The following is a 72089-nucleotide window of genomic DNA, read 5'->3' as shown; positions in this document are numbered from 1 at the left end:
TAAGTACGAACTAAAATTGGTTTTGGTGTCTCCATAGAAGATAGCTACTTGAAACGTATATTCATCTGTATACCTATAGGGAAAATCATTACAATATCAGTATTAATTTTAGGACCTGGACTATATATATTTGAAATAATACCTAATGGAAGGATCGATGCTTGGAATTATTACGTGAACCATCACCATGCTTTGTCTTGAAACTTTAGAAGTAAACCCATCCACACAGAGAACAATGGCAAGGTCTTGCTTATTTTCAAATAAACCTTTTTGACGGAGTTCCTTGTAAGCAGCGCCTGAAAAAAAGTCGGTATATGGATCATCTTCTGTCATGGCATCGATTACATCTCTATACTGCTCTACCTCGGAACGAAATCCATCACAAGCAAGCATCTTACTCAAATGATCCCCGATATCTACCATTTTGACAACAGATTTCGCACTTCTGGCAGCACCGCATTCAGGACAAGCCGTTAATGTGACATCTTCAACAGAATCGAAAAGATAACAGCCTTTAGCGGAGCAAACTTCATGGGTACGAACAAAATCCAGTGGTATTTTCCTTCTAATCATGGCCATACACTCCTTCAATGCAGGTACTCTTTTTTTGGGAGATAATTCTAATGTAAGGTAGATTGGATTAACAAATAAGCTTACTTGAGGCCACGGGAAATGGTTTACTTACGCGACTTATTTCTGTTTACTAGCATTTCGACGAATGACTTGATGTTGGCTACGGCCTGCACCGTCATGTTGTTGTTGATGCAAATGTAGTTGAACTGTATGCTATCAAGATCATTTTGAGTAAAAGGGTAGTCAGGAATAACAACATTTTTGATAATGGGTCCTTCTTGATTGGTGTAATGGACAGATACAACTATTTTCAGGTAATGTTAGGTAATGTACCCAAAGGTAATAAATTTTCACCATCTAATGACATACCTTCTAAATTTTCTTCGATATCAGTGGAGTTATCTGTCGCGAAATCGTTAAATTCTGGAAGTTCTTCAAGCACACCTTCGTTGTCAGAATCCGGATCAGAATATCCACCGTTCAAAAACTTTTCGTGATCTAGTTCGTCTAGGCGAATCTCTTCTTCGCGTGGCAAGATCAAAACGTCAGAATCAATATCAACCATGCTAATATCTTCGTGAAATTCGACATCAACATCCATATTATCAGCTGGATCCGTAGAAGCAGCAGCACCAGAGGTGTCACGGGTTGGGAATAGGGACGAAGAAGAAGAAGAAGAAGAAGAAGAAGCAGTATCAGAAGTGTCGGTAGTGATGGCAGGAGTAATAGGGGCATTACGGGAAGAAGCCATACTTCCAACGAGAAGTTCGGCTATGCCACGTTTGGGGACACGATTCGTCTTAGCTTTTTGGACTTTGTTAATTGGGGACGACATGTATATATTAAAGAAATTTGGATTAAAGTAATTGATGAAAGGAAGTATCTAACACTTTTTTGGGGAGCTATTTATGTATTTTTTAAAATCGCTTACATCATATATTATCAGCAGGAAACACGCAACTTTTCCTTTTTGGCTACAAGTCCTTGTCAAAACCAATCCTGTTTATTGTTGGTTCCTAAGAAACGACATGCTAAGCTATTTCCTTATCCAGTGACAAGTCCTGTCGAAATGATCAGGCCACGGTTATTTTAATTACATCAGTGTGTTACATGACATCATATCCATTTTGGCAGGCGAAGCATGGATTGTGATTGGTGCAGATTGACTGGACTACATGAATTAAAAGTGAGTGACAGAATATAAATTGCCTTGTTACTTTGATTTTTTTTTCTACAGATACATATCTATTTTTTTAAAAATGAGCACAAATAACTCCTTGCCTTCTCAATGGTTTAACGCTCAAGAAATCGTTGATTTAATGAGACCAATGGTTGAAGAGGTTGTTAGTTCTATTTTTCCCAAGCTGTTGAAAGAACATACTCATTTGCCTGAAGGTAAACATTGTGATTGTTGCAGCCGTATCAAGAATGCATCAAGATCAAGTAACAGGACCGATATTGGCCCAAAATCTACCCAAGAAAAAGATGGTAACGTTTTCGGATTTAAAAAAAAGTTACGCATTTATTAAATACAAGACTTACATTTTATAAAATTATAGCAAGGGAAGCCGTGGCAATGAAACTTCGCAAAACCATCACAAAAGCCATGGATTATTACAAAGCAAAGTTTTCTGAATATGGCTTTGATGACAACATGAATCATTTGGGTAGGAGAACCATCGAAAAGCCAAACACCTCTTACACGGTCCAGCTCGTTATCGATTCAACAAAAAAATATTTCAAAGGTCTCGATGGTTCTGTCAATTATGAAAACAACAATAAAGCTTTGTTGGCTTTAGAGGGTAAAGCTCAAAAGGCGTATCACAATACTCATCATCTTTGTCGAGAATTTTTGGCTGTATACCTCGGAGACAGATTTGGTGTTAATGGCGTCAATTGGAAGAAACTTAATAAGCATGAACGAAAAGAGATTACGTATATGATTGAAAGCATTGTCTACTATTGGAACAAACGCTCTGGTGATTCAGGGATTCCACCTGAGGATGATGCTGCCAGTCGTATCTTTGATCTTGATGTTAATACACCAATGGTTCCATTGCATCTTGCAGACGCAAACTGGATCGCTTGTGAGATGGTGAAGTCTTTATTGTTGAACAAAAAAAAAGATGTACGTAAAATTTAACAGTTATAAGAATTATCTATAAATTAACCTTATGGCTTTTTAGCGCAAAATTAATCACAATCTTTTTGACAATGTTCCTGAGCCCCTTTCCGGATCGATGTTGGGTGGTATGGCTAACCTCCGTGTTAATTCAAGTAATGCCTCTGGTCCCTCTCTTTCATCTTTTACGCGTACCATGTCCACGGATGACAATGCTTACGATGATATTCCGATGGAAGCTTACTCGATCACAAACGATGAAATTGTTCCAACTTTCTCTGTTCCTTCTAGGCCACCTACCACACCTACCACACCTACCTCATCTATGCCACCTACTCCATCTATGCCATCTATGCCACCTACCACACCTACCACACCTACCTCATCTATGCCACTTACCTCATCTATACCACCTACTCCATCTACGCCATCTATGCCACCTACTCCATCTATGCCAACAATCACATCAGTACCCTCTCCCACTTCTGAATTTCTCGCATCTACCTCTCCCCCGACATCTTCCTCGCTTCCAGTCATACCTCCCCCTTCACCTTCTTTACCATCTCCTTCACTGTCATTACCCCCCTCTGGCCCCATGGCTTCATCTACTCCTTCTGGTTCGTCTGCTGCCTCTACTTCTGTGCCTGTCTCTTTGGATGTTGGTGACAAAAATAGCAAGAATAACAAAAGAAAAGCCAAAGAAGCAAAACAAAAGCCAGATAAGCGCCTTCCAAGAGGGTCTCGTAGTTTAGGTGGGGAATTATTTTCTCTCTGAGTTTTAACTTGCCCTATTTAAAACTTTTTTTTTTTTTCCTTTTCTTTTCTTTTTTCTCTCTCCTTTCTTCTTTCTTCTTTCTTTAAATAAAAAAATAATAGTAAGTCTATAAATGTTAATATGTTCAGTCATACTGTATTTGAGCCAGCTATAAAACTAACACGATATATAGTTTTTTGTAAAAGGTATATCTTTATCATGTCTATTCAAGCACTTGTTAAATAAGCGACATCCTTTAAGGTAAACGCTACTATTATAATATTATTATCTGTTTGTTATCCATTTTATTAACTACATTCTAACCATAGTTATACACGTATGGTGTGGTAAGTGCATCGCCAAGTCCACTGGTTTATTGTTAAGGTATGTATTATAATCATAACAACATGTGTGCTTGTTATTAACATTATTATTCGTAGGTAAGTACTCCTGGCCGTGTCCTTTCGTTTTGAACAATAGTAGTCTGCCCTGTTAGTTAGTCTGTATAGATCTGCATGGGGTTTACACCGTTTTTTTTTTCTGCAATATCTATAACTACTCTTCGTGTTTTTATTTAAATAAAAGTCTTTTTTTTCAATATATACAATCCTAAATTTCAATATGTGCAAGGGTAGCAACCCATGAAATGTGTACGCTAGTCGTATTTTTAGCCAATACCATTCTTTTAAATAATAAGGTTACTACGTTACTATTTGCTGAAACTATAGCTTGTACTCGTCAGTATCGGTCCAAAAATTCGACAGATTATTTAAAAAATCGGTCCAATTTTTTGACAGATTATTTAAATAATCGGTCCAATTTTTGGACCGCGACCGCCGGTCTAACTTTTTCAAAATCTTTTCAAAAATTGGACCGATAAAAAGTTTCACAGTGTTTGGTGATGCTTCGTCTGGCCAGCCGTCATCTGTTCAAGTACCAGCTACCGATGTTGCTTCTTCTCCTCTGTTAGTTCCATCTAATACCCAGCCATCAAGTCGTACACCATTATTTGAATTATCATTAGAGAATGGTTTGTTCGGTTCTTTTTCTTTTGATGATGGTGGAGATTTTGATGATGCTGGGTCGTATCATGCTGTGGACCATGACAACGATGTCAACAGTGGTAGTGCTGCTCGTGCTGGTGTTGCTGGTGGTGCTGGTGGTGTTGGTGTTGCTGGTGGTGCTGGTGGTGCTCGTGTTGCTGGTGGTGCTCGTGCTGGTGCTGGTGCTGGTGTTGCTGGTGTTCATGGCGGTGGCGGGGCTGGTGTTGGTGGTCGTGCTCGTGCTCGTGCTCGTGCTCGTGGTCTTGCTCGTGGTCTTAGTCGTGGAGGTGTAAGTTGCGCTGGTACCGTTCATCCTGAAATGCCAACAGCTGATCGCATCCGTGTTGATCCCGATCACGCCATGAGAAACAAGAGGATCAAAAGAGACTTTTCTTCTGAGTATCGCGAGGCTCAGTTGAGAAGGGACGAAGTATTGAGGGAAGATAGTCAGAGGGAGTTCGATTTGGGTATGTCCCAATTGCTTGTTACTTGTCTGACAACGAACGCCTTCAATACATCGTCATTTACGAAAATTACCAGACATCTTGCTGATTTTCGTAGATCTCTGAGGGATCCTGTCGATGATGATGATGATGTATATGATGAAGATGAGCACGACGACGGTAATCCTTCAACAGATGTAGATTAATTTTTTTTCTTTTTAAATAAAGTTTTTTTTTCTCCTACAAATATATTTCATTCATTGTTCAGAAACCTTCACAGCAAGAACGCAATCCAATCCTTTCAACACAAATGCACATTATGTCAACTCAGTTGGTTTAATCATTATCATATCCAAAATGTACTGCATAATCTGCTAAAACTACTTTAGCAACGGAATCCCTCCAAGTATTCAATATACGGCTGGAAACACTGTTGACGTTGTCAAGTGACTCCAGCAACACCACGTCTAATCTCGACTGCCCAACGTCAACATCCTCATAAAAATCACCGTCAAAATTGTCATTTTCCAAGATCAAATAGTTGTGCAAAAGACCGCATACATGTACCAATTCATGTATTCTCATGATATCCTCCTCACAATTGATCTGAATCGAAATGTTCTCCAAGATTCTCCATTTGCCCTTTAATACACCAATGGTATTTTCAACAGCAACTCGGGCGGAAGAGTGAACCTTGTTGAAGTCTTCGCATTTCACCGAACTTACAACCTGGGGTCTTCTGTAAGGAGTAAGCACAAATGGATGAAGAGTATATCCGGAATCACCGAGAAGGTACTCATGGCTTGCAGCATCGCCACATGTGAAATACTTGGCTTCTCTATTAATCATGAAGCTAGCATGCTCTACACATGTGGCATCACACATCAATCCGGCTTGTCCTGATTGGAACCCCAAAATGATCTTTCGTTCATCACAAACAACCTGACAGTTCACAGAATAGAGCCCCTTTCTATTGTAATAGGATTCGGGGCAGTCGGTAGGCTTTTGAGAAAGGCGAAAATGGGTGCCATCGATGTATCCAATACAATTACGAAAAATGTGTTGTTTTTTGATGGCTGCAGCTGCTCTTTCTCTTTGTTCCTTGTTAGGCCAGCTCATCACGTGTTTAAGGTTGTCGGTGGTTGCCTTAAAACAGCGGTTGGTGTAATCAGTGACAGAGCCTTTGCTGATTCCAAACAAAGTTGCAATCTGCTCAATGCTGTTACCAGTTCTATCGCGACTTAATCGTCTTAAGGTTACTGCAAGTTGAACGTGAACATGCCTTTGAGGAATGAAACTGTGATTGTTGAAGACTGCGTGACCTTCAATCAAGCAAAGGAGCTTTAAGAACGAGTTCTTATTCATTCTACAAATCATAACAAACTCTTCGTCATTCCACTCGAGGAAATACTCGCGATACTGGTCCAGTTTAGGAATGCCAGGTTCACTGTTGAGAACACGTTTCGTTTCTAATCCACTCAAGAGTTCGTGCATCTCTTCCGCTTCTTCTTCATTTTCAATAATAACATTGTGCTTAAGCAAAGACTTCATCTCGTTCAAAGTTTGTTGTCTAGTAGATTGTTTGGGCATTTTAAAAGTTGAAAATAAAAGATAATATTTATGAAAAACGGTTTAAAGTGAAAACGGGAAGCTAGAGCTGTATTTGGCTTATGACGAGTTTTCCCAGCCTAAAAAAATTCCCGGAACTTGGAAATAAAATTCCCGCGATTTTTGAAAAAATTTAATGTTTGGCACTCCCTAATAAGCCAAATTATATGTTAGATGTAAGTATTGACAGGAAAGATATGGTAAGAGTTTATAAGATAAATATAGATAAAAAGCTGAATGGTTTATTTAAGTATAATGTTTTTATGGGTTTATATAGTTGTATGTTGTCGCAAGGATCGGTAACGATACCCTTGAACAAACGGATAATAGATTACTAATGAGTTTAAAATATAAAAGGAAAAGTTTATAAGCTGTTGCAACACAATGCTAAAAGTTAGCTTAATAGAAAATAAATTTGGTTGAGTATAAATTTTGGGTTTGAAGTCAAAAAAAATAGTTGTTGGAAATCCGCATTGTAACATTATGTAAGATACACACCCATAGAGTTATTCGGACATTCAAAGCTCAATTTTTTTGGTTAATCTTAATATGGAAATCGTCGGGTTATAGAATTTTTTGTATTTCGGTGGAACCGTTTTTGCCAAAATAAAAATGGTTCAAATTGTTTAAAAATAATTATTGGTTGGATAGAATCATAGGCTTAAAATGTAGATTTTATTTAGAAAAAATAATGGATGGCTTGGATGCCATACAGCTTTGCCAGCTATTGGAAATCCTTTCAGGATGGTGTAAAAAATGCATAAATGTAATCCACTACTCCCAGAAGACTGTAAGGCAGAATGCATTGTTCTATAGAGCATGTATAGCCAGATGCGTACAACAAACCTATAAAAAAATAGTTAGTAAATGATACTGGAATAGTTGAATAAAAATCACTTTACCTTATTTCTTGTGCCGTTCCGAGTAATCCGTATTTGACTAAAGAAGTATGAAAGTTAATGCATGTTATTTGTACACGAAAAGCAATAGACTTACCTCACTTCATTACGCGTTAAATCTGTTATAAAAAAAATTTTAGTCTTCATTTGAACAAATAAAAAAGTGCTAGCAATATACCTTCCGCATAGATGGGTCAGTTATGAGTGTACTATTGAGCATAAAAGTGAAAAACTATAAGATAGATAGCTTTAGCGTTTATAAAGGGAATAAGAGAAAATAACTTACCGAGTTAAAAAGTTAAAGAAACGGTAAGAAAGACATGAAAAAAAAAAGAAGCTAAAACAAAAATAACCTGCTGGAAATAGCTGTAGTTCAAAATTCTGGTCTAAACCTTTGCATATAAACCTCTAAGTCAAAAAAAAAAAAAAACTATATCTCTATCTCTTTTACTTCCTGAATTATGGATACTCAACTTGAACAAACCAATGAAACCGAAAACCCCTATCGTTGCGATTTCAATGAATGTGTTAAGCGCTTTCGGCATCCAAGCGCCCTTACACGTCATAAAAAATCACATAAAATTACCGAAGCCTTCACTTTCAAGGCACCCATTACCCCAAGCAACACGGCATTCGTGCAAGTAAATGTACCAGACTTTATTGCATTACCTGAATTGACTAGATCTACTCGCATCAGTCTGGATCGTATGGTGTTTCATCAAGAGGACGAACATGAATGCTAAGATTACAGTGACGAGGAAGACGACGAGGACGAAGATGAACCTTTTGATGAAGACATTGAATTCACTGAATCCATTGTTGATGAACCGGAAGCTGAAGTGGACGAAATCGAGAATCAAACACCCATAGTTGTCAACGGCGAGTTTTTTCCTTTCAGGGATAAGATACATCAATTGATGTATCAATTCTATTATCGGTCTGGGGTGACATATCTCAAAGTTTGATGAAAGATATTGTAAAGCTTGTCAAGGATGTCACTGAAGCCAAGGTTGCCTATCCCGAAGCCAATCTACCTGCAGCTGATCTCATATTCAACTTTGATGATTCAAGAAGAACAAGAAACCAGATTCCCTTGCTCAGACAGACGAAGCACTACGTCAGGGTTCAGAAAAACGTGAATGGTCAAGAAGTCGAAGAAGATCTCCCGTTCTATATGAATCCTCCCTCCGAAGTCTTGAAGTTGTTGGTTGGAAACCCTTCTGTCACTGATCATTTATCAAAACCTCCTGATCGTACAGAGGGCGAGCTTGTCGATACTTACCAGTCGAACAAATGGCAAACCCACAAGATGTTTCAACATCCAATGGTCTCTGTCAGAATCAACAACATCCCAAAGGATATCTGGGTTGGTGATCTGATCAAAACAGGTCAAACGTTTGTGATTGTGGAGAGGTTTTATACCTTAAAGCATTCAATCGTTATGGCTGAAGGTTACCAAGTTCTTCCCGTTGATGGTAGGTTATACCTCCACAACATGCCCAGGAAAGTTTCTGTCGAAGTGAATCTCATTTCAAGCATTTTGTGTGATTGCCCGGAAACTTTGTCATTGGATTTCGAACGTAATGTGCTGGATGACTCGAATCTCCTTAGGGCTTCTAGTACCATTATTAGTAGATTGAAAATGCCAAATCCTTTGAAGCGCCCCTCTCCTTCTTCTGCTCGTAAATTCAAGCCCGTTAAGGTTATTCCCCTGAATTTTTTTACTGATGATATGAGTGGAAATCGAACCAAGAAACACAATAAGTTTGATAGCTGGATCATGGTACCCGCCGCTTTGCCTCTTGCTGAACGACATGCACTTGAGAATACAGCCTTCATCTGTACAGATCATTTGCTTTCTGCAATGCAAATGCTTCCTGCTATTGTTGAAGATCTTTTGTTGTTGGAGAAAGGTGTAGAGATGTTTTTGCCTGGTGGCGAGGCTGTCGTTGTCGTTGCTCCGTTGCAATTTATCACTGCTGATAATGCGCGTCATTCGGAGCTTGCCTCTAGTCGCGGTGCTATTTCAAAGATGCCATGCCGAAAGTGTGTTTGGGAATTAAAAACCCCAGCTCGACTTGATGGCAGTGATTATCGTTGTGACCCTCGCTCTGAAAAAGTGGTTGCAGATATGTACGCGCGGTATTTGGCTTCTGGCGGTGACAAGAATTTGTTGGTAAATGTCGATACTGGCTACAAACTTGTTGGTGGTCAGGCTCTGGTAGACCTTCAATCGTTCGATACCTTGTTGGATTGTCCAATCGAGCTCCTTCATACGATAATGCTTGGTGTCGGCAAAGCCTTGGTAAAAAAATTGTTGCAAGACCATCTGAATCCAACCGAGAAAAGTATCCTGGAAACAAGATTGCATGGTTACGTTAGCAAAGGGTTTACCCGAAAGCTGCGTTCATCATTGCGTCTTCATGGATCTTTCTTAGGTAGGGATTACAAAATCCTCGTTCAGCAAGTACCAATTCTGTTGAATCAATTGATCTGTTCTGGTGAAATTCGACGTGATGACGGTGTTCTCTTGATCAAGACCAGCTTTGAAAATTTGGGCAAGTTAGCTTCGCTTTCTTATATCAGCAAAATCAAGCATAAGTCTGATTCGTACCTGAAGTATGTGGAGTTCACTTACAATGATCTTCGTCTCTCGGTGATGGAGCATGATGCTTACATGAAGCGGAAGTATCCTAGCAGAAGGGGTGGCTCCGTTTATAACTCCAGTAAAATGCACATCATGCATCATCTTGTTGCTGATATTTATCGATTTGGATCCCCAATCTTATATGAAACTGAGAAGGGTGAGCAATTTAATAAATTCATTCGAGAGTGTCTGTTTCGTACCAACAGACATAATCCTTCAAGAGATGCCGCGGTTGCTTTTGCAAAGAGGTTGATGGCTCGACATGTATTGACTGGTGGTTCTTGGTTGGTGGCAGGTCAGGATTATCCAGTTAAAGCTTCAAACAAAGTCCTCGAGGTTGCTGTGTCCTTCAAGTCCACTATTAGAGACTTTTTTGATAATGATGATGATGACAAGACCATGAAAGTTGGCTCAACCGGAATTTTTCAAAACGGAAACAACCTCTTTATCGGCGAAGTCGTCAAAATCGATGCGTTGACTGGTGCTCCCACCATCGTTGAATACGCTCTTTGGTGTGAACGTGGACCTGTGACAAGGTTCGAACTTCTAAGCCAGTCCGACGGTTTAAACTCCTGCGTTTATTATGTTTGTAACAAAGACAATGGAGGAAATCTTGTTGTTGAAAAACTGTTGCGGACGAAGTCGACATACAGAGAAACAGAGTGTCAGTTCGTGGAGATGCTTGATTTTTCAAGAAAGATGAACCCTCGTTTCAACTTAATCAACACCAGCAAGTTTGGCACCTTCTGGTGGGCATTGTCTCATAAAGTTAAAAATTTATAAAATTTGTCTTAATAAAAATCATCATGTACATGTTAATTTCGCCATGTTGTTTTTTACTTAGAAGTTTTTTTTTTTTTTTTCTTCGTTATTTCATTGGATAAAATGATTTTAAAAGCATAATTGTTTCCCAGAAGAGACTATCTACAAATTGAGCTAAGAAGATTTGGTGGGCTGGCTATTTTATTGGACGAAAGATTTTAAAAATAAAGTTTACATTCAGATGAGGGCACCTTACTATATAAGTTGAGGAGACTCAGTTGGTGTGTAGCATACATTCTTTTGTTTTAATATTAACAATTTCATCCAAGACACCTTAAATTTATCTGAAATGTCTTTCGAAACTGAAGACATTAGCGGGGATTGGGTTTTTTTTAAAAAAATATGCACAACGAATGTTTTTTTTTAATTTATAAAAAACTTCTTTCACAATTAATTCTTTCCAAAAATATGGCTAGGACAGGAAGACCACCTCGAAAAAAAATTCTGTGGGCCACAGAGCCGGAAGACCATCGGCTCCAAAAAGAGTTGACCCCCAACAAACTACTTTATTTCAAAGTATGCGGAAAATCAACCAAAATGGCGAAAGCTCAAGTCAAGCCAATGAGGTAAAATTGGATAAATGATTTGCATGATTATAAGATACTAACAAAGAACGTAGGCTGTGATTGAAGAATCAATAATTCAGGAAAATGTTGATGATCCCGAAATAAATCTTTCTGACAGCCGTGTAAACGAATTGCCTGTTGCAGATGATCAAAATGCCTTTACTACGTTGGAAGAAGAAGACATCGCCAATCGTATAATAACGGAGACTGATAGTACTAGTAATAACGAGAGCGTGACAGAGGAGCGAGCATTTCTTTCTGGTGAAGTTCAGAATAGTGTACTATACAACTATTTTGAAGAAGTCCAAAAAAGATTGACAGAAGAAACAATGCCGGCTGAATATAATACTGGTACATTCTTGATTCGTCCCATGCAATCTTTTTTTGCATTATTGAGTATTTGTATCGTCCAGATATTTTCCTATGGATTCCACACTTATTATTAAGCAATCAATATTATAATGATTATTTATACTTTTGTCCTAAACACTATATATGGTAATTCGGACTGTTCTTTTTTTTTTTTTTTTTTTTTGCGCGGCCAAGCGAAGCGCAGGTCGAAGCAACAGACATGTATGAGTATAATAAACACTTACTGAATTGGGAGGGGCTGTAAGTCCCGACCTACACGGTACACAAAACACTGAGTGAACAATGTGTATTAGCATTGAGTGAATTGGGAGGGGCTGTAAGTCCCGACCATCACAGTACATAAAACACTGAATGAAAAAATGTGTACAAGCATTGAGTGAACTGGGAGGGGCTGTAAGTCCCGACCAACACGGTACATAAAACACTGAGTGAAAAAATGTGTATTAGCATTGAGTGAATTGGGAGGGGCTGTAAGTCCCGACCAACACGGTACACAAAACACTGAGTGAAAAAATGTGTACAAGCATTGAGTGAATTGGGAGGGGCTGTAAGTCCCGACCTACACAGTACATAAAACACTGAGTGAAAAAATGTGTATTAGCATTGAGTGAATTGGGAGGGGCTGTAAGTCCCGACCTACACAGTACATAAAACACTGAGTGAAAAAATGTGTACTAGCATTGAGTGAACTGGGAGGGGCTGTAAGTCCCGACCAACACGGTACACAAAACACTGAGTGAAAAAATGTGTATAGCATTGAGTGAACTGGGAGGGGCTGTAAGTCCCGACCAACACGGTACATAAAACACTGAGTGAAAAAATGTGTATAGCATTGAGTGAATTGGGAGGGGCTGTAAGTCCCGACCTACACAGTACATAAAACACTGAGTGAAAAAATGTGTACAAGCATTGAGTGAACTGGGAGGGGCTGTAAGTCCCGACCAACACGGTACACAAAACACTGAGTGAAAAAATGTGTACAAGCATTGAGTGAACTGGGAGGGGCTGTAAGTCCCGACCTACACGGTACATAAAACACTGAGTGAAAAAATGTGTATAAGCATTGAGTGAATTGGGAGGGGCTGTAAGTCCCGACCTACACAGTACATAAAACACTGAGTGAAAAAATGTGTACAAGCATTGAGTGAACTGGGAGGGGCTGTAAGTCCCGACCTACACTGTACATAAAACACTGAGTGAAAAAATGTGTACAAGCATTGAGTGAATTGGGAGGGGCTGTAAGTCCCGACCTACACAGTACATAAAACACTGAGTGAAAAAATGTGTACAAGCATTGAGTGAACTGGGAGGGGCTGTAAGTCCCAACCAACACGGTACATAAAACATTGAGTGAAAAATGTGTATTAGCATTGAGTGAATTGGGAGGGGCTGTAAGTCCCGACCAACAAGATAGAAATGTGTATGTGGTTGTATGTCCTTCCAGGCAGTGTTTGTAACACAATATCCAGATTTTGCTGTCGCGACAATAAATTTTAAAGAAAGCTGATAATTATTCTATTCCTTCTTTCAAACCGAAATGTCTTCTGTTAATCATGACTTTGTTCAATCTGATGGAATCAGTCAACCAAATCGAGGAAGAGTCAGAAGCATTGCAACCGAATCAACTACCCGAAGACCGAGACAACGAGCAAGTCGTATAAATATTCCCAGAGCGCCCAGACTTAACAACAGTAACCGAGGATCGAATGAGGAATCTAATACACGTGCAGATGAAAACACCAATAATGCTGATTCACCTAATTCAGGATCTGCCACTCCAAGTAAAATTAAATGCAAAAGCAGCTATGATAGTTTAACCCTGACATGTTTTTTTTTTTTTAGTCAGAGATCATAACCTTAATCGTGCGTGTCATGACAATTTTGAAGAGACCAATTTACTCCGTGAGCGTAGAGGAATCTACCGTGAAGACGCAACTTCTGACTTTTTTGGTCGTCATATATTACAGGGGATGACACAAAAATGCCCTCACTGTCACGCGATGCTATACAAAGAAGAACAATCAACAAATCAATCTTTTTCTTTTTGCTGCAGTAATGGAAAAGTAAAAGTGGATATTGTGGACATGCCTACTACACTTATGCAGAAGCTTTTAACAGGTGATCATCCTTGCAGTACCGAATTCAGAAAGAATATCCGAATGTATAATAACGCGTTCGCGTTCACCTCATTTGGAGCAGACCATGAAGATGAGATATTCAGTGGATCGAATCAAGGATCGTTCACATTTAGAATTCAGGGAGGAACATACCATCGATCTGCATCATTAACAGCTACTGAAGGAAGAAAACCTGTCTTTGCACAGGTTTATTTTAGTGATCCTAATCTACGTATACAACAGCATATAGATTTTAACGAAGTGTTAGACCGTCAATTAGTATCACAGTTGAATCGAATGATGGATGAAGTATCTCCGTATGCAAATTTGTTTGATAGCGCAAGAAAGAGACTTTCTACAGAAATAGTGGATGGGACGCCGGTTGTTAAAGACCTTTATGTTTATGTGCGAGGTAACCCAGGACTGGGTCGACAATATGATTTACCAATGGCGGATGAAGTTGCAGCATATATTGCAGATGCAACGATTCCTGATGAAAGTACCCGAGGCAGTAGAGAAGTGGTTATCTTTTCGACAGAAAATGGATTTCCTAAGAAAATGAATGATTGCCATCGCTCTTACGACTCCTTACATTTTGCATTAATGTTTCCAAGTGGCGAGGATGGATGGAATACAGAGATAGAATTGAACTTGGGTGATGAGGCTATTCGACAAAATCTAGAGAGAGATGAACAAAGTTTAAGTTCTAACAGGCTGACACAAAAGAAAGTATCGTTGAATCAGTTTTATCAACATCGCTTACAAGTGAGACCGGGGGAAACAATGACCTGTCATTTTGGCCGTCTTTTTCATTTGTACATAGTCGATATGTATTGTAAGATAGAGGGACGACGATTGTATTATTTACGTACAAATCAAAGTACGCTACGTTCAGAGCTTTATTCTGGATTAGCCGATATGCAAGTTGGTGGAGATATGAGTAGAGAATCGATCGGTAAAAGGGTCATATTGCCTTCCAGTCATACTGGCTCACCAAGGGCCTTGCACCAAATGCAACAAGATGCTATGGCTGTCGTTAGAGCTTTGGGGAAACCTGATTTATTTGTTACGATAACCTGCAACCCAAACTGGAAAGAAATTACGGATGAGTTACTACCTGGTGAGGTCCCTTCGGATCGCCCAGATTTAATTTGTCGAGTTTTCGACTTGAAACTTAAAGAGATATTTGCAGATATCAAAGACAAAATGATATTTGGAAAAGTTAAGGGCTTAATTCATGTCATTGAGTATCAAAAACGTGGTTTACCTCACGCTCACGTTGTTATTATTCTGGCTGAGTGCTCTAAGCTTCGAACAGCTCAAGATATCGATAAGTATATCTCGGCTGAAATCCCTGATCCCGCCCGTTTTCCTAAGGCTTATAAAACTATCACAAAGCACATGATGCATACACCATGCAGTATATCTTTAAATGATTCACATGGCAAGGTTCGCATGTGTAGAGATAATAAGGAAAAAATGTGCAGTAAGCACTTTCCTAAAGACATCCAACCCCACACTGTCATCGATGAAAAGGGTTTTGCAAAGTACAAAAGACGCACCACCAATCTCTTTGTTTTGTTTCAAAATGGATATCATGCTGATAATCGTTGGGTTGTTCCTCACAATCTGTATCTTGCTGTCAAGTATAATACTCATATCAATGTCGAATATTGTGCAGGCAATCAAGCAATCAAATATCTTTTTAAATATATTTATAAAGGCTCTGATCGCGCACAAATTGCAGTAATGCCTGCTCAAACACCGCCTGTCACTTCCACAACTGAACTACCAGCTGCTATTTCTGTTAATGATGATGATGATTTGGACGAAATATCAAATTGGTTAAGTGTTCGATATGTATCTACGATTGAAGCATGTTGGCGTATCATGGGAAAACGCACCCATTCATGTCAACCAGCTATCAAAAGATTAGCTGTACATTTACAAAATCAGCAAAATGTGACCTTCAGTGAGGGTGCTAACAATAGTGAAATTCAGCGAGCAATGGATAGAGATACTACTTTGACAGCCTATTTTAAACTAAATGCAACTGATGCTGATGCTCGGTCTGTATTTTACAACGATATTCCGGCCCACTATATCCAAGATCCCAAAACACATTTATGGAAAAAACGTCAAAATAATCAAAAATTTACGCAAATCGGAAGAATGTATTTTATATCTGCTACTGACATCGAACGTTATTGTTTAAGGCTTCTTCTTCTCCACGTTAAGGGTGCCACTAGCTTTGATGAGTTAAAGACGACTGCCACTTTTGATGATGACGGTATCCAGTCCACAGGTACCAGAACATGGCCAACCTTTCGAGAAGCTGCCCAAGCACTCAATTTGTTAGAAGATGGTAAAGAATGGGATAGAGCAATGACAGAGGCGTTTATGTTGTGCAATAGTTCAGTGAAAATCAGAGAATTATTTGCAATCCTTTTAATATTCAACTTTGTTCCAAATTACAAAGAGATTTGGGATAATCATAAGGATAAACTATCAGCTGATTTTGAATATACCTATCGTCAAGGTCTTCCTGGCAGAGGTCTTGATTTGCAAGGTTATCCAGTGGACTTAAGTGAACGGGATTACAAAATTATTTTAAATCAGACAATTGTGGATATTGCTCATAGGTTGTTGAAAAATCAAAAAGATATCGCAAATTTTCCAGAGTTACCTCAGCCCGATCCATCATCCTACAATGCGTATATGGCAAGAACTCAAAGCTTTTATGACCATGAAATTGGACAATATGATGCTGATGATTTGTTAGTCAACGTGGCTGTTTATGAAGGCGACGAGGGTGGAAGTTTAAACGCTGAGCAACGCGTCATATACGACGAGATTGTTTCGGCCATCTATGATAACCCTGATACAACCCCAGCCCCCTTTAGAAGTTCTTTTTTCTTCATTGATGGTCCAGGTGGTACAGGAAAAACGTTTTTATACAATGCCTTACTTGCAAAGGTACGATCAAATGGTGAAATTGCTCTTGCGTGTGCATCTTCCGGAATTGCTGCCACCCTGCTTCCTGGTGGTCGAACGGCACATTCACTTTTTCAAATTCCAATTGATATCGACGAATCTTCTGTATGTAACATCAAGTTACAAGACATTAGTGCTCAAGTAATTAGTGACTCTAAGTTGATTATTTGGGACGAAGCTCCGATGATGAACAAAATGACATTTGAATGTGTCAGTCGTCTCCTGCAAGAGATTACGGGAAACTTCCAGCTTCCTTTTGGTGGTAAGGTTGTTGTTCTTGGTGGTGATTTCAGACAGACACTCCCAATCATTAAGTTTGGTTCACGCTCGGACGTAATTGATGCATGTGTCATAAACTCTGTTCTTTTTAGAGACTGTCGAGTTTTGCGGCTCAAGCGGAATATGAGGCTCACTGGAGATTCGATTCTTGACAATGGTACCCCTTTCCAAGATTATCTTTTAGAAGTAGGTGAAGGTCGTTGTCAAGTTTATGATCAGTATGTATCCATACCAGCCTCAATTGTAACGTACGCAGAGTCGATCGAAGATGTTGTAAATGACGTTTTTGGTGACTCACTTTCAGCTGGAGACTGTTACAAGAACAGAGAATTCATTGTTAGTAAAGCTATTCTTGCGGCGCATAATTCTACAGTTGATGAAATCAATGAGTTGGCGACAGAAAAATTACCAGGTATATCCATGGTATATTTATCAGATGACTCGATTGAAGAGACACAAAATTCAAGCGCAACCAATTTCCCTGTCGAATCGTTGAATGCTGTAAAACCTTCAGGAATGCCACCTCATAAGTTGGTTCTTAAAAGATTCCAGCCAATCATGTGTTTAAGAAACATCAACCCTGCTGAAGGTCTTTGCAATGGTACAAGGTTAATCTGTAGAAACTTCACAAGAAATATAATAGAAGCTGAAATTGCTGTTGGTGATAGAGCAGGTCTGATTGTTTTGATTCCCAGAATCATATTAATATCTTCAGATAATGCTAACTTACCATTTACCCTCCGTCGACGTCAATTTCCTGTGCAACCTGCATTTGGAATGACTATCAACAAATCGCAAGGTCAAACTCTTTCTTTCGCTGCAATCTGCCTTATTAAACCCGTTTTCACGCACGGTCAACTTTATGTTGCTTTATCTCGGGTTCGTGACCCTGCTAACCTCAAGATAATCTTACTGAAAGAGCCGCCATTATCAACACTCACAGACAACGTTGTATTTAACGAAGTTTTAACTCGAACACAAAATTAAACATAAAATAATCATTATCAATAAAATCTATTTTTATCCCATTTATAAGCATTGAGTGGCGTCGGTGGCCCGCTGCAGGCGCGAGATCGCCCCCAGCAGGAACGTAGGTTATTTTTACCGTAGCGAAGCGAAGGTCAAAAAATTACCGAAGTGGGCTGGGGCCGCGATCTCGTAAGATTAATGATTTGTACTTGTGGTGACCTAGCAAGGCTATAGCCACATTAGAGCTAACAAAGGTTTATCCATGCTGATACCATTTGTGATATTAGCTTAACAATAAATGTCATAGTAAGAACTGTTAAAAATCAATTACTTCTGATTTGATAAAAAAATATAAAATATATAAAAAAAAACAATGGTACGATAGGTACGATTATAAGTCCTTGTTACTTTATTTGACTGAAGTTGTAACTATGAAATAATGGGGTCTATTTATACTCTTTTGAAAGCTGACTGTTATTAGAATTGCTAGTCCATAAATTTATCTTGACTGTTGAATTCTACATGAATTCAAGGGTACGCTTGTCGCCGACAGATTGCTTCAATGATTTCTAATAATATTTTCTATCGGCTCTTCCATTGTATTCAATGTGTCAGAGTTCCAAATTTGGACAATTTATATAAATTTGGATTACCGATGATTTTTATTGTATGTGCGTTTAGCACAAGAACTATAAGGTTATTACATCCCAAGTCTAATTTAGTACGTCTGAGAAATACTTAAAATTTAGTTTGAAGCAAAGAGAGTTGAGAAGACTTAACATTTATTAGAACAAGACTAAATTAGTGACTATGTAATAATCGTATACATTTTTGGCTAATCAATGATAACTTCAAGATAGCAGTAGAGATATGAACACAGCAGACAGTCTTTTATATAAATACTCGTATATTTCATTTATTAACAAGTACTATTTAAATCGGCCATTTGTGGCCGATTATATTTGATCCCATTCACCCCACAACCGCTCATTTTTAATTGGCCAAAATCTAATAAACCGCTTCAATAAACCTTTAGGATTAATACAGTTTTTTGTTTCGGCCGTTTTTATTTTTACATTCATCTTGAATTCGTCCTTTCACAAAGCACATTGCTTAAAAAAAAATTAAAATGCCTAAAATGAGTACTAAGATTACCGTGGATGCTCGCATTTTTATTACCTATTTCCACCTTAGAAACTCGAGGGTTCCTGAGCTTCTTAAGGAGACACACGACTTTGCTCCTCCTGGAGGTTTTTTAGAAGGGAAAGTCATTTCCATGTCTATTAACGCGGCTGGTAAGGACATCTGTGAAGTACAATTAGATGACCTTCGTGACCATACATTCCTATTTTCGGGAACGAAGTTGAAGTTTAAAAGCCCAGCCCGTTCACGTCAACCTCCTGCACCAGTTCGTGTTCCTGTTATGGCTCAAGATGAAGAACAGAGAACTGCCGCCGAATCTGAAGACGAGATAAATGATGAAACGAGCTATGCTTCCAACAATGGCTGGACAATGGGATCTGTCACTGTTGACACACGAAATATATCACCCTCATATCTATCTATTACCTCCTCTTTCAACCTTCCGAACAAATCTACTTGTACGCCTGCCGATTACTTTTTCTTCTTTTTACCAATGGATCATATCCAAGACGTTGTGATTCCAAATATTAATGCCCAAGCAGCGCTTGTAGTTGCTAACTGGAATACTGTCACCTTTTTGGAGTACATGACTTGGATGGCTCTTCTTATGACCATGACTGTAATGGTTTATGCTGATAAGAAGGCCTACTGGCATAAAGGCTCAAGTCCTCTTTTCTATCCTAAGATAAACTTTTCGGATTACATGGATTATGACAGATTCTTTTTGATTCTGAAGTAGCACGTTTTTGAATTGTACGATCCCGTAAGAAATATGGCAGATCCTTTGTACCAGATTCGTGGATTCCTCGCGGCATTCAACGAAACATTGTCAAAAGCCCTCGTACCTGGAAAATATCTCTGTATAGATGAGAGTATAAACCAGTGGCTCAGCAGTGGTATGCCTAATCTCAAGAAGGTGCCTCGAAAGCCCCATCCCATTGGTCAAGAGTTCAAAACTTTTGCTGATAATCATACTTATTGTATTCTACAACTTGACACTGTCAGTGATAAGGTACCTAAAGAATTTGATGATGTGGACAGAAATCTAGTTGCAACTGTTAAGCGTCTGTGTAAGCCTTGGTTTACTAGTGGTAGAACCATCATTGCTGATTCTTGGTTTGGGTACCCTGAGATGACAACAAAGTTATTAGACCAGGGCTTGTTCTCTATCATGCAGGTCACCAAGAGGGCGTACTGGCCTCGAGGAATGCCTAGTACTGATATAATCCAATGTCTTTCTCCTGAGCGTGGTAGCTCTGCTGCTATGTCGAAGGTGGATGACTCTGGTCGTACTATTTTTGTCTGTTCGTATAGGGATAAAAAAGCTAAAGCTTTGATATCTTCTTGCAGTACAACGACTCCTTCTACTCAGTCCTACCAAGACAGTAACGGTTCAGTTTTTCGACGTCCTCAAGTTTTTCAAGATTACAAATTGCAGAAAAGTAAGTTGCTTTAACATATCTACTTAAAATACAAGGTACTAATGGAGCTTAATTTTCCTCATATTTAGGCAGTGTTGACACAAACAACAACCGCAGAGACAATATGGTATCTTTTCATGATGTCATGAAGACATATCGCTGGGAAGTTCGTTTTCTGTCTTTTGTTTTTGGTATTGCTGAAGGCAATGCTTTTAGTTGCTATAAAATTTGGGGAAATGATGGTGAAGGAATTCTTCATGCTGAGTTCAAAAGCAGGTTGGCTATGTTACTACTACATAAGGTGAAGGATCCTGAGCTCCTCTCTGGCGAACAATATGGTGCTGCTATTGTAACAAGAAATAAAAGAAACATTGAAAGGGCACACCAGTATATCCCAATCAGTCGAACTGGTGTTCCTAAACGATTGATCTGTCGAAGCTGCCAGCGAAGTGGTGTGAAACCTCCTGTTCGGGTCTCAAAAAGATGCATTTGTGACATCACACCTATGTGTAAAACGTGCCATTTGGGCCACTTTGCCGAATAAACATATAAAATAAAAAACTTCTAATTATTTACAAAGATATTCGCTCTCTGATTCCAATATTTATTTGGATTGCTATGACTTATGTATGGGCCTCTATTTCACTATTTATATCGGCCATTTGTGGCCGATTTGTCGGAATAGTACTTGTTAATAAAGGACAATCTTATAAACAGTCTCAAACTACTTCGATAGTCTTTTTATAACTTAAACCTTACCTTGAAACCCAACAGTACTGTCCGACATGTAAATCATCTATTGAAACTAAAGGTTTCAATAAGAAACCCCATACTAGCCGCATTGTTGATGTTGACAGGTTAGTCAAACCTGTAAACTTAATTCTGTTTATTTTGAAATTTTAATTTTAGCTATTGTTGTAATAGATGTTTTTATATTATGATGACAAAAAGGTACAGATGCCTGAGTAGTAGTTGTGGCAGTACGTTCAATGGATATGATTCTAAGATTATGCGCCAATTACCCATTCAATTGCAGGCTAAATTTCCGGCATGTCTTAGTCACAGAGGTGCTGTTTCGAAGCAAGTGGGTGACCTTCTAAGACCCTGCATATAGAACTCGATGGGTCCTGAAAGGATTGCAAAAGTTCTGCGTGAGCTCCACATTTTAAAGCATGATCGCAGTGAGCTTAAATATTTCATTGCCCTGAAGGAATCTATTCTATTAATCCTATTTTTTATATGTTTTGATATTTACTTGCTTTATAAAAGCTGAATATGGGAAGCAAAACGTTTCTCAATTCTTTTCTACCCCAACAATCATCAAACCATTTTTGTCTTTTGACAATCAAAACGGATATGCAGATTATACGCCAACTCAGACATATATTCGAACAATTTACACCTCCATCATCGAAACAATTAAACCCAATATGGACAAGCAAATGATGTTGTTAGGTGGAAAGGTCTTGAAAGGTGATCACGCCTTTAAGATTGTTAAACACATGGCGAGCATTGATGAAACCAGCATTTTTATTGCATTATACACGCTTTGTAACGAATTCGAAGAAATCCGAATGATGTTACTGGTACCCACAAAGTCACTTGAACATTTGCGATGGTCTTTCAACGAATTAATGAATGCATACGAAGGCTACAGCCATGAAAAGCCAGTAGCCTTTTATACAGACAATGTGCGAGGCGATGGACGATTTTTGGAAAGCGTTATACCTTCCTTAAAGGATGGTTGCAGACCTAGTAGAATGGTTAATGATGAAAACGAGGCTCAAAATCACAATGTTTTGTCACTACCGGAAAACATTCAAGTAAGCTACTTGCGAAACTTCGAAGAGATTGAAAGCGTAATGAAGAATTTACTGGCCGAACATTTTCATTTTGTGGTCAGTAGTGATGGATTAGAGAGCTGCCCATCATCGGTCGTCACAGGCTTTGACTGTGAGTGGCCGTATAATAGAAACGCGCATGTTAAAGGGAAGCTATTCATAATCCAAATCGCATAAAATTCGTTTGCACTGGTTATACATCTTGACCCTCCTTGTAAAACTTTGCCAGAATCATTGGTATACTTTTTGTAATCACCAGTAATTTTAAAAATTGGACGCTAAGTTGGTGGAGATTTTAAGCAAATCAAGGACACGTTTGGTGTTGATTGTGAGGGATCTTTTGAGTTAGGCCGGTTTTGTCGATTGAAAAGAGCCATTAGGTCTGGTAGTTCGTCTCTTTTAGCAATTTGCAAAGAGTTACTCGGAAAGGGATTGTCAATAGACCTTAGAATTAATGATTGGTCATACGCTCATGAGCTCACTTCAGACCAAATCCGCTACACTGCGTTAGACGCATGGGTTTCTTTGGAAATATATGAAATTCTTAAAAATACAAACGAGGAGATTCTTGGCGACCCGTAGCTGGCCAGTATGTCTCTTTGTGGTCCTCATTTGGCGTAGTCGCATATGCAATTGTCAACTCATCAGAAACGATTTCAAACAAAACTATAGTTGAAGTTTCTATTATCTGTATTGTTATTTCTGTCGTATTTGACGCCTAAATAAATCGAATACAATTACTATTTAATCTGTCTTGAGTTATAATATACTTCATATACCGTGACTGACAATTGAAACCCGCCCAAAATTTTCTGTTTTTGGAAATGCCAAAAGTACATCCCAATAAAACGTTCTCTAGTGGACAAGTTACTGTGGCAACGTGCCTTCAAAACTTTATATAACATACTTTAAGATGTATAGTACAATGTATAAAAGTTTAATAAAAAAAATTAATATCTGGTGTTGCCCCCTTTGGCTTCGATGACAGCCTTGCATCGGGCGGGCATTGAAGAAACTAAAGCCTCCAGGTATCCAGTGTCAATGTTCGACCATTCGTCTCGAACGATGTCCTCAAACTTTTGAATATTTGTAACACCTATTGAGCGCTTATTCACACGAAGTTTGAGGTATCCCCATATATGCTCAATAGGGTTTAAATCAGGGCTATTTGGTGGCCATGTGTCAAATCCGGTTACCATGGTCTTTTGCTTATACCACTTAGCATAATTGCCTGTGTGGATTGGCGCACCGTCTTCTTGGTATATAAAGTCTCTGTTGTAGATATAACATTGATTTTCGATCCAAGGAATAGCATAATTTGACAGCATCGTGATGTATTTATCTTGGTCGATTATGCCTCTCAGAAGGACGAGCGGGCCCAAACTTTTTGCGTGAAAGCAACCCCACATCATCAACGATCCATTGCCAAATTTCAATGTTCCAACTCTATACCTCTCTTGCAGACCTTCTCCCGGCTTTCTGATGACCGTGACACCAGCTGCACCTCTTCCAAGTCTGAACATCGACTCATCAGACCAAATTACAGACTCCCACTGTTCAGAAGACCAATTCACCTTATCCTTACACCACAAAAGCCTCTTTTTCTTTTGGACATCCGTAAGAAGGGGTACTTCAGTGATTTTACATTGCTGGAACCCCATTTCCTTGATGCATTTGCGGTATGTCGCCAAAGATACCTCCAAACCTGACGTGACCGCGGCCTTCCAATTATCAGTATAGTTGTTAACTGGATTGCGACGGATTGCGAGTCTTAAATGAGTTTCCTGTTCGATGGAAATCTTTTTCTGAGCCCCCTTTCTCATGGATGGCAACGGGGAGTTGGTTTTAGTATACCGATTTATAGCATCCCTAACAGTCTCTTTGGGAATACCAAACTGACGGCCAATCTCCGCAAACGATCCTCCCCACTCCCATGCACCGACTAAACGTCCATATTCAACGGGGCCAAGTTCGTTATGATTAGTATTAATAATTTTGTTCATGATTCTGTAATTTCCAGTAGCTTTCATTTAGTAAAATGGGGATAAAAATGCAATCGAAAAGGATAGGTTATGTTTCAAGTTTATTAAAAAATAAGGTTGGGCGGGTTTCAATTGTCAGTCACGGTATTATAACAGACACAGTACCAGTTCTCATAATCTTCTAACTGGAAATCATACCCTACATTGGACCCCGGTTGGCTGATTTACTACGGTTCCTTCTAGCACCTACGATGAGTAATCAAGTAATCCAATCATCGCACATATTGCTAAATGGATAAATGATTTCTCTGCTGGAAATTCCGGACATACAACCATAGGCTTACATAACTATAATTTATAAGCTATGTTTCATATTGTTACTGATTTATATTTCAAATCCAACAATTCCCAGTCTCTGGAAATGTTTATTCGATCTACGCAGAAATTAATTGAAGTAATAATTTAATATAAAAGGACCTCTATTTTTATCATGACAAACTCTCCAACTTATAATAAAGGATTAAAGAGTCTCATTTCTTTACTTGTTTATTTTTATCTTTTATTTTATTACCCTTTTATACTCAAATTATCACAATTTCTAGCTTTGTAGTGCCTGCAGTAAATGACTATCAGCCTGAGGTAATACTCGAGTCTATCAAGAATAATATTCCGTATACCTTTCTGGTTGACAAGTCGCTTTTGCGTAGCGAGAACAAGAGACACGTTGATTCAGAGATTAACAAGAAAACCAGCCGACCACCTTCCTCAAATAATATTGAAATAAATGGCGGTATAAATGGAACCTCCGAATCTGTAGTCGAAGATAATGAAGAAGACAGTGGCAATATCTCTGCAACAGCTGTGGCTCGGAATTTGTTCGGTGGTGATATAGAAAATGTTGATTTGTCAAACTTTGAATACGGATTTAATCAATTTAAAAATCGCCTCACTACTTCAATCAATGAGTCGACAGACGAAAAGCTTTTTACCACAGTAGTTAAATATGTCTTCCATCTTATGGATTCGATTTAAATAGGAGTGAAAGACACGCTTAAACTGGAGTTTGAAAAAAAAAACTTCAGAAATTGTTTGTTTGTATTAGAAGCGGATGACAAAGAAAAAGTGTCCATCCTTCTGTGACGCAATGGAACAAGCTTCGAAAATCAATTGACCAAAAACTTCGCCTGGATTTGGAAACGAATCAAACGAAATATCACACCTCCTCATATCCTGTATTCCAGTTTGTATAACCTTTTTCTGTCATTTGGTTCGCTTAAATGTACGAAATCTGGTTCACCTTTGTTTGACAAGGTGGCACGGAAAAGTGCAGTAAATGTTCTCGTTGCAGTAAAGGATGGACATGTGTCAGACCCCCCGGGTCTGTCTTTGTACCATGTTCGTGGTAAAGATCGAGACGGTCTAACTTTGAATAGATGTATCAGTGGATCCAATTCCTTAGAAGGGGGAGTTCATCAGAACATAACTAAAAAGTTTGGATTATTTGGAGCAGGACCCGAGTTAACTAATTGTGCTCTCACAGAATACAGACTTAGGCACAACATCGATGTAAATATCTGAACTTTTTGTCAAAATGAAGTTTTAACTTATTTTTAATAAGTTGGTACGCTGAACAGATTTGGATATGAGCATAAAGGCCATTATGACCCATGGATCAATCAGCAGATTGAAAAACTGAGATTGTCCTTGCATATTCCCGCAAGTCGACTTAACTCTTTACCTGTACCAAATGCATTAGGGGGTGCCAAACATTAAATTTTTTCAAAAATCGCGGGAATTTTATTTCAAAGTTCCGGGAATCTTTTTAGGCTGGGAAAACTCGTCATAAGCCAAATACAGCCCCAGCTTCCCCTTTTCACTTTAAACCATTTTTCATAAATATTATCTTTTATTTTCAACTTTTAAAATGCCCAAACAATCTATTAGACAACAAACTTTGAACGAGATGAAGTCTTTGCTTAAGCACAATGTTATCATTGAAAATGAAGAAGAAGCGGAAGAGATGCACGAACTCTTGAGTGGATTAGAAACGAAACGTGTTCTCAACAGTGGACCTGGCATTCCTAAACTGGACCAGTATCGCGAGTATTTCCTCGAGTGGAATGACGAAGAGTTTGTTAAGATTTGTAGAATGAATAAGGACTCGTTCTTAAAGCTCCTTCGCTTGATTGAAGGTCACGCAGTCTTCAACAACCAGAGTTTCATTCCTCAAAGGGATGTTCACGTTCAACTTGCAGTAACCTTGAGACGATTAAGTCACGATGGAACTGGTAACAGCATTGAGCAGATTGCAACTTTGTTTGGAATCAGCAAAGGCTCTGTCACTGACTACACCAACAGCTGTTTTAAGGCAATCACCGACAACCTTAAACACTTGATGAGCTGGCCTAACAAGGAACAAAGAGAAAGAGCAGCTGAAGCCATCAAAAAGCAGCACTTTTTTCGTAATTGTATTGGATACATCGATGGCACCCATTTTCGCCTTTCTCAAAAGCCTACCAACTGCCCCGAATCCTATTACAATAGAAAGGGGTTCTATTCTGTGAACTGTCAGGTTGTTTGTGATGAACGAAAGATTATTTTGGGTTTCCAATCAGGACAAGCAGGATCGATGTGTGATGCCACATGTGTAGAGCATGCTAGCTTCATGATTAATAGAGAAGCCAAGTATTTCACATGTGGCGATGCTGCAAGCCATGAGTACCTTCTCGGCGATTCCGGATATGCTCTTCATCCATTTGTGCTTACTCCTTACAGAAGACCCCAGGTTGTAAGTTCGGTGAAGTGCGAAGACTTCAACAGGGTTCACTCTTCCGCCCGAGTTGCTGTTGAAAATACCATTGGTGTATTAAAGGGAAAATGGAGAATCTTGAAGAACATTCCGATTCAGATCAATTGTGAGGAGGATATCATGAGAATACATGAATTGGTACATGTATGCGGTCTTTTACACAATTATTTGATCTTGGAAAATGACAATTTTGACGGTGATTTTTATGAGGATGTTGACGTCGGGCAGTCGAGATTAGACGTGGTGTTGCTGGAGTCATTTGACAACGTCAACAGTGTTTCCAGCCGTATATTGAATACTTGGAGGAATTCCGTTGCTGAAGTAGTTTTAGCAGATTATGCAGTACATTTCGGATATGATAATGAATAAACCAACTGAGTTGATATAATGTGCATTTGTGTTGAAAGGATTGGATTGCGTCCTTGCTGTGAAGGTTTCTGAACAATGAATGTAAATATATTTGTAAGAGGAAAAAAAAAACTTTATTTAAAAAGAAAAAAATATTAATCTACATCTGTTGAAGGATTACCGTCGTCGTGCTCATCTTCATCATTATCAAGATTGTAAAGATACTCTGTATCATCATATACATCATCATCATCGACAGGATCCCTCAGAGATCTACGAAAATCAGCCAGATGTCTGGTAATTTCCGTAAATGACGATGTATTGAAGGCGTTCGTTGTCAGACAAGTAACAAGCAATTGGGACATACCCAAATCGAACTCCCTCTGACTATTTTCCCTCAATACTTCGTCCCTTCTCAACTGAGCCTCGCGATACTCAGAAGAAAAGTCTCTTTTGATCCTCTTGTTTCTCATGGCGTGATCGGGATCAACACGGATGCGATCAGCCGTTGGCATTTCAGGCTGAACGGTACCAGCGCGACTAACACCTCCACGACCACGACCACGAGCAAGACCACGAGCACGACCACGAGCACGACCACGACCACCAGCACCGCCACGAACACCAGCAACACGAGCACCACCAGCACCAGCACCAGCACGAGCACCACCAGCACCAGCACGACCAGCACCAGCACCAGCACGAGCACCACCAGCAACACCAGCACCAACACCACCACCAGCACGAGCAGCACTACCACTGTTGACATCGTTGTCATGGTCCACAGCATGATACGACCCAGCATCATCAAAATCTCCACCATCATCAAAAGAAAAGGAATCGAACAAATTATTCTCTGATGATGATTCAAATAATGGTGTGCGACTTGATGGCTGGGTATTAGATGGAACCAACAGAGGAGAAGAAGCAACATTGGTAGCTGGTTCTTCTACGGATGACGGCTGGCCAGACAAAGCTTCACCAAAAGCAGGACGAGGGAAAGAGAGAGGTTCGTTTGAGACTGGCCCAACAGAAGAAAAACGGAAAGAGGAAGAACGCTCAGTAGACACAGGTGCAACAGACAAAGACCTAGCAGCCAAAGGAGCACCAGAGGAAAGAGAAGCACCAGCAGCCAAAGGAGCACCAGAGGAAAGAGAAGCAACAGCAGCCAAAGGAGCACCAGAGGAAAGAGAAGAAACAGCAGCCAAAGGAGCACCAGAGGAAAGAGAAGCAACAGCAGCCAAAGGAGCACCAGCAGCCAAAGGAGCACCAGCAGCCAAAGGAGCACCAGCAGCCAAAGGAGCACCAGAGGAAAGAGAAGCAGATGATCTTGTTGAAGATTCAGCTGCATCACTTCCAACCAACAATCGACTGACCTCTTCAATCGCCTCTTGTTGACCACCAAAAACTGCAAAAGTTTGTGCCTCAATTGCAGCTAATGATGGCCTTACTCTGTTGGAGTATGTGTACTCGGTACCACCAGGGGCACCATGGAAAGCCACACAAAAAGGAGTTATGTTTGGTCTAACACCATGCAGAGAAGCCAAACGAGAAAATCCAACACACAAATGTTCACACTTGATCTCGATGGAGGTCAGTCCACGTTTAATGTCATCTGTAGTCAAGCCAAAACCGGTAGAGTTCATATCTCTTTCTACATCGCGATACTTTGCGAGTTGGCGTTCAAAACGTTTTCCAACCGATTTGAAATTCCAGGAAGACGGAATTACTTTATCTGCCAGAAGTTGCTGAAACAATCTCTCAATGATCTCTCTTTTTTTATCTGACTACCAGCTGAAGGAGCGGACGACTTTTGTCCACCAAGATATATCTTAAAAAGGTCTTGATTACTCTCAAAGAAACCAATCATAGCCTTAATTTGACCAGGTGTAGTTTTGGTTCTATCAAGGCTTTTATCTGCGGAATCGTTGTTGGAAGGACCGCCACCAGTGTTTCTGTTTATTTGATCAGACATTTTAGATTATACGTTTTAGAGAAATTTAAGGAGAAAAAAGGTAAGTTAAAAACTTAGAAAAACTTTATAATGCAAACACAGATGCGATTTGATGCTTTTAGATTATCATAAAATAAATAAAATGTTACATTTTCACGTCATATTTCCTTCTCAACAACGAATAGAAAATGAGTATTCTTTCCCGAGATTTCTCGGGAATACTTTTTCTTGCCCGCAAAATCTCGGGCACAAAAAATCGTTCCCGCAAAGTTTAGGGAATTTGGCTGGGGAAAAATTCCCGGGAATGTTTTTTAAAAATTAAGGAAATGATTTTTTTAATGTTTGGCACCCCCTATTGGTCCTTTGCAGTTCTAAGGAAGTATTTGGCATTAGCCCTATCTCGGACGATGAAATGGTGATCTTGTGTATTGAAAAGAACAATGCTTCGTCTCTGATCTCGAGCGAGTTGGACAGTTTAAGCTCTTCTATGGTATCTGACACGGTGCCATTACAGCTTCCATCCACCAAGCGTGTACGGAATAATAGATTCGAATACATAGCACGAAAGCAACAAGCAAAATTCGCAATTGTTCCAGTGCATTCAAATGATGAGAAGGCGATTTTTGAAAATATGCTCTCATGCAACTATGAATCATCGACCGAACCTGATTGGAGCCATTTTGCTTCGCATTGGAATACGTCTGCTGATGGTGTAAGCATATTTTACAAGACACCAAAACATCTAAAGTCATATCACATTATTTGCAAAGAAAACAAGTTTATTGCAAATTCTATCCAAAAACATCGTAACATCATGCAAAAAGTCAAATCTGTTATATCTGAAACTATGCAACCTCAAGTATTACCTCAAGCAAACCCACTTTTACAACCCTCGAACAATATTGTTACATCACCGAATAGGCTTCTCGTCCCAACAAGTAACCAAAACTTTTTTCATAAATATCTCACCCATTGTTCCCGTCTCACAGCAGACAGTTGCTCCTAGACAATTGATTTTAAGCAACTCCTACAAATTACTCCCAATCCTTATAAGCGTAAACGTATCAGGACATGTCAAATTTGTGGCGATTCTGAGACATGTCCTGGTCGTAGTAACAGAAACAGATGTAGATCCATCTCCCTTTAAAAAATAAACAAGCACATATTTAGAAAAACTCGAGACATGTTTCTCTGGTTACAGTTTTAAACCCCTAGACACGTATGGATATCTTTGATAAACGTCTCAATAAACTTCAGTTTTATCCGCATAAATTAAAATTTTTTTTTGGCTTCGCCCAAAAAAAATTAATTAAGTCTCGTCCCCCCAGACATGTCATACGGGCCAATTCTCTTTGCTTTTCTTCATCCTCATGGAATTGTGCGATTATGTTATGCTTATTCATGTTTACAAAAGTTAAAGAAAAAAATCAATTTAATTATTTTTTGACCGCTGCGGACTCACCCAAAAAACGTTGCGGGGAAAAAGGGTGTAATCTCCGGGGTGTAATTTTTCAGTAAATTATTTTCCCTGCGGGTGTGAAATGTGACTTTATTTAAAATAGTAAAAAAAACAAACTACAATTATTTGTTAAGATATATAAAGGGCAATAAACTAATAGAAAACCTACCAAAAGTGTATTGTTGGTTAAATGATTGTTAAGGATATCATAGATTATAATAAAGGAATCATCACATTTACATAATAATGGATGATCATGTATAAATATTCATGGCTCACACTTCGCCCCATTTGTTATCTTCAGAATCGTTGGTGTCTGTGCACAAGGTGACTCGCCTGGTGACGAGTAAAATATTATAATACCATAAAAGTATAGTACAATCCCATAGGCGGAATATTCGGTTACTGAATATTACACGCACTAAAATTTCTCTTTGGCATTTACGTAATGTCATCTGCGGAGATGAATTTAGATCCTCATGTACTTTTGTTTTTACTTTGTAAGGCAGGAATTACTTCATAATGTGGAAAAACGGTTTGTTTGACACGGAAAAATAAAAGATAAAAAAACAGGAAGAATAAGATTAATATTGCTTGCAGTCTTTTTTATTCTTATTAAAAGTGAATCCTTTTTTCATCTCTTAAAGAAAGGGGGGTATTTATAGTTATTTAAAGCGTGCGTAAAATTATGGGCTAGTTTGTGTTCACTTGGTATTATTGGCTGTATTTACTAATGACTGATGAGCCTTATCAGTGTAGCCAATCTATTATTCAAAATGGGATCTTCTATTGGAATATCTAGTAACCCTGAGTTGTAAATGTATAACTCAGGATATTTTTTATGCTATAATTTTTTATGAGTGTTATAATTTTAGGGGGTTCATTAACTATTTCTCATTCTCATGATTTCTTCACATAAATTTAATCAGGCAATAACATTGCTTCAATTTTTGAGAATTATAATTTTTCTGAGCAAGATTTTTCTTTCTCAGGATGAGAAAATATTTTTTAAGAAAAAGAAAATAATTAATGAAACCCCCTATTATGTACCAGTCGATCAAGGATGGATGGAATGATTTTATATGCAATTTTATAGGTTAAATAGTGCGATTTTAGTACACATAACATATTTATTTAAACAGACATTACGTATAACTAGTGTTCGAACTTTTCGAGCTTGCACCGATCTTGCGCCAGTTCGAACGAAGCTCGAACCGAGTTTTTGTACTCGAGCTTGCGCCACTTTTTTTGGGTTCGAGCGAGCTTCGATCGATGCTCGCTCGGCTAAAATGTCGATAGTAGTCACTTTACAGTTAAGGTCCTTGAAAGACTACAGATGGCATTTCCCCTTGATTTTAATTTTTTCTTCCCTTTACCATTTTTTTTTTTATATTTATGCTTTAATAATTCCAATTAAAATGCTTTGGACTTTTATTTAATTGTACAAGCAACAAACACATTTACCATAGAAAATGAAACAGTGTTGCACACTATACCCAACTAAGCCAATTTTTTACAGCAACCATAGTAAAATGATGTAGCAGAATTAATTTAAACTTTCATGTTCAAAAATCCAAATGTATTATTATATAGATGCAGTAATAGTTTGATTTAATTATCCGAATTTGGTGTTAAGGCTGGTGAAAAAAAAGTTTTTTTTTTTCTTTTTCCAACTTCTATTTCAATAAATAACAATTTTATTATCATAATTTTCTGTAATTAGGTGCTCTCAAGATCGGAAACCGAAAATAAATAGCCCATTTTTTATACAAAAATAGTGAAAAAAGTCTCTGAAATGTAGAGCTAAATTTGGACAAAATAATACATATACATATAAGGAATCAAATAAAAACATGATCAAAGTGATCTTGTTTTCAAAATAGTTTACTTGAAAAGGAAATGATAAAATAACGAACTTCTTTAAATCCAGTGTTTTTTTATTTTTATTTTTCTTTCCCTTTAATTTGTCAAATACATTTTATCACTTACCTTACTATGAACAATACCGAAGCTAATAACAACGCCCCCAACAACGTACGTGGTCCTGGACGCGGTCGTGGAAATGGACGTGGAGGCAGACGTGGACGTGGCAGACGCGCTGGCACTTTTGTGTTTGTTGTCGATCCTACCGTTCAGCAAAACACCACTCCTGTTAACAACGGTAACACCGAAGCTGACAGTAACGCCAATGTCGATGATGACGATGAGCCTGAACAACCATCTTCACGGTCCTACAATGTATGGCCTGATGTTGCTATTTGTATCCTCCTTGAAATTATGGCTGGTACCTACAGCTACTTGTTGAGAAGAAGCGATACTGCCTTAAAGCAGCTTATCTGGGTACATTCGGCTGCTTTGCTTAAGGAAAAGTTAGCTGAGAATGCTAGCACCGATGTACTCAGGGCTTTTTTGGCAAACATCAGCGAAACAAGTATGCAAAGAAAGTGGGCAGATATGAAGCAGCGTTTTACCAGAGTAAGAAATGCAGCAAGAGAAACCGGAGTTGGTGGAACTGTTCCAAACATGCCTTATTACGAAGAAATTGCTAAGATTACTCAGGATGATCCAAGCATCCAGCCTGAAGTTATCTACGAAAGCATCAACATGGAAGAGAGTGGTATCCGGTCTTACAGACGATTCAACGACGACAATTTGATGAATGCTATTGGATCCGATGGCCCCGAAACAACTTACTTGGCACCTACAGAAGTTGATCAACTTGTAATTCAAAAAGCATTTGCTGATCGATATCCTGCTAGAGATTCTACCAACAATGAAGGACCTGCAGTGCCATCATTTAATGAATCAGCATCCGCACCTCCACCACCAACAACAGCACCAGCAACAGCACCCACACCAACACCAACACCAACAGCTGTACCAACCTCAACACCAACAACCGAACCACCAACACCAACACCAACACCTACATCAGCATCCGCAGCACCACCAACATCAACAGGCGCAACACCTCCACCACCACCTTCATCCACACCTCCACCTCCATATACATCCGCACCACCTCCACCTCCACCTCCATATACATCCGCACAACCTCCACCTCCACCTTCATCTGCACCACCTCCACCTCCATCTTCATCTGCACCACCTCCACCTCCACCTTCATCTGCACCACCTCCACCAAGATCTACCCGTACATCGCGAAATAATCGAACTTCTGGTGAGCAGTCTTCATCAACTCCTGATCCTATTGAAGCTGCTCGTCAGTTGTCAGACGAGCATATGGCACGTGCCCGCCAACTTGGTGTAGAGATGATGGATCGCATGGCAGCATCTCAAAGGGAAGATCGAGAACAAAGACTTCTCGATGTTGATAACATGTTGCAACGTATCAGTCGTAATCGACAAATTGCATTGGAAGATATGCAAGCAAGACGGGGACAAGAGACCAGAGAGAGATACCTTATGTTCGAAGAAGCAAGAAGTAGACGAGAGGCTGACATGGAAGAGCATAGACGTAGACGTATGTCTGATATGGAGACTATCCTGAATAGATTCGCAGCCATTCGAAGAGGTGATAGTGATACCAATCTTAATGGTTCATCTTCTACTGACAACAATAATTAATTAAATAAAATAAATTTTTTAATTCATTAAAACCTTTTGAAAACTATGAAAGTCTATCTGTTCCCCTCATGATATTGTTTCTTCTTAAGATAGACATTGCCTTAAGACGGCGCATCCCGGCTGCGTCGATGGTAGCGCTGGTACCATCAAAAGGAAGAGGGGGTTCAAAATTCACCTCGTTTTCATACTGGTTTCGGCGATCTGCCTCCACAAAACCCTCGAAATCCAATCCTCCATCCAACACTGCCTCTTCAATGTCGTTTTGATTTATACAAATGTTGTGTAAATCACAGCAAGATATGATAGTTTTGGCCATTCTATCAACACTAAGCATATACAAATGCTTCCAAAGGAATCTCCACCGGGATGTGAGTCCACCAAATGCATGTTCTATTTTTATGCGAGAACTAGAAAAGATTTCATTGAAAATCTTTTCTTCTGCAGTGCTTTCACGTCGGCCATGAAATGGAACAATGAGGTTTGGCAGCAAAGGGTAAGCCGAATCTAGGTCACATCATTAATAATTTGTACACTATGGTATGATTAATGAGTTTACCTCCCAAAATATAAGTGTTTGCGGGACACCATCTGGCCGCATCAAACAAAAGTTTATGATAGATCACACTGCTAGTAAACACTCGGGCATCATGGTTTCTGCCTTAATATAATAACAAACGGTAAGCTGCTATATCATTTTTTATCCTTCCATACGAACTTACCGGAGTGCCCAGTTTTTACGTACATGAACCGAGTACGGGCATCGCATATGGCCATTAAGTTCATAGATGCGTGGCTCTTTCTATCGACATATGCATTTCCGTTGATTGCTGGCTTTTGAATGACGACCAGCTTGCCATCAATCGCACCTAGTACACCAGAAAGTTTTGTGGCATCAGGTCCACCAAGTTCTGAAAACTCACGAGCATTGTTTAAAGCCCTATCTCTGTCGTCGATAGGCCACGTTATAATTTCGGGAGTAATCTCCAACATGGCATCAATAAATCTGTTTGTGAAATTATTGAATGATCCGGCAGTTACTCCAAGATGAGTTTCAGCAATGCGATAACCAAAATGGGTGTTGGCAAATCTCCAAAGCACACACGCAACTTGGACTTCAACAGAGTATCCACCGCGCAAAATCGATCCGAGATAAGCAGAACATCTACTTAAACGATTGACGAGCCACTCAAAGGTACTCTTGTTAACACGATAATGTGCTCTATAACTGTGGCGGCTGTTACGATCATCTGACAGGTTAGGGTGCTTGATTGTCCAGTAAGTTTCATACGTGTCCATACGCTCGGTTCTAACAACCCTTCTGTGGACTTCTCTGGTCATCATCCAAGGGCTGCTTATAAAAATATAATAAAAAATGTCATAGTTGACAAGAGCGGTTGCATGTAAAATTGTTTCCCTGATCCAAAGTTCAAACAAGGAAAAGACATCATGGTTGCCTTGGGTGCGGGCGAAGTCTGCAACAACGCGCTCTTCGGCAATGGCTACCTCTTGTTCAAGCGTTTGCTCTTCCAAATCGTACTCTTCGTCCATTGCACTGATTTCGTCCACCAAGGCATCGAAATATTGCTCTTCGTCTTCGAAATGTTCAGCGTCATCTTCCATCCAAAGTTGTTCTTGCATCATGTCGAAGAAAGTTTCGTCAATTGGGTTCATGTTAAATAGGTACTTTAAAAAAATTAAGATAAGCGAAAAGGAAATATTTTATTTTTTATTTTCTTTGATTTAATAAAATCACGTTGGTCCTTTAGTAGATTCGAAAGTGAAAAGCTGTCACGTCATCACCTGATCATTGAATTTTATTTTATTGTCTAATTTAAGAAATGGGGTACACTCCCAAAAAAGGCTCGATCACCATTCCGAATTTTACCTTGAGAGCACCTATTAACATCACTTTGACGTGCACTTTGTGTAATAAAAAGGGCGAGCGAGTTCGAGCTATCGTATTCGCAACCGAGCCGAGCTTAAGAAACTTCGAGCGAGCTTCGACTGGAACACGATCGAAGCTCGCTCGAGAGTTTCGATCTTCATTCCGAACACTATCCCTAACCCGCAAACAGCCAAATCGAAGGTACACATATATTATCTGAAGCTAAACTTGGTTATTTTGATATTAACACAAGACTTTAACGTAGTATTTTGCAACAGGGCAAGAGGCAACACGAAAAGATGTAGAGCGTGCGTTTGGTGTTCTCCAAGCGAGATTCGCCATGGTTCAAAGACCAGCTCGGATGTTTAAAAAGAGGGATATAGAAACTGTGATGAACTCTTGCATCATTCTGCACAACAAAATAGTGGAAAATGAACGCGGGCAAGGTCTTGACTTGATTTATACTCCTCATTCTGCCACACCTTCATCATCTCGGGAGGAGTTAAGATTTGATGAATTCGTTGAGCAGTACTTCTCGATTAGAGATCCCCATACCCACAGCCAATTACAAAAAGATTTAATTGAACATTTATGGCAAAGGAAAGGTAACATGTAGTTACATATGCCGTAAATTAATAAAAACTCGATACATACATACAAACATATATGAAAGAAAATAAACAAAGAACAAAGTTGAAACTTTTATATAATTTTGAAAACACTGGTAAAAGTATTAAGTATTTATACCAATCAATAATCAGCGAAGCGATGGATGAACAATCATTCCTTCGATCTTGGAAAATAGTTGTAGCTATTTCCAAAGTTCAATCGATTTTTTAATCCACTTCAAAATGTATTTTCTTTCTTTAAATATAAACTAATTTTTATTTTATAGATGTTATACCGAATTTTGTAACTCTTAATCTACCTCTTCGTCTACCTCTTCTTTTTCCCCAACTTCGTCTCCCCCTGCTTCTACTCCTTCTCTTACTTCTTCTGGTACCTCCACGTCACTCCAATCTTCGTCTTTTTCGGCTTCTCTCAGCAAAGATGATTCACTTTCCTTTTGAAGACGACGTTCTTCTTCCCACATCCGAGCCAAAATTCTCTTCTTCTGTGCGATCAGTAATTCACGATAGTCAAGATCATCTACGCTGTATATGTTCTTTTTCATAATTTCGTCTTCTCTTGTCATCTGTAACAATCTAATCCTTTCCCTGTTGCATTCAAGCAAAAGCTCGATGTTCTTGGCACTTCTACTTTCACTTGCGGCCTTTAAGCCTTCGCCGCTTGCCAAACGTTTCTCTTTCTTGCGACCAATGGGTCGGACCTCGTCAACGTCATTTTCCACAGCTAAAGAATTGATTGCCTTTCGCTTTCCTTTTGCTTTGATAGCAGAAACCTCAAGCATCGACTTGAACTTTGGTTCTGAACGAAGAATTTTCCAGCAGTGCCGCAAATTAAACCGCTTACAGTGCATCTATTTTACAATGAACAATTTTTGGCTCCGATTTTTCAAAAAGAAATAAAAACTCTATCTCCTCGATGAATTCAACAGGTATCCAAAATCCGGCTCTATTACATTCTTTATTAGAGAGTTCTCCACAAACTAATAGAGCCGGAATTTTTTTTTTCACACAAAATATTTTACAGATGGCAAAACAAAATTGGCCATTTACAGTGGGGAGACCCAAAGATGTCCGGGAGGTGTTTTACAGTGCAAACATTCATAAAAATCCAACGGATATAACCCGGTTAAACATTTTCCCGCGATAAATTACATTTCTCTGTCAAAAAATATGAAAATCACCGGTCTAAAAATCCGACTTTTAAGTTCTGAAAATGTCCGTTTTAACAAAAATTGTTCATTGTAAAATAGATGCACTGTACCAACGTCTTTTTCGAAGAGCACGTCTGCTCTGTCAATCTATTTTGATTGACTGGTTGGTAAGTAATCGATAAATTTACATTATAAACAATCATAATAAATATTACTTACCATTTCGTTGGGCCCAGAGCCACTGGGAGAAGGACCGTTTTGAACCTGGTCATAGAAAGAAGTGTACTTTAAAACCAGTTTTTGGATGGTTTTCCATCTGGTATAAAAGCTATCGTCGTCACGATCTACCAATACAGCGGCTTGATTCGTTGCAAAGTTCTCACGAAAGTTGTTCCTGATACCAGCCCAAAGGGTGGCCATTTTTTGTCCATTTCCAACGATTCCATCTTTGGATATGGCAATCCATGATAGATACAGCTGCATATCTTCTTTGGTAGTCCAGTTTGGTGATGACTTGCGCTTGGCGCTTGAGAGGATCAGTTGGCATTTTTACTTGTAAAATTTGAAAAATTTATGTGTGGAAAGAAAAATAATGATTTTTTTTTTTGGATTATTTATTGTTCAGATTTAAGCAATATGTAATGAAAAGTAGAAAAATAATTAAATCTAACGAGATCGCGGCCCCAGCCCACTTCGGTAATTTTTTGACCTTCGCTTCGCTACGGTAAAAATAACCTACGTTCCTGCTGGGGGCGATCTCGCGCCTGCAGCGGGCCACCGACGCCACTCAATGCTTATAAATGGGATAAAAATAGATTTTATTGATAATGATTATTTTATGTTTAATTTTGTGTTCGAGTTAAAACTTCGTTAAATACAACGTTGTCTGTGAGTGTTGATAATGGCGGCTCTTTCAGTAAGATTATCTTGAGGTTAGCAGGGTCACGAACCCGAGATAAAGCAACATAAAGTTGACCGTGCGTGAAAACGGGTTTAATAAGGCAGATTGCAGCGAAAGAAAGAGTTTGACCTTGCGATTTGTTGATAGTCATTCCAAATGCAGGTTGCACAGGAAATTGACGTCGACGGAGGGTAAATGGTAAGTTAGCATTATCTGAAGATATTAATATGATTCTGGGAATCAAAACAATCAGACCTGCTCTATCACCAACAGCAATTTCAGCTTCTATTATATTTCTTGTGAAGTTTCTACAGATTAACCTTGTACCATTGCAAAGACCTTCAGCAGGGTTGATGTTTCTTAAACACATGATTGGCTGGAATCTTTTAAGAACCAACTTATGAGGTGGCATTCCTGATGGTTTTACAGCATTCAACGATTCGACAGGGAAATTGGTTGCGCTTGAATTTTGTGTCTCTTCAATCGAGTCATCTGATAAATATACCATGGATATACCTGGTAATTTTTCTGTCGCCAACTCATTGATTTCATCAACTGTAGAATTATGCGCCGCAAGAATAGCTTTACTAACAATGAATTCTCTGTTCTTGTAACAGTCTCCAGCTGAAAGTGAATCACCAAAAACGTCATTTACAACATCTTCGATTGACTCTGCGTACGTTACAATTGAGGCTGGTATGGATACATACTGATCATAAACTTGACAACGACCTTCACCTACTTCTAAAAGATAATCTTGGAAAGGGGTACCATTGTCAAGAATCGAATCTCCAGTGAGCCTCATATTCCGCTTGAGCCGCAAAACTCGACAGTCTCTAAAAAGAACAGAGTTTATGACACATGCATCAATTACGTCCGAGCGTGAACCAAACTTAATGATTGGGAGTGTCTGTCTGAAATCACCACCAAGAACAACAACCTTACCACCAAAAGGAAGCTGGAAGTTTCCCGTAATCTCTTGTAGGAGACGACTGACACATTCAAATGTCATTTTGTTCATCATCGGAGCTTCGTCCCAAATAATCAACTTAGAGTCACTAATTACTTGAGCACTAATGTCTTGTAACTTGATGTTACATACAGAAGATTCGTCGATATCAATTGGAATTTGAAAAAGTGAATGTGCCGTTCGACCACCAGGAAGCAGGGTGGCAGCAATTCCGGAAGATGCACACGCAAGAGCAATTTCACCATTTGATCGTACCTTTGCAAGTAAGGCATTGTATAAAAACGTTTTTCCTGTACCACCTGGACCATCAATGAAGAAAAAAGAACTTCTAAAGGGGGCTGGGGTTGTATCAGGGTATCATAGATGGCCGAAACAATCTCGTCGTATATGACGCGTTGCTCAGCATTTAAACTTCCACCCTCGTCGCCTTCATAAACAGCTACGTTGACTAACAAATCATCAGCATCATATTGTCCAATTTCATGGTCATAAAAGCTTTGAGTTCTTGCCATATACGCATTGTAGGATGATGGATCGGGCTGAGGTAACTCTGGAAAATTTGCGATATCTTTTTGATTTTTCAACAACCTATGAGCAATATCCACAATTGTCTGATTTAAAATAATTTTGTAATCCCGTTCACTTAAGTCCACTGGATAACCTTGCAAATCAAGACCTCTGCCAGGAAGACCTTGACGATAGGTATATTCAAAATCAGCTGATAGTTTATCCTTATGATTATCCCAAATCTCTTTGTAATTTGGAACAAAGTTGAATATTAGAAGGATTGCAAATAATTCTCTGATTTTCACTGAACTATTGCACAACATAAACGCCTCTGTCATTGCTCTATCCCATTCTTTACCATCTTCTAACAAATTGAGTGCTTGGGCGGCTTCTCGAAAGGTTGGCCATGTTCTGGTACCTGTGGACTGGATACCGTCATCATCAAAAGTGGCAGTCGTCTTTAACTCATCAAAGCTAGTGGCACCCTTAACGTGGAGAAGAAGAAGCCTTAAACAATAACGTTCGATGTCAGTAGCAGATATAAAATACATTCTTCCGATTTGCGTAAATTTTTGATTATTTTGACGTTTTTTCCATAAATGTGTTTTGGGATCTTGGATATAGTGGGCCGGAATATCGTTGTAAAATACAGACCGAGCATCAGCATCAGTTGCATTTAGTTTAAAATAGGCTGTCAAAGTAGTATCTCTATCCATTGCTCGCTGAATTTCACTATTGTTAGCACCCTCACTGAAGGTCACATTTTGCTGATTTTGTAAATGTACAGCTAATCTTTTGATAGCTGGTTGACATGAATGGGTGCGTTTTCCCATGATACGCCAACATGCTTCAATCGTAGATACATATCGAACACTTAACCAATTTGATATTTCGTCCAAATCATCATCATCATTAACAGAAATAGCAGCTGGTAGTTCAGTTGTGGAAGTGACAGGCGGTGTTTGAGCAGGCATTACTGCAATTTGTGCGCGATCAGAGCCTTTATAAATATATTTAAAAAGATATTTGATTGCTTGATTGCCTGCACAATATTCGACATTGATATGAGTATTATACTTGACAGCAAGATACAGATTGTGAGGAACAACCCAACGATTATCAGCATGATATCCATTTTGAAACAAAACAAAGAGATTGGTGGTGCGTCTTTTGTACTTTGCAAAACCCTTTTCATCGATGACAGTGTGGGGTTGGATGTCTTTAGGAAAGTGCTTACTGCACATTTTTTCCTTATTATCTCTACACATGCGAACCTTGCCATGTGAATCATTTAAAGATATACTGCATGGTGTATGCATCATGTGCTTTGTGATAGTTTTATAAGCCTTAGGAAAACGGGCGGGATCAGGGATTTCAGCCGAGATATACTTATCGATATCTTGAGCTGTTCGAAGCTTAGAGCACTCAGCCAGAATAATAACAACGTGAGCGTGAGGTAAACCACGTTTTTGATACTCAATGACATGAATTAAGCCCTTAACTTTTCCAAATATCATTTTGTCTTTGATATCTGCAAATATCTCTTTAAGTTTCAAGTCGAAAACTCGACAAATTAAATCTGGGCGATCCGAAGGGACCTTACCAGGTAGTAACTCATCCGTAATTTCTTTCCAGTTTGGGTTGCAGGTTATCGTGACAAATAAATCAGGTTTCCCCAAAGCTCTAACGACAGCCATAGCATCTTGTTGCATTTGGTGCAAGGCCCTTGGTGAGCCAGTATGACTGGAAGGCAATATGACCCTTTTACCGATCGATTCTCTACTCATATCTCCACCAACTTGCATATCGGCTAATCCAGAATAAAGCTCTGAACGTAGCGTACTTTGATTTGTACGTAAATAATATAATCGTCGTCCCTCTATCTTACAATACATATCGACTATGTACAAATGAAAAAGACGGCCAAAATGACAGGTCATTGTTTCCCCCGGTCTCACTTGTAAGCGATGTTGATAAAACTGATTCAACGATACTTTCTTTTGCGTCAGCCTGTTAGAACTTAAACTTTGTTCATCTCTCTCTAGATTTTGTCGAATAGCCTCATCACCCAAGTTCAATTCTATCTCTGTATTCCATCCATCCTCGCCACTTGGAAACATTAATGCAAAATGTAAGGAGTCGTAAGAGCGATGGCAATCATTCATTTTCTTAGGAAATCCATTTTCTGTCGAAAAGATAACCACTTCTCTACTGCCTCGGGTACTTTCATCAGGAATCGTTGCATCTGCAATATATGCCGCAACTTCATCCGCCATTGGTAAATCATACTGTCGACCCAGTCCTGGGTTACCTCGCACATAAACATAAAGGTCTTTAACAACCGGCGTCCCATCCACTATTTCTGTAGAAAGTCTCTTTCTTGCGCTATCAAACAAATTTGCATACGGAGATACTTCATCCATCATTCGATTCAACTGGGATACTAATTGACGGTCCAACACTTCGTTAAAATCTATATGCTGTTGTATACGTAGATTAGGATCACTAAAATAAACCTGCGCAAAGACAGGTTTTCTTCCTTCAGTAGCTGTTAATGACGCAGATCGATGGTATGTTCCTCCCTGAATTCTAAATGTGAACGATCCTTGATTCGATCCACTGAATATCTCATCTTCATGGTCTGCTCCAAATGAGGTGAACGCGAACGCGTTATTATACATTCGGATATTCTTTCTGAATTCGGTACTGCAAGGATGATCACCTGTTAAAAGCTTCTGCATAAGTGTAGTAGGCATATCCACAATATCCACATTTTACTTTTCCATTACTGCAGCAAAAAGAAAAAGATTGATTTGTTGATTGTTCTTCTTTGTATAGCATGGCGTGACAGTGAGGGCATTTTTGTGTCATCCCTTGTAATATATGACGACCAAAAAAGTCAGAAGTTGCGTCTTCACGGTAGATTCCTCTACGCTCACGGAGTAAATTGGTCTCTTCAAAATTGTCATGACACGCACGATTAAGGTTATGATCTCTGACTAAAAAAAAAAAACATGTCAGGGTTAAACTATCATAGCTGCTTTTGCATTTAATTTTACTTGGAGTGGCAGATCCTGAATTAGGTGAATCAGCATTATTGGTGTTTTCATCTGCACGTGTATTTGATTCCTCATTCGATCCTCGGTTACTGTTATTAAGTCTGGGCGCTCTGGGAATATTTATACGACTTGCTCGTTGTCTCGGTCTTCGGGTAGTTGATTCGGTTGCAATGCTTCTGACTCTTCCTCGATTTGGTTGACTGATTCCATCAGATTGAACAAAGTCATGATTAACAGAAGACATTTCGGTTTGAAAGAAGGAAAAGAATAATTATCAGCTTTCTTTAAAATTTATTGTCGCGACAGCAAAATCTGGATATTGTGTTACAAACACTGCCTGGAAGAACATACAACCACATACACATTTCTATCTTGTTGGTCGGGACTTACAGCCCCTCCCAATTCACTCAATGCTTGTACACATTTTTTCACTCAGTGTTTTATGTACTGTGTAGGTCGGGACTTACAGCCCCTCCCAATTGACTCAATGCTAATACACATTTTTTCACTCAGTGTTTTATGTACTGTGTAGGTCGGGACTTACAGCCCCTCCCAATTGACTCAATGCTAATACACATTTTTTCACTAAGTGTTTTATGTACTGTGTAGGTCGGGACTTACAGCCCCTCCCAATTGACTCAATGCTAATATACATTTTTTCACTCAATGTTTTATGTACTATGTAGGTCGGGACTTACAGCCCCTCCCAATTCACTCAATGCTTGTACACATTTTTTCACTCAGTGTTTTATGTACTGTGTAGGTCGGGACTTACAGCCCCTCCCAATTCACTCAATGCTAATACACATTTTTCACTCAGTGTTTTGTGTACCGTGTTGGTCGGGACTTACAGCCCCTCCCAGTTCACTCAATGCTAGTACACATTTTTTCACTCAGTGTTTTGTGTACCGTGTTGGTCGGGACTTACAGCCCCTCCCAGTTCACTCAATGCTTGTACACATTTTTTCACTCAGTGTTTTATGTACTGTGTTGGTCGGGACTTACAGCCCCTCCCAATTGACTCAATGCTAATACACATTTTTTCACTCAGTGTTTTATGTACCGTGGTGGTCGGGACTTACAGCCCCTCCCAGTTCACTCAATGCTTGTACACATTTTTTCACTCAGTGTTTTATGTACTGTGTTGGTCGGGACTTACAGCCCCTCCCAATTCAGTAAGTGTTTATTATACTCATACATGTCTGTTGCTTCGACCTGCGCTTCGCTTGGCCGCGCAAAAAAAAAAAAAAAGAAAAAGAACAGTCCGAATTACCATATATAGTGTTTAGGACAAAAGTATAAATAATCATTATAATATTGATACATGTCTGTTGCTTCGACCTGCGCTTCGCTTGGCCGCGCAAAAAAAAAAAAAAAAGAAAAAGAACAGTCCGAATTACCATATATATTGTTTAGGACAAAAGTATAAATAATCATTATAATATTGATAAAAAATTAATGCACTGTTGGGAATGCTTTTAATTAAAAATTGTATTAGATCTGATATAATCCATTAATCTAATCCACGGTTGGGAATGCTCTTACAGATTATATATTGGGGATTATATTATTATTGGTTGTTTTTGATTCTCATTAATCTGTTACTGATGTATCAGCTAATGAGAATTTTTCACTTAATAATTTGGGCCAATCGATATAAGAAAGTATTGATTGACTTAAGACCATGTAATTCTAATTGCCATGTTTCAGAAGATAGAAACAAGCCACTTCCTATTCCTTACCAGATTCAATCTCCCAGATGTTTGATATAAAAAGCGTCCTCCCTTTTTCGATGACTTTCTCTCCATAACTTTAATAAAAGATTAATAGAGACTCATTTCTTATTACTTCTTTTTTATTCTGTTTTATCTATTTTAATATCTCAAACATCACAGAGTTATAAATACCGTGAGTGTGTTCTACTGTCTTGTCTTTGTTGCTAATATGTGTCATTGTACAGGCGCTTTTGTTGACTCTGAACGTATACTCTACGGTCACTTTGCATTGAATCCAAGACATGACAATTCCGCAATGTTGACAGTTGCTGCCCTTAACAGAGGCAATTTTGACAGGAGGTCGAGTAGCCTTTTGGTAAAAAGGGCAGCTACTTTTAGGGCACTTGATAGCACCTACGCAAGACTTAACGATACGACGATCGTATTTATGTTCTGTAGGATTCTAATATTCGGGACTTTTATTTTTGTTGGGTTTATAAGAATTCGCTTTCGTCAATGACCAACCAATGTCAAGGTCAAAATTCTCAAAGCTTTTGGTAGACTCGTTATAATGAGCATACCAAGTCTCTTCCAAAAACTCCTCGGGAAAATTGCTTTAAACGTCGTTTTAGTGACGTTGTTGTCATAATTAAAGTAATTAGTGAAAAAGGGTCAAGACAAAAAAAAATAAAATTTCGCGAAGTACATTGTGGCTTTTCTTACACCCTCCGGGGAATGATTTTTCCGATATTACACCCTCCAGAACAATAATTTACCGAAAAATTACACCCTCGAGATTACATCCATTTGCCCCGCACCCTCTAAAAAAGAATTTTTATATTTGTTGGTAGATGGTAAATGATTTTCCGAAAACAGGACTGTGATTCCTTTTTTTTTTTTTTTTTTTTTGAGCACCTGTCTGGTTCACGCGCTTGATAAGAATTTTTTTATTACAACCCTGAACTAATTATGTCATCTAACAATATGATATACTCTTTAACAAACATTATGGAAGCCCTTACTCCTTCAACTTTGCCCGGTGTAATGCAGTTAAATACTGGCGTAACAATTAAAGTAGAATCAGCTAGCTGGAAGGAATGCCTGGCCGAAATCAACGAAGCCTGTGCCTATGGCTGGAGAATCACTAATTCCAACAAGCAACCCATGGATCTCTCTCTTGAAGAAGCTAAAGCTAGAAGCATTTCTCTCCGTTTCTCTCAACAGTATTGCTGTCATCGTGCTGGTACTTACAAGTCTGTTGCCAAGGATCGACCCGTTTAAAAAAAATCGAAAAAGGTTGACTGCAAGTGCACTCTCCGTGTTAGAAGCTTTTATGCTTATCCCGAGTTCTATGAGCTCATTATCGAAAAGGATCATACAAACCATGTTCCTGGAGATTTTATGGACGATATTCGCACTCTTTCTCTCCCAAGAGACCGTTTACATGAGATTTTGCAGCAGCTGAAGCATTCATCAAAGACTCCTCGTCAAATTAGAATTGATATGTTGAAGGCAGCTGACTCTTATGGTCGCAAGTCTCATCGTAAGGTTAATTACCATGATATCTGGAACACTATGAACAAGGTCAGACTATAAACTCAGTATTTATGGAATATTGATATTAACAATAACGCGTTTTAGGTTGATAAGGAGATGTATCATTTTCATAAGGATCATATGGTGTCTTTTAAAATTTGGATTGAGACAAAACTGCCATCTGAAGGCTACGAATGCTTTACTGGAAAATTGGCATACACTGAGGACCCATCCTTGTTCGCCTGTGGGTTTGTCTCCCCCGATCAGAAGATTCGAATGAAGAATTCCAGTGCGTTTTGTTTGGATGCCACTCATAGTATTTCCAGCAATATGGCCGATATTTTGTATACTTTGATCATTCGTGATAATAGCATTGGCAGAGGATGGCCAGTTGCCTATATGATTACCAATGATCATGGCACTGGACCAATTGTTGAATGGCTTCAGCATTTGAGGGATGCCCGTCTTTTGGTTGATCCTGAACAATTCACCATTGACTGTTGCCAGGCCGAGGTAAATGCAATTACCAACACCTTTGATCCAGCAAAGACAAAGATTCAGTACTGCATTTTCCATGTGACTCAGGCTTGGAACAAACATCTTGCTTCTGTTTCTGTTCCTGGATTTTCACCTTCTCAGAATAGAGTGCTCAGAGGTGAAATGATGAGCTATTTACAAAGCATCGTATACGAAGAAGATCTTGATCAGTTCCATCAAAAGGTTATTGGTTTCCAAGAAGAGTATGCCGACCAAACCAAGTTTATGGACTACTTCGTCAAAAACTGGTGTACTGAAGACAAGTTCAAAGTTTGGAGTAGATCGTACAAAGACATCCAGTTTTCTCATATGTTGACCAACAACTTCATCGAATCTTGGCACAATCAATTGAAGACCGTGTTTTTGGGCCGAGTTAGAAACAAGAGACTCGACAAGCTCGTTTTTGTTTTGGTCAATGATGTCGAGTATTACCTCCTTCAAGAATTTGAAAGGGTTATTCAGGGTAACGGTGCGATGTCACCCTTCTTTAAGCAGCAAAGAATCAGAGAGCTTGAGGCTGAGGAAGTTGATGATGAGGATAGAGAGAGAATGGTTGGTGGTCCCTCGGATGTAGATGGTGAAGGAATCAGAAGGTATCAGGTTAGCTCCTTTGTCGATGTTGCTTCAATCGATTATTCAATTGAAGTAACCATTGACAATGTCATTATGTCTTGTTCCTGTTACGATTTCGGCAAACGAAGACAGCCATGTAAGCATATGTATTTGTTGAAAAACCATACTAACTTTTCATTGCATTTTCCTTCGTCTGTCAACAACTACGTTGTTGATAATGTTCCTGTTTTGGAGACGGCTCCTATGGCCACAATCATTCAACAGGATCATAACGAAGAATTAAAGGATCATTTCTTAGATAACGTGGCCACATTAAACCATTCTCGATCTGATTTAACACGTCTTTTCAAGTATATGACAAAAGAAGAGGCAACGGTTGTAGATGAAATTTTGCAACGTACTATGCAAATCACTCAAAGAATGAAAGATAAGTATGAAACACATTTCCGTAGATCAAACACGCAACTTTAAAATAAATTTTACAATTTTTCTTTACAACTTTTAACTTTGTAATTTGCCTTGAGAGTTTTAACTTAATGATTTTTCTGATTTTTTTGTCAATTTATTTCGTGGTAGATAAGCCTCTTTTTCGGAAAATCATTTACCATCTACCAACAAATATAAAAATTCCTAAAAAAAGGCACTACATTTTTAGTCCGACCGGAAAATGACCCATTTATTTAGTGAACCGCTGCGGATGCTGAAAAATACAACAAAGAAAATAATCTATAAGACTAATTATTAACCGGATTGCAAAATAACTTGTTTTTATTATATATAAAAATAAAGAGTTCTTTTATACACATTGAACATAACCATAACTGTAAACGGGAAAACTACCATCGTGGGTAGATTTCATTATAAATCATCCAAGCTGTCAATATCCCGCAAGGTACATCAAGGATAATATAAATAACGGTCCATAACAGGGAAATTCCCCTTAGTGCTACGTGAATTTTAGATGAGCAGCTGACATATGTCAAAATATGAAAGATGATAAATTACTTCAATCGTCGGAGTATACCAATACTGTGGTGTATATACTCCTCGAATACAACAGATGCTCCAATTGAATATAAAAAGGATCTCTATTTTTATCACGACAAACTGTGGTGGTCCACCTACTGTTGTTACTAATCACAACATAAAACAATATTAAAATTAAATCTCATTTCATCACCCCATACATTATTACATCATGTGGTGATCTGCTATATTGTTGCTGCATTAAATAAATCCATATCTATGACATCAATACATTAAGAATGATTAAGAAATCAATTACCCAATAAAGATAGTTAGTACTATCATATCACAAGGTTACAAGAACACAGCGACTAAGGCTTACTAAAGATATGGAAGTACAATTTGTCTAAGATGACAGTAATTCCAAGTGTAACATATTTACAAAATAAGCAGTTAAAGGTAACAGGATACACAGTGGGAAAATGATAACAACTGTAAAGATCCAGTCTGTGACTTTGTAACACCCTTTAAATCCCTTATCAAAAACAACATGTGGTCACACAAGCCCTTATAACAAATATAAATATCCTTCCAAAATTCAAATAATAAAATTCATACTTCTCTTATCTCAATTTAACATCTATTTTTTCAGAGTTGTTTATCGCTCTTTATGTTTTATTTCTTCTTTTCTTCCTTTTTTTCTTCTTTTCTTCCTTTTTTTCTTCTTCTCTTTTATTTATATATTAGAAAACATCTGTAACATGAAACCTTCAATATATAGCACGATCTTGTATAGTAAACCTCTGTAATAAGAAACCTACATACTTCAACCAGTCGTAATAAAAACTTCACTTCATAAAAACTTAAATACATTATTATATTAAAATTATTGGAATCGTAACTACGCAGTCACAAGGCGAGCTAATTTTCAGTCACAAAAGTTAAAAATGTTAGGATTTTTAATGGGGGTGCGGGGGGTTTGGGGGGAGGGGGAACCCCTCCACCCAAGAATACGGCCCATAGTATTAGCATGAAAGAGCTTATATTTTATAAAACAGTATTTTTTTTTTTTTTTAACAGTGTAATTTTTAAGCAGTGATAAAAAAAAATTGGGGGTGCGGGGGTTTCCCCCGCAAGAGGGGAGGGGGGTCTGGGGGGAGGGGGAACCCCTCCACCCAAGAATACGGCCCATAGTATTAGCATGAAATTGTTACCTTCTGAAAAACAATGTTCCTTTTTTTTTTCTACAGCATAGTATCTTAAAGTATAATTTTTTTAATACCGTGAATTTTTTTGCAGCCCTATGTTTTTAAAGCGTTATTTTTTTTTACTTCGTAATATTTTTTAGCAGAGGTACAAAATTAGAGGCTGGGAAAAACCCTCCTTCGAAGAATGCGACCCATAACATTAAGCATTAAACTGAAAAAAAGAGCGTATATAAAAATTGACTATCTTGGAGAGAGTCACAATATAAAAGTGACTTTTATTGAAAAAGTCATTCAAAAAAAAAGTAACTATGGAGATTTTGTGGCAAAGATTACCCTTCGCCCCAGTATAGCGGCCAATAGCATTAAACATTATATTATCGAGATTAGAGAAACAGTCTATGAACACGTTTGCACAAAGAATATGTTATTATTCGAGAAGAACTGAAAAATTGTTCGTTTTAGGTCGATGGAGGGGTCGCCTTTGAAATTAATATTTTGGATTATGAAGTCTTTCATTATGAAGCAAAAACATTGCGCATAAAATAGTTAATCAGATATATAAACAATTAATACTTTTTGCGTACATCAACTTTCTAGCCTGGGTTTAGGGATATCGTCTTTTATTTAAACATGTAATGAGAAACATCAAAGTTTTCTCCAGTGTCAAACTGATAATCAGCAGTGTAGCTTAAGCTATAATGGCGCGTGGGCTTCATGGTTAATTAATATATGTTAAGTTTTGATTTCAAAAACAGGCCTGCGGCAGCACAAGGCTTTTTCAAACCAAACCAATGTTTCGGTAAAAATTTGACCTTCGCTGCGCTGCGGTAAATTTTTGACCTGCACAATGGTTCGGTACGCTGCGCTTTGAAAAAGCCTCGTATATACTAGAAAACCTCTGTAATAAGAAACCTTCAGTATAATATTCGATCTTGTATAGTAAACCTCTGTAATAAGAAACCTATATACTTTAAACAGTCGAGATTAAGATCCTTCATCTATTTTGTTTATTCTAATTTATAAGAAAATCTCTGTCAAAAGAAACGTTCTATAAATTATTAGACCTTGTATAGTAGACATCTAATAAAAGAAACATACATACTTCAAACAGTCTAAGTAAACCATCCCTTAACTCTTATATATTATTCTTCTACTTTTGAAGACATAATATATCTATCATCCTAAATCAAAACTATTGATTTCTTATCCTAATACTCAACTTGATGTAAAAGTTCAAACAGTATTATTATCTTCCTAAAGCCTACTTTATTTACTACTCATCAAAAGGCGTAATCAAACCTAATAACTTGATTTGGTGCTCACTACAAACTTTACAAACTCCTACATAAACCACTTTAAACCAACTACCAATTTATAATACAACTTCAAAGATACACTAAAGATAGTGGCACAGCAGATAGTCTTTTTTATATAAATACTTGTTCATTTTATCTCATAATTAAGACAATCTTATAAAACAGTCTCAAATTATTCATAAACTGCCTTATAATTTTTACTTACCTCTAAACACAACACATCACAACACGAACTAATTTCTTATGCATTATATCATATCCAACTACAAGCACTATTTTAGTACTGTGTAACTTATCCATCAAACTAAATTCATAATCTGATTTCTCTTAACATATATAAATATGCAAACTTGATAAATCGATGACAATTTAGGAGAAATGACAAGTAAGATTAACCAGATTGCAAAAATTAACTGAACTTTTATTAACATAAAATTTAGGGGTCCTTTATATACATATTGAATTCGACCTCCTTCTTAGACAGGGCTAGATGACAGGCAAGATTATGACTGACACGCCATATCTTGAAAGTAAGTAATCCAATAAGAATCATATAATAGAAGAAAGGATGGTACACGTTTCTGTAATAGGTCTGTAGTGTCACTTGACGCGTACATTTAAAAGTCATCAAAGTACATTCAAAAATTTATCGTCTTTGTACTTTTAAACCTAGCTTGTCATTGGTCTCCGCTAATCTGATTAGTACAATATATTAATAATGTCTTTTTAAAATGATCGTAATGGATAAAAATATGCTGTGTAGATCAAGCATACATGAATATATAAAGCTCGATCACAACAAAACTGCTAGTTAGAATAGAACCCTCTCAGTCTTTTAATCTACTTTTTACTCTTAATAAAACTTATAAGCAGTCTCAAAGTATTTTATTGTTTTTCTTTATTTTATCTCTATTCTCAACTATCACACAAACTCTCCAACTTATAATAAACGATTATAGATGTGATAGTTGTGTCCTATTTGGGTACGATTCACTTAAGAATAATTTAGCAAATCGTTTAAATAAATAAACCATGAAATTAAAACAACCTTTGATGTTGCATATCAGCATACGCTTGTATACTGCTATAAAACCTCTCCTACTTCGAGTACATACTTCTATATTAAAGATTGCATAATTGGCCTAAATACGATATACGAAGGACAGTTGGATACAGAATGCAATACCACTGAGTTACGATAGCACCGATCGAGAAGAGAATCTTCTCAGATCAAATCAAGAATTATAAGAAAGAGAAACTTAATATTAATAGTTCTCTCAATGGATTAGCTACCCAAAGAGAGAATAGAACAGCTATTAATATAAATGGTTCATTTACTTACATATTGATATAGTTATACTGCTGATAAAGAGTATAAAGAAATAGTATATGAATTAATGGATACCTAGCTTCTACAACCAAATATAGAAATATCGATAAGACATTTTATATTTGGGATCGTAATTTATTCATTACAAAGATAATGAATAAATAATCAACTATTATGTTCTATTGCCAATTACACTTGACAAACAAGTATGCATCTTTTACAGTAACCGTTGCATGATCTGATAAATAAGTGTCTCGTAATACTAAAAATTTATTAGAATATTCATGCTCCCGATCCACTGATATGGGACAGCGTTAACTGGAAACAATTCTAGCGAGTAACTAGTATCTATTTAACCCAAGGCGGGAAACAAAGTATAGATCTATTCCAAAACCAGAAAGGTTGACTCATCATTAAAACTCAGGAGAGTTGTGCAATATAAAAAGGATCCATTATTTCATAGCAGCAGAGTTCTTTTAGTCTATTTTTTACCTCTAATAAAAATATACTTTTATCTCATTACTTTTCTATGTAATATTTTGTCAAATACCACAAGTGGAGTATAGAGATAAAATAAAGAAAAACAATAAAATACTTTGAGACTGCTTACAAGCTTTATTAAAAGTAAAAAATAGATTCAAAGATTGAGAGGGTTCTATTCTAACTATCAGTTTGCACATTAATATATGTTAAGAGAAATCGGATTATGAATTTAGTTTGATGAATAAGTTACATAGCCTTAAAATAGTGCCTGTAGTTGGATATGATATAATGCATAAGAAATTAGTTCGTGTTGTGATGTAATAATGTATGCGATGATGAAATGAGATTTAATTTTAATATTGTTCTATGGTGTGATTAGTAACAACAGTAGGTTGATCACCACAATAGAGTCTCATTTCTTTACTTGCTTTATTTTTCAATTTACATTTTCCTTTTATCCTCAATTATCATAACTCATTTTTTATAGCTCGTCGTTAAGCGAATCTCATAATGTTTCAGACTTCTTTTTTCAGACTTCTTTTGACCTATCATTATGTTGTGACTATATGTGATGAAAATCTATTGGGACGGGGTCTGTTGGGACTGAATACAATCTTCCACCCCCCTACCCCTTCTTTCCATATAAACTTTTTTAAACACTTTTATTATATATTTGAAATACCTCCAGTAATCAAACGTACATTATTACTGTATACACATATTGCTATTTTTTCTGCTGCGGCTTTTCAGTACATGAACGTACTTAAATCTGGACGTCGTATTAATAAACAGTTCTACACAACATCCAAAAGTTTACATGAACCTTCCAAATCAGCCGCTAGAAAATTGATTATGGCTCGTCAAGATGATGCTTACATGTGTCATCTTGGTTTGACCACTGCATCATTTGATGAGTTATACGAAGAATTCCTGATAGAATATCTTAATGTATGCAAGACTGGAAGTAAAAGAGTTTTTAACACCGAGATGATCCTTGCTTTAGTTCTTATGTGGTTACACAGTGCAATGAAACAAGAAGCACTTTGCATGATTTTTGGTGGGCCTGCTGCCACAATTAGCAGATCCAAAAATATGGAGAACATATCTTAAGCCATTTGGCTGGGGATATATCCGGATAGTGCACCAAAATTGCATCCCCACCGGAAATATATACTGTATATTCAACATCCTTTTGATTTGATTGGCCTAAAACTTTATTTTATTTAATTTCGTGTACCTATAAATAAATAATTTTGTTTTATGTTTTTCTGTCTTTAACTACCTTATTATATACAATACAAAATGGACATTAATGACTTTGAATTGACACTTAGCTACCCCCAAAGCGGTAGCTCTGAAATGATTTTCCGTATGCATCAAGTTCAACAAAGAACTGCACAACTGACCAAAGAATCTGGATCTGAAGCTACGAATAAATGTTATACTAGATTGATAGAAGAATTCGGATCTTGGTGTGAGGCCAACTTTGCCGAGACTGATCCAACAAGATATTTACTTTTTGGAACTAAATTAAATTTGTTTATAATGGAAAAGGTAAGCCTCGAGATTGAATCTGTCAAAAAAATAAAAAATTAAAAAAATAAAAAAAATAAAAAATAAAAAATAAAAAATAAAAAATAAAAAATAAAAAATAAAAAATAAAAAATAAAAAATAAAAAATAAAAAATAAAAAATAAAAAATAAAAAATAAAAAATAAAAAATAAAAAATAAAAAATAAAAAATAAAAAATAAAAAATAAAAAATAAAAAATAAAAAATAAAAAATAAAAAATAAAAAATAAAAAATAAAAAATAAAAAATAAAAAATAGAAAATAAAAAATAAAAAATAAAATAAAAATAAAAAACTCATAAGTTATTATACCACAGGTTGTTTCACGCAAAACTAAGACCACACGTAAGGGTAAAGAGCCAGAAAGCTTAAAGTATACTGCCATAGAACAATAGGTATCAGCTATTATGTCAGTGTACCGAGAGCAAGTAAAGCTTGGTGCAAAATCCAACAAGAACCCCGTCCCTTCGTTACCGATCTTTTGCAAGCTCATAAACGTATGGAAAACAAAACGAAAAGAGAGCAGAACGTCGACCGTGCTTCCAACACATATAGCGACGGTTATAGTACCATGGGAGAACTCGTCAAGTTTTCAGATTACTACTTTGAGTTGAGAACATCTGAGGATTTGCGCAATTGCCTGGCGTTCTTCTTATCGCATTACTTGCTTCTTCGTGGCCAAAATGCCAGAGCTGCCGAACTTGCTGATATTCAGATGATTCATCTTCAAAATGAAGGTCCTACCAAATGCCCCGCTCTTATCATGGTAATGAACAACAGAAAAACCAACAAGCATGGCAAGACTGGACTCTCAGGTTGCATACGTAACACGATTGTAGAGCTTTGTCCAATCATGATGTTTAGCAGTTACATTTTCAAAGGTTTCATAACGAAGATGAGCCACTTTTGACATTCACAACGTCAGGTAAATGGTTTGGTGTTAAGGTTCTTAAGACAGGTATCAACCCCACCACCGAATGAAAATATAGCTCCGACTATGATGCAGTTAAGAAGGCAATCGTGGCCGTTGATGTCATCAACACCACCAAGGTAACACATATTGGAAGAGGGTCAGGTGCAAGAATGGCTTACTTGGCTGGTGTTGGCGAGGAGCGAATTAGAAGACAAGGTCGATGGAATAACAGTTCTATGAATGGTGCCTACTTGACCGGTCTCCCAAGAGAGACTATGAGAACCTCGGCTGGTTTCCCTTTAACCCAAGGACATTTTTATTTGCCCCGTGCAATTTTGGAACCTCCTGTCGAATTACAACAGAAGGTCTTTCCTTGGGCTGATGAATGGTTGGGAAAAATCCGTACTGGTGTTGCAGAAACCTCTAATTCTGCTATATCATTCTTGAAAATGTTTGTGACCTTTAGAGTTACGTTTCTTCAAAATGCAGTCTTCATGAGAGAGAAGTACCCCGGACACCCCATTTTTATTAATCCGCTTTTTGATGATGAGTTGTTTAGACAATTTAGCAGGTAATATAATTCTTCTGAATCATGTTTCAATCTTCTAATATTAAATTTATGACCTATTTAGTGATCTTCAAGCTGCTGTCATTGAAAGTGAGGGGAACGATCTTGTGAATATGCAGTTGAGAACAGCCGTTCCTCTCATCAATCAAAGACTCGAAATGATGGAACTGTTTTGCATGGAGAACAAAATAAAAATAAACCAAAAGTGATACTGTTAGAACTTGGATACCACTTTATTATGGACGAAAAAGTATAATTAAAAACGTATATAAAAATGTATTCATGGTCTATGAGAAAAAACTATGGATATTTATATAAAGAACTGGGATAGTTCTAGGGAGAATATTAAGCGCCTTATTGGACCATGATGTAATAATCTGGTGATAGTAAATAATCAACACGTCTTTAACTATAGCCCTTCCATACTGAGTATATAAATATTAGTCAGAGTGATCAACAGTTAAAGCATCAAATGACAAGAGTAATATTGGCGGTGTAATGATGGCTGGACAGCCAAGAATAAATAATAGCCTATCGTTACGGTAGCGGAACTGAATATTAGCCAATCTTCGCTGTTATGATTAAGGTAACTGGGAATAAAATAAGCCAATTATGATACCAGAATAACCGTAGCGCTGTTTCTATGTGTTTGGCGTTGCTTAAGTATCATAACAACTCAGGCCACCTAGAATACTAGACTGTGTCAATGTTTTGTATCGAGACAATTAAATCATGGAGCGTAATTCCTTATAACTGAACCCTTTATACTTTTTTAAGCGGTACTTGTTTTAAAGATCGGATCTATTTATTCCGCTGTCATATTGTAAATCTAGGAACATACACTTATTTTTATAATGGCCTAAATCAGGCACGATGTACATATAAATGTTTTCTTAAGATAAACAATAAAGCGGTTGAAACAAATTTCCTTCCTGATCAAGAAATTTCTTCTTTACAATCACCTGTAGTTTTATATTAAACTTTATACTACTTTGCAGTAACTTTTAAAAATTATTTTAAACACCTTTCTTATTATTATTATTTCTCTAAGTATAGCTACTCCTGACAGCTTATTGACCTTCAGTATAAATACCACTTTATTTTTATAGCAAATATCTTTACTTTGTTAATTTCTTTTATTTTTGCGTAAAGGCAACATAATTTTTAATTGCTTTTGATCATAATACTGATTATCCCTTATCTCTAGTCACATTTGTTCAAGTATTACAAATTTAGGTACACAATTTTTTTTTTTAATTTAACATATCATCTTCCTACTGTATATTGACCTAATTATTGTAGCAGCATTTATATTATTTACCAACCTTGACTTATTATCAAATGTCCAACCCTAATAATCAAAGGACAAATGCCAAAGGAAAATCTAAGCAACGTAATCTAAACAGTTTTTTCGTTCCAAAGTATAACAGCAATGATTCCGCCTCTTCATCTTTATCAAACCCTACTCCCATCATCGAATCTACCTCTGGATCAAATCCATCGACTTCAGTTGTTGAAACTTTATCCAGTACATCTTCAAATCATACTACAAATATTGACATTATCCATGATACACGCTCGACATCATCCACTGTATCCGCTATGGTAAGTCATGAAACCCAATAAAACAAAAATTGTAACTTACCATAAAAATTTCTAAAACTTACCCTATCTCGACAGAAGAAGCTGAATTTACCCCCATTGACGGTGACGAAGACGTATTTATTGATTTGGATCCTACTGAAGATCAGGTCTTTCATGACATTAATGAGGTCGAGATTTTATCGGAAGAGATCGAGCTTCGTGTAGATCCCGAAGGGAGTTTTGGTTGTAAAGCTTTCGAAAAGTAAAGAAGGCGATTGAAAGAAATGGCGGTCTTTAGAATCGACCTCCAGGTTATCGTAAAGGAGCATTGTGGATGCCAAAAGAATCTGATGAATTCCATTTTGTTCTGTCAGGGGAGACTAGTCCTAGAAAGTTGTATGAGCATGACGTGTTTGTCTGGTTGCCTCACCTTCTGTTTGGACAAGGATTCAAAAAACTTGTCTGTCCAGAATGTGGTACTGAAGATGTTGCAATCAAAGGTTATAATGATAATCCCGTAGCGCGTAGAATTATTTGTGAAGAAAAGTAGGTTTTTTTTTTTTTTTTTTTTTGTGTTTTAAAGAAAGTGGCTAATTTATTATAATTTGTAGGAGTTTTAATTTGATGACGATCAGATATAAATGAGGGTGGCGAAAAATGTTGTAAAAAAAATGTTGTAATTTCGCGGGATTTAGTTTAACCGAAATTTATAGGAAAAACGGTCACTCAGGCACGTACCTCACAGGTGCATGAATTTAATGCAAAGTGAATTTGTCTAAATGTTTATTGATTATAATATATATTTTAAAAGAAAAGAAAGAAAGAAAGAAAATGTCTATAAGGTTTTTTTTTGTAGCAGGCATAAACTGTTCCACGGCATCTTTTAATGATTTGCCGGGCTTTGTTCATGTCTGATGTGATTATTTTGATTTCTTTAACGAGATTTTCAATGCGAACGAGAAAATTAATACCATCGATAATTTTGTAACAAACTGTAAAGAAATGATCTCCTGTTGAAGAAGTAGAGTAAACTCTTCCGTGTAATTGGTATTGAGAGTTTTGGGTTAATGATATATTTTCTGGAAAATATATGTTGGAGTGGTTAATGTTGGCGTATTCGCTGTTGCTTGAAAATGATGCATGGCGTCTCACAAAATTGGTGGGATCGGTGATGAAAAGAAAAGGAGGTGTGTGAGAGTCAATTATCGCGTTTGTTGCGGTTACCATTCCTTTACAATCACTTTCGTATGTGCAGGGAAATATCTTCTCTCTGACAACTAAATGATGTAAAAGAACGGAACAAAATTCTTTCTCTTGCTCCTCCTCCGAGCTACACTCTTACGTCTCTAATAAGAAGTCTCGCATCAAGTCATCAATGTCCAGAAGATCTACAAAACGTATATCACTGATATGATTATGTTCGTGAGTTTCCGAGCAATGATGAATGCGGCTCACGTTGTCTTTAAACCCTCCGATTCGTGCTTTAAACTCAACAGACATGTTGTTGAAAAACAACATTAACAGCTCTATAGCACAAGCAGGTTCACCGTCTGTGAATTGGGGTGGGCTGTTATCATCATCGATGGAACTGGGTATTCCCCAAACAAACCCCCTGATCATTGCTGATGCTTCCCTGACAACAAGCTTTTTTTGATCCATGGTTTCAACAGTGGAAGTATACTTTTTGTACGATTCAATTAAAATTGGATTGTATCTGTTGTATTTCAAACCTTCCAAGGAGACAAAAGGCAGGACAGCATTCCACAACAGCTCGAAAGTCGCATCAATAAAGCAAGAATTTTTTCTATTTGCTGCGATCGCAGACAAAAAACCCTTCTTCACCACCAAACCATCATTGACCTGCTTGGAAGCTAAGTTAAACGATGCTGCATTCTGTTTGTATTGAGATACAGTGTTAGTTTTTTTTGGCATATTTAATTTTTCTTCCTGACACAGTAGTCTTTCTTCTTCATCGAATTCACGTAATATGGCTTCAGTACCAAAATCGAAATCGCTTTCTACCTTTGAAGTCGTTTGTAGAGTTTTTTTGGTTTCGCCCATGTCAAGATTACTGATACCCGTACCGAACATTTCAGTTACAGGATCATCGACAATATCTGGGCAATGAAGTGTTAATTATAGTTTTTGGTTCAATATTTAATATCACATTATTATTTACCTCCCAATGCTTTAAGCATAATATCATTGTGCTGCTCAAAAACTACTAAAGACTCTTCAATATTGAGGTCAATGGACACCTCTGAATCAGATGCTTGATCTATCTGATCAAAATACAAATCGAAATCGTCTTCGGAATCAGTAACTGCATCCTTAGTACTCTTGATAGAATTAACAATCTCATTGCACTGGCTATCTACGTTTGTATCCAACGACTCGAGTTTTCTTTTCTTCTGAGAGGTAAAAATTGCCTTATCACAATCTGGGGCTCTACCATCATTGGCTACGGGCTTGTTGCAATTCTTTCTTACTGCCAGTCTTTGTGTAAAAAGGGGCCAGGCCGAACTTGTAGTAATTTTTGATTAAACGCCCATCCCTTCTACATACTTGAAGAATCAATCTTAAGCTAACATTTAATGCCTTTCTTGTAGGTATCAAACGATACAAGGCACTATGGTATGACTCGATTGCATTAGATGTGCGTGAAGGATGCTTGCGAAGAGCATCACTCAAAACAGTCCGACAGTTAAAAATCATACTGGAAATGGTGGGCTGTAACCACCATTGAAGCCAGCGACGCACATTAGGGAACTCCCTGATAATCGACTGCGCAGTCTCAACGAATACTTCTTCAACAGTTGTCTTCAACAATTTGTAAGTCAACGAGACAAACTGGTTTGACTTCTCGGCAGGAACAAGTGAGTGGTTGGAGACAACCCGTTGAACAGATTGCTTCCAATGCATATAGCAGCTCTTCAACAAGCGTGTAGGCAAAATACCTGAGTCCGGGAAAGAAGAGTTAAAGGCCTGATAGAATCCTTCGCGCTGTGCCTGAGAAAAGGCCATAATCATTCCCAAAAAATTATCAGCTTTAATTGCGAACTTCTCAAACAAAGCTTTGAAATAAACAGCAAATTGTTGGGCATCAAGCTTCTTGATGATAGCCTGGAAGATTACTACGTGTTTTTTCATCTCAGGCACAAAGATTACTGTCGAGCAAAGATAGAAACCGTTGGGAACGGCCTTAAAGGTTACGTCCGTAATCATGGGATAATTCTCGAATGGCAATTTAGCCATTGCCATTTCAGGGCAAGAGAAAATGATACAGAACTTGGAGGCTACCAATTCCGCTGAGAGGATGTATCCAGGGTACTCATCTTCAATCTTCGAAAATTCCTCGAACAAATCTGTTCCTTTGACGAGAGCCAAGCCCTTTCTAATTTTGGCTGCTTGGAGTTCATGCTTTGTTCTCTCTCTGTTGAGGAGAACAGGATTGATATCTTCGACATCTTCTAAAATCTCATCAGATCTCATACTGATTCCAGCAATAACGCCGCCTGGTGTTGCAGCTGGGTTCTTCAAAATGATTTGGTCGAACTTTTTTTGTTGATCGTTGGTCAGATGTTTTTGTACATAGGAAGAGTGCAGGTGTTCGATCTTCTTAAATTTATTTACTTTATGGCTCATAGTACACTGGGATCAAATAAAACTGAAGTAATACTCCACGGTAACTGCGCATTGTTGCAGTGAATACACTTCTTGATCGCAATCGATTTCTGTTCAACAGGGGGTCTCAATTGCTTTTCGTACAAAGCACAAGCACTATTATTACACATAATAGATCCTTGACATTTCTTGACAACTCCATGGTCGTTAACATGATCGCCATCCTTTAAAGCAACTTTTTTATTTTTGTTGGGAAAATAAGAGTTGACAGTCTTCATTGCCCACCCAATGTTGAAGTCACATCGACAAACTTATTTGCATCTTCCGAGAAAAGTGCAGGGGATGTCTCAACAACGTTGTTGAAAGGGAATTGTGTTTTAAAAAACGTTACTTTTAACATGTTTATTAAAAGGTAAAAAAAGGGGTAATTTTTTTTTTTGTAAAATCGGCTAAGTCATTTAGTGGCTTAAGCATATCCGGTTAAACTAAATCCCGTGAAATTACAACATTTTTTTTTACAACATTTTTCCCCACCACCGATATAAATGTAAAAAATTTGACGCACAGACTCATCGTCAGGAAACCTTCCAAGGTACTGAAGAGAAGGTTATTAGACAGCTTCCTGCCAATTGTGCTAAACCCACATACAATAAAAATCATCGGTAATCAAAATTTATATAAATTATCCAAATTTGGAACTCTGACACATTGAATACAAGGGAAGAGCCGATAGAAAATATTATTAGAGCATCCGCAGCGGTTCACTAAAATTTTCACTGAATAAATGGGTCATTTTCCGGTCGGACTAAAAATGTAGTCCCTTTTTTTAATGAGTCCGCAGCGGTAAAAAAATAATTGCATTGATTTTTTTCTTTAACTTTTGTAAACATGAATAAGCATAACATGATGGCACAATTCCTTGAGGATGAAGAAAAGCAAAGACAATTGCAATTAGACCGTAATAAAAGAATTTTATTGCAAGCATTTAAAAAGAGAAAGACAGAACAGGTTGTCAAAGAGAAAAAGAGACATATTGACCGGGACAGAGAAGGGGAGCACGAAAGACTCTTTAAGCAATACTTCACCGAGAATCCTACCTATCCAGACACTTATTTTCGTCGTCGTTTTAGAATGGATAAGGAATTGTTTTTGAGAATACTTGGTGATTTGGAAAACAAGGATAACTATTTTAAGCAGAAGAATGATGCAACTGGGAGATCAAGCATTTCAGGTCTTCTTAAAATGGCTATATCTGTTCGCCAACTTGCTTACGGTGTTCCACCAGACATGTTGGATGATCAATATGGAATGGCCGAGTCCACCGGTAGAAATGCCTTGCGCCATTTTTGCAAGGCCATTATTCGATTGTACGGGGAGGAATACCTTCGATCACCTACCAACGAAGATGTGGAACGAATCCTGAGAGAAAATTCGGAGAGAGGATTTCCTGGTATGCTAGGCTCTTTGGACTGCATGCATTGGGAGTGGAAAAACTGTCCCACTGGCTGGCATGGGATGTACAAGGGCAAGGAAAAGGTCCCTACGATCATCCTAGAAGCTGTCGCTTCCAAGGACCGCTGGATTTGGCATGCCTTTTTTGGTCTTCCTGGGTCTTTGAATGACATCAACGTCCTTGACCGCTCTTACCTTTTCCAAGATGTAGCTAACGGTCAAGGACCTGATGTCAATTTCAGTATAAATGGCCATCAATATAATATGGGGTATTACCTCACTGATGGTATTTACCCTCAATATGCTGCGTTTGTCAAAGGGCATAGAAATCCATCCAACGAAAAAGAATCGGTTCGTATCAACAGCAACTATTATAAATGCACATTTTAATTTTTTTTTTTTTGACAGAAATTTACCGGTAATGTCGGTAACGTTCGAAAGGATGTTGAGTGTGCATTTGGTATACTTCAGCAACGTTTCAATATCGTCGCTACACCAGCAATGGGTTGGGATAAAGACGATATCCAAGAAATCATGATGGCTTGTATCATTTTCCACAATATGATCATTGAATTTCAAAGGGACAAAGAAGAAGAATTGGACAGTATCAGCAATTTGAGAACTGACCCTTTCTCGTACAGTCCCCTTAGAGAAGTAGATGGGGGGCTCCCTGAGCAGTTTTTGGAAAAATGGAGGAGCATTATGGATCGTCCTATGCATCTCCAACTTCAAAAGGACCTTGTTGACCATCAATGGATGATGCTAGGAGAATCTTCAATAAAAATAAAAATTTATTGAATCAAATCATATTCAGGATTATCCCTTTTCATAATCGCGATCTGCTGTTGCTGTACCCATGATCGACGTTGGGGATCCGTGATGGTTGATGGATCAGTTGTCATCAACTTCCATTCTCTTTCCTTTTCGAACTCAAGTCTGAGGCTTTCAGCTCGCAAATTTGCCGCCTCATCGGACTTCTTCTGCATTGCCGTCAATTCATCCATCAAGCATTTGTATTCGTCTTGATTACCGGCAGAAACAGAAGAAGCGGCCTTAGAGACTTTTGCTCTTTTTCTTCCCTCAGGACGCTCGCTGCTGCTGGAGTTCTCCAAGGATGCCTTATTGATCCGCTTTGTGGGTTCAGGATTCCACTTGTCAAAAGCACTCAAGTATTCAAAGCACTCCATGAAAACAAATGTTTCATTGCGGTGTGCTTGTCTATAAAGTTTACTTGCCAATGATACCTTAAATTTTGCGCTTAATTAACATAATTAGATACATGTTTTGTTATATTGCACTCACGTCGTAAGCATAGTTTGAACCACTGGCTTTCTTGGTAGTGCTTCGCATATATCCAGTGAATTTCAATGTCTTAGGCTGAATGTGATTCAGCCATCTAGTCTTGATACTGTCGGGTGTTCTATGACATACAAAGTCATCCTCACTTAATGATTCATTGAAGTGTTGGCCGATATCATCCCAAAACACTTTACCCTTTTTTTCTGTACCAGAAATTGGATCAATACAATAGGCGATATATGATCGACAGATCTGCAGGTCCTCGGCCTTAGAGAAGTTTTTTCTGACCTCTTTAACAGGTGCTACCGAAGGACGCATATCATTCTGAATAGCTTGGGTATCTCCGGTATTCGTGTCATTTTGGACGTTTTCATGATGTCCATCATCTTGAATCTCGTTCTCCATTGCAATTGGAGAGGGGCTACGAATGGAAATGGCAGTTTGGGTGTTCATTTGGACTGAAAAGTTTAGAAAAAGAAACGAAAATAAAAGAACGAAAAATTAATTTTTAATAAAGTGCTCGCACTACTTCCAGTGACTTCCCCGACATTTCATCTGACATCAACTCTTTTAGTGATATTTTCATGCAACCGCTGCGGACACACTTCACTAAAAATAAGCACTAATTTAATGTAGTGACTACTTTTAGTGAACCGCTGCGGATGCTCTTAGAAATCATTGAAGCAATCTGTCGGCGACAACGTAACCTTAAATTCATGTAGAATTCAACAGTCAGGATAAATTTATGGACTAGCAATTCTAATAACAGTCAGCTTTCAAAAGAGTATAAATAGACCCCATTATTTCATAGTTAAAACTTCAATCAAATAAAGTAACAAGGACTTATAATCGTACCTATCGTACCATTGTTTTCTTTATCAAATCAGAAGTAATTGATTTGTAACACCAATGTCCAGATGTTATTTCCAGCAATTCTGTCCCATAAGTCTGGATTCTCAAAAAAGCTCATGGACACCATTCGACGTGGTACTCAGTGTGATATTTGATAAAATGCACGTAAAAAATAATGAGATAAAACGAATATTTTTATTAGGGTAAAAATAGACTAAAGAACTCTGCTGCTATGAAATAATCAATCCTTTTTATATTGCCAACATCTCCTGGATTTATGATGAGTCAACCTTTCTGTTTTTGGAATAAATCTATATTTTAGTCTTCCTTCTTGTGTTATCTAAACTCTACTCGTTAGAATTGATTAAAGGTAACGTTGTCCCAGATGTGTGAAACGGGAACACGAGTATTCTGACAAATACTTGGTGCAGTGGCACACTTCTTTGTAAGATCGTGTAACGGATACTGTTGAAAGATACATACTTGTTTGTCAAGTGTAATTGGCAGTAGAACATAATAGTTATAATTGATCATTTATGCTTTAATTTTCTAATGCATAAAATACGATCCCAAATAAAGAATATCTTATCGAAATTTGTATATTTGGTTGTAGAAGATAGGTATCCATTCACTGTGAAACTTTTTATCGGTCCAATTTTTTAAAAAAAAATGAAAAAGTTAGACCGGCGGTAACGGTCCAAAAATTGGACCGATTTTATAAAAAATCGGTCGCATTTTTGGACAGATTTTGTAAGAAATCGGTCGCATTTTTGGACCGATACTGATGATTACAAACGATGGTTTTGGCAAATAATTCTATTGGATAATAATACAGTTTACGTATTCAGTTCACGAGTTGCTACCCTTGTAAACCCAAAAATTTAGACATCATATATTGAATAAAAAAAAGACATTTTATTGAAAAAAAAAAGAAAAAGAAAAAAAGAGCCACAAATGTTTGAATAAATAAACGCACAGATTGGTTTTACAGATGAAAGACGAAACTAACCCGCCCATACCAACTTATTGAGCTAGTAGTTACAACTGTTATAGACAAACGCGTCTGGGCGGTACTTACCTATAATAAGAACTAACGTTAATAACGAGTATAAAAAAGATAAAAAAACACATCATACCTTAATAAAGAAACAGGTCGTCCGGGTCTAAATTTACAAGCAGTAAACGTACAGTAAATCTATAGACATATATTGATATTAATAACAGGAATGAAGGTGACTATAGCGATAAATCTTACCTCGAAAAGAATGTAGTTCATCTACCATGAACGCAAACACAATATTTATTATTCATAAACTACATCAAACAGAGTTACATAACTGTAAAAGATTAATTTTATGTTAAATTATGGTATCAATTATTATACATACTATTTCATGGTCATTTGTCAAAAAGAAAACAGAAAAAAGGAAAAAAAGAAAGAAAAAAAATATTAGATTTATAAATAATGATTTTTTAAACTCAATAGATATTACGTACAGGAACGGTACACACAAACATAGAGTACTCTTCCAGTGCGTTTGATAGGTATTTTCAATGACCCTTTGACCACTCTTTTGTTTCCTATAACTTGTCTCTTTACAAGATGGAAAAAATGGGGAAACTAGAAAGAAAAATCTAAGAAGGAGGGTGATTTCAATAAAAAGTGTTGCGGCTATTTATTGAGTGGCAAAAATTTGCACATAAAGCCCATGGCTTTTAATACTATAAACATTTTATTTGTAATATATATGTGACAAAAAAAATGTCAATACTTTGTCATAGAGACATTTAAAAAGTGAATATGTTTTGATAGTTATTCGTCCGTTAAAACTAGCGAAGAAGTGAAAAAAAAAAAAAAAAAAAAAAAAAAAAAGCGTAAGTCAATTGAAAGCACGATACAAAAAAAGCCTAATCGTGTAACACCAAACACGTAATGAACAAGATACACTTTTTGACCCCCTGTTGCGGTCACCGTATTAACTTAATAAATTTTCTTTTAATCATATAAGTTATATAGGTATCGTAATATATGTTTATTAAACTACAAAACTCGATTTTGCAGTGATTTTCATTTTTTTTAAAAATCGGTATCGGTGCAATCTTTAAAAAAGACCGCCGGTATCTGTAATTTCTAAAAATTGCACCGATACCGGCGGTATCGGTCCAAAATATGTTTAGACCGGTAAAAAGTTTCAGGGTGATTAATTCATACACTATTTCTTTATACTCTTTATAGGCAGTATAATTATATCAACATATAAGTAAATGAACCATTTATACTAATAGCTGTTCTATTCTCTCTATGGGTAGCTAAGCCATTGAGAGAACTATTAATATTAAGTTTCTCTTTCTTATAATTCTTGATTTGATCTGAGAAGATTCTCTTCTCAATCGGTGATATGGTAACTCAGCTGTATAGCTTTTTGTATCCAACTGTCATTCGTATATCGTATTTAGGCCAATCATGTAATCTTTAATATAGAAATATGTACTCGAAGTAGGAGAAGCTGTGTAGCAGTATACATCTGTATGCTGGTATGCAACATTGAAGGTTCTTTTTTATTTCATAATTTAATTATTTGAACGATTTGCGTATTTATTTAAAAGTGAATCGTACCCAAATACGACATGCAGAATTCCAATGGTCCTGGCAGAATTCAAAAAACCCTGTCAGAAAAGCATCACAAACGTTATGATGAATTGCAGCAGATGTATTTGATCTCTGCAAGTGAGTACCAAAGTAGAAGAGCGCCGTTCCAGCCTTAGATTACTTTTTTTGATGAATTCTCCTCTTTTGATGATCCTATGAAGTACGCTGGAAAGATCCCCTCCGCTCCTTATATTGCATTCATGTATACGCAATATATTAAAACATTTATTCCGCTGATAGATCAGTATACAAGTACACTTTCTGGAACTGTGTTAAAGGGGGACCATAGTCACAAATTCAACAAAAAAATGTATCGTATCAATAATTGTCCTTCGTTTACTGGTCTATACACCGTCACCAACGAATATGATGAAATCCGCATTATGGTATTGACGCCAACAAAAGCTTTGGATTTCTTAAAGGGACCTTTTGAAAAAATGCTTGGTTCTCTCAGAGAGAATAATCACCAGGAACCAACTGTGTACTTCACAGACAATGTCGATGCTGACAGAAGTTTCTTGGAATCGGTCTTACCCTCATTAAAGGAAAACGTCAGACGTATCGAAGATCATAGCAGTGTAGTCGAAAGATCTTCCAGCCTGCCCAGACTTGCCTTCGTCTGTCATTGTTCATTGCTGTAAAGATTCTACAACTATAAACAGCATATGTTATGAAATCATGATGGATATTGATCGCAGAGGTGGCCACAAGGTACATATTGGTTTTGATGTGGAATGAACATGCATGGCAAGTGGCTCGTCAACTATCAAAAAATTGGTGTTTGCCAAGTTGCATATCAAAACTGTGTATACTTAATACAATTAAGCCGGTGTATGAGATCAAGAGAAGCATTCCTTGTAGGACTAAAAGAATTACTAGCTTCTGAAAATATTGTTAAGATTGGTCGTAGCGTAGAGGCCGATCTAGAGCGAATGCACAAAGACTATGGTGTTAGTTATAATGGGTTCTTAGAGCTCCATCGATTATGTTATGATGTAGGCTTACTGATATCAATCGGAAAAGACTCCTCTTTGGCAGCGCTAACTGGTATGGTTCTCGGTCGCACTCTTCCTAAAGGAGATGTCAGAACAAGCAACTGGGATGCCATCACGCTATCAGCTGAGCAGATCAAATACGCTGCTTTGGATGCATGGGTCTCTTTGGAGATATTTAAAGAAATTAATCACCTTCCTCGAGTAAATCAAAAGGTCACACCTTTAGATACGGGTGTGCCAAACCACATAGCGTATACGTAATAAAAGTAGATGTAATTGACATAAATGGAAATAGTCTGTATCACAGATCTATCGGTAAATAAAGTAACAAGATCCAGTGATATTGAAAGGATCTGAATATACCCATTCCGACATAAGAACACAAACTTGACTTGTGTATTCGACAGTCAAAGAAGAAATTTATTGATGACTAATTACTGTCAAATATGAAATTAGTTTCCAGCTGTCATTTAGTATAAATAGACCCCAAATTATTATCTTAACATCTTGGTCAATAAAATTATAAAGGAATTCTAAACGTACTTATGTACTTTGTTTTATTTTTTATTTTATTTTTTATTTTATTAAATCATACTACCGATTTATTACAACGGGAGCTCACGTTGCTGTCTACGCTAGCTCTACTTGTTCTGGTAGCCCATGCACATATGGTTTTGTTGTTGATCAAGAGGATAATAATCATTTCTTTTTGAGAAGCCATCAATTTGATTCGCATGCCAATTCAGATATCATAGTTAGAAGAAAATGCATCGTTGTTCAAGTCACCTCAGTTGTCAAAAGAAACATGATCGCAAAATGCCACAACTCCCGACGTTTACCAAATGCTGAAAAGAAGTGCCTTGGTGACCTTGAGACAGCAACATCTGTGGATAGGGGTAATGACTCCCAATTTTATTTGGTGGTCGAAGTATCAAACTTGATAACGACAGCATCAGTTGATATTTTAAAGAAATATTTTCTTTCCCCTTGCTCCCGAGCCGATCCTCTTATACCACCTATTAGTCAAAATAATGATGATGCACCTGCTCCTAGCTCTCATGCAATGTCCACCATTCCTGAGTTGCCCTCGAGGGTATTAAAAGACATTTTTCATCTGATGGACATGATTCCAGAATCCAAGTTTCACAGTTGCTCAAAAGAGTTTAAGCGATTGTTTAGGGATGCATTGTTTGTTGTTAACGAAGAAGATAAGGTGAGAGTATCGCATGTTCTGGAAACGAAGCTCCAAACGACCTTTGAAGAAACATTATTGTGTCATTCTTCGTGGCTTCTGAAAAGAGTTAGGAGAGTTGTCCCTCCACCTCATGAGCTATATCCAGTTATGAAAACACTGTTCGATGAATGCTCGAGGTGGTACGACCCTCGTAAAAATTTGCCTTTATTTGATGACCTATGCAAAAAGAAGTGTGAAGCCGTTCTGCGGAAAATAGAAGCTGGTCATGTCTCAGATCCTGTAGGTGTACCTTTGTACAGACATATCAAAACGGACAAGTACGGACTGAATATCTACCGATGCCTTAGAGGTACTTCCAGTGTTGAGGTTTGTTTAGCTCATATAATTAATTTACTGTAGACAAGATTCTCAATTTTTATTATCAATAGGGGGGTGTTCACCGGAACATAATTCGCAAGTTTGGCTTCTTCAACAGTTCTCCCGAACTTGCTAATTGCGCTCTTTCTGAGTATAGACTGAGACACAATATCGAAGTAAGTTTATTTGAAGGAGAAAAAAAGTTTCTATATGACAATTAATCAAATAAAAAAAGGTTGGTTGTAGAAATAGGTTTGGAGTGGAGCATATTGGCCACCACAATCCTTGGCTTACTCAAAATATAAATAAGCTTAAGATGCAATTAGGCCACAGGTTTAAAGGAACCTACCATAATCATGATGGGACCACTCTGTCATTCAAGGATGGATACGAGACTTTTGGAGTGTGTCAAATACCCTTAGATTGGGCAAACACGTACAGAATGGAGCCAGGTACCAGAATAAACAGCCAGAATGTATATACTCGCATTGCTGAACAGGTAGCTGTTTTACCCTGCGTAAACATAAACAAGACCGAGCAATCTGTATATGAATACCTTGCGTTACTGCAAAACGTCGCGCTTGCTGTTGTACCTGTGAACACAATGGAAGAAAAAAAACTTTTTAAAACTATTTTAGAAAGAAACCCTCAGTATAACGGGAAAGAGCCCAACTGGGAGGATTTCTGTATCATTTGGTCAGGTTTTTGTAACAGCCAAGAAAACAACAATTCGGGTAAAAACTTGTTTTATAAAACGCCGTATCATCTCAAATCATACTATGGTCGAAATATTGAATACAAAACCGAACGCGTATCTATCGAAGTTATCAACGCAACCTCCATGGAAATTGTTGAAAATGCAATCATACCTTCTAATCGACCTCAAGTTCAGCATCTTGAGCCAACCAACTTTTTGCTCTTTTCAAATACATACACGGACATAGCTCCAAGAACAATCTCGCCAACACAAATTTCTACCTCCACTCGCAATTCCCAATCGCCACAGCGTATTCATCCTGCCATTCGATCTTTGGATCTGCATACATCACGTGCCTGTAAAACATCTGAGCCAAAACCAAAAAAACAAAAAAAACTTAAATCGTGCATTCGATGCTTAAGCCTTCCTTGTCACAATTGTAATCCAACTGCTTGTAAAGGCCGTCAAAATCCTTCACATTGCCATTTATAGCTGAACAATCAACCTTAATATTTTCAGATTTTATAAGTAAATAAAACTATCTTTTCTTTATAGTTTCTAAAAAATCTCCGAACGGCCTCCGGCCGTTCGATAAATAATTTAGTCCAGGTATGATATGGGGGCCGTAATATTTGTGCTCAGGATCTATTAATATTCTTGTGGTGTTTTGGGATAATAAAAATTCAGACAGAAAGGAAATAAAACAAAAGTAGGAATACTTTGAGACTGTTGATATGTTGCGTAATATGTTGATGAGATTGAAATATGTGGGCATATTTTTTTTCCACCCCACTCTTCCAGTGCAAAATTAAA

The 72089-nt window shown here is 37.7% G+C and overlaps 6 protein-coding genes across 6 annotated transcripts; 5 read left to right on the top strand and 1 right to left on the bottom strand.

Annotated features, from left to right (window-relative positions):
• The first annotated feature begins 2582 nt into the window (after positions 1-2582).
• Positions 2583-3534, top strand: EV154DRAFT_109994 (uncharacterized protein). Its single transcript, XM_051593899.1, has 2 exons — positions 2583-2701; positions 2760-3534. The coding sequence occupies exons 1-2, from the start codon at positions 2621-2623 to the stop codon at positions 3468-3470; spliced, it is 792 nt and encodes a 263-aa protein (XP_051451350.1). The 5' UTR covers positions 2583-2620; the 3' UTR covers positions 3471-3534.
• Positions 3535-30118: 26584 nt separating this feature from the next.
• On the top strand, positions 30119-30712 carry EV154DRAFT_570498 (uncharacterized protein; the record flags this gene model as incomplete). The annotated part of the gene is made up of 1 exon (XM_051606200.1): positions 30119-30712. The coding sequence occupies one exon, from the start codon at positions 30119-30121 to the stop codon at positions 30710-30712; it is 594 nt and encodes a 197-aa protein (XP_051451349.1).
• Positions 30713-33160: 2448 nt separating this feature from the next.
• On the top strand, positions 33161-34753 carry EV154DRAFT_570497 (uncharacterized protein; the record flags this gene model as incomplete). Its single annotated transcript, XM_051606199.1, has 1 exon — positions 33161-34753. The coding sequence occupies one exon, from the start codon at positions 33161-33163 to the stop codon at positions 34751-34753; it is 1593 nt and encodes a 530-aa protein (XP_051451348.1).
• A 2804-nt stretch (positions 34754-37557) lies between these two features.
• Positions 37558-38838, bottom strand: EV154DRAFT_580083 (uncharacterized protein; the record flags this gene model as incomplete). Its single annotated transcript, XM_051606604.1, has 3 exons — positions 37558-38066; positions 38529-38565; positions 38638-38838. 3 exons carry the CDS (start codon positions 38836-38838, stop codon positions 37558-37560), a joined length of 747 nt encoding a protein of 248 aa, XP_051451347.1.
• A 19074-nt stretch (positions 38839-57912) lies between these two features.
• Positions 57913-58705, top strand: EV154DRAFT_487563 (uncharacterized protein; the record flags this gene model as incomplete). The annotated part of the gene is made up of 3 exons (XM_051598989.1): positions 57913-58180; positions 58252-58401; positions 58467-58705. The coding sequence occupies 3 exons, from the start codon at positions 57913-57915 to the stop codon at positions 58703-58705; spliced, it is 657 nt and encodes a 218-aa protein (XP_051451346.1).
• Positions 58706-68340: 9635 nt separating this feature from the next.
• Positions 68341-71772, top strand: EV154DRAFT_580069 (uncharacterized protein; the record flags this gene model as incomplete). The annotated part of the gene is made up of 6 exons (XM_051606603.1): positions 68341-68669; positions 68859-69284; positions 69667-70588; positions 70651-70755; positions 70815-71634; positions 71699-71772. The coding sequence occupies 6 exons, from the start codon at positions 68341-68343 to the stop codon at positions 71770-71772; spliced, it is 2676 nt and encodes an 891-aa protein (XP_051451345.1).
• Positions 71773-72089: the final 317 nt, after the last annotated feature.

Source organism: Mucor mucedo, assembly GCF_025094135.1.
Source record: "Mucor mucedo strain NRRL 3635 chromosome Unknown EV154scaffold_190, whole genome shotgun sequence".
NCBI classification, from domain to species: domain Eukaryota; kingdom Fungi; phylum Mucoromycota; class Mucoromycetes; order Mucorales; family Mucoraceae; genus Mucor; species Mucor mucedo.
Note: the sequence above shows the minus strand (reverse complement) of the source record. Positions and strands in the feature narration are given on the sequence as shown.

What these genes read in the sequence shown, in the direction of transcription:
- EV154DRAFT_109994 (XM_051593899.1), top strand. Translation starts at nt 2,621, where the DNA reads ATGGTTCCATTGCATCTTGCAGACGCAAACTGGATCGCTTGTGAGATG. An exon ending in TGTTGAACAAAAAAAAAGAT is followed by an intron (nt 2,702 to 2,759) that starts GTACGTAAAATT and finishes ATGGCTTTTTAG; the next exon opens with CGCAAAATTAATCACAATCT.